This window comes from Vipera berus (genome assembly GCF_964194415.1).
Source record: "Vipera berus genome assembly, chromosome: 2".
NCBI lineage: Eukaryota > Metazoa > Chordata > Lepidosauria > Squamata > Viperidae > Vipera > Vipera berus.
In genome coordinates, this window is record NC_138203.1 from 119,973,992 (window position 1) to 120,040,676 (window position 66,685).

At 42.6% G+C, this 66,685-nt stretch overlaps 1 protein-coding gene across 1 annotated transcript; it reads left to right on the forward strand.

Annotated features, from left to right (window-relative positions):
- The first annotated feature begins 23,713 nt into the window (after positions 1 to 23,713).
- On the forward strand, positions 23,714 to 50,448 carry CDC37 (cell division cycle 37, HSP90 cochaperone). The gene is made up of 8 exons (XM_081320608.1): positions 23,714 to 23,956; positions 29,949 to 30,230; positions 34,872 to 34,977; positions 36,008 to 36,123; positions 39,428 to 39,550; positions 39,755 to 39,937; positions 49,073 to 49,144; positions 49,912 to 50,448. The coding sequence occupies exons 1-8, from the start codon at positions 23,855 to 23,857 to the stop codon at positions 50,059 to 50,061; spliced, it is 1,134 nt and encodes a 377-aa protein (XP_081176734.1). The 5' UTR covers positions 23,714 to 23,854; the 3' UTR covers positions 50,062 to 50,448.
- The last annotated feature ends 16,237 nt before the right edge of the window (positions 50,449 to 66,685 follow it).

Here is a 66,685-nt window from a genome sequence, read left to right on the forward strand (position 1 = left end):
CAGTTCCTGCTCTTTGTCCTCACAATTTCTCTTTATCTCCTCTGACAATGGAATAAACACCATACTAGGCTGCATATCGTCTAGGAAATTACATGACCTTCAATTCTTTTACTCAGAATACAGGTAAATAAGATATTCATGTTTCTATCAATATGTAATTTTCTAATACAAACTGTCTTTTTAAAAAGACCAGCTTCCTTTATGAATTGCTGTATTATTTTAGTCTTCTGCTGGCCAAAGTTCTCACTATATACACTCACAATATTTTTTTTCTGCCAACAGATATGGTAATGGTTTTTAAGACCCTACATGGCATGGGTCCGGAGTACCTCGGGGATCACCTGCTGCCGGCGTCAACTTCCCTCCGCCCTGTGCGTTCCCACAGAGAGGGCCTCCTCAGGGTGCCACCGGTCAGAGAATGTCGGCTGGTGGCCCCCAGGGGGAGGTCCTTCTCTGTGGGTGCCCCGGCTTTATGGAATCAGCTGCCGGTTGAGCTCCGGATGGCACCTGACCTTCGCTCCTTCCAACGCGGTCTGAAGACCTACCTATTTGAACAAGCCGGCCTGGCCTGATGGGGGATGTGCTGGGGTTTTTATTGGGGATTTTTATATTAGTCTACTGTTTTTAGCTCGGGCTCTTATTTAATTCTTTTTTAATTTTTGTATTCTGTATTTTTTATGTGCCCTGTTCACCGCCTTGAGTCGTTCAGGAGAAGGGGGGGTATACAAATATAAAAAATATATAAATATAATATATAAAACTAAAAGAGTCACAAAAACAGACTGCCTATAGAGACCAAATGTTCACTGAACCTCTCTAGGATGTTATCTTAATGCAGATGGGGAAAGAATTACTTAGCCCACCCTCCCCCCACAAAAAAACACCAGTTTGGATGAACTTTATCCTTGGCATAATTCCAGTTAAGTGTCATGCAAAAAGAGCAATTGTTTCATTGCAGGAAAAAGACTGAGTACAGTAAGCAAAACAGCATGCTTAATAATCTCTCTGACTTTCTTGGAAAAGGCATGTTAATCAGCAGCAAGGATTTGTTTGGTTTCACTTATGCAGAGTTCTTTATCATGATGAGCCTGTATCAGTAAGCACAAGTGACTGCATGGTTTGAAACACTGTTTCATGCCTTATGGATCAACACTGAGGGCTACAAGTGTATATAGATGGTTCTAGTTAAAAGCAGTTTTCTATCCCACGGCACTGTCCAAATTATTTACTTTAACTTCCATCACTGTCGGCCAGCAAGACAGCAAAGGAAAACAGAACTGGAAGGGATCAGGTTAAGGAGATGGTTACGAATTTTGCAAATTCTGCTATCACGAAAATTACATGGTAGGCTAGGTGATGGAACATGCAGAGCTTCTGAAATTAGGTAGTTTATAAAGTCAATAAATAAATACATTCATGCATAAATACATGCATACAAATAATGAAATTTATTGGCAAGTTTCCAATCAATGCAAGCAAAATAGGCCAACTGAATGTGAACTGATTGCATACAATTGCAGCATTATGCTTATGTTGGACAACTTCATAGAACCACAGCACAAGTGAACACTAGCTGCACTGATGTTGCTGTTTCTATACTACAGTATCAAAAGCCCTCAAAAATTAAAACAGTCTGTATGCATCATAAATGAATAAACAAAATTTTCTGATATTAATTAGCTAAACATTTGGAGTACTTCATTAGCCACTGAATTTGTATGGCTTTTTTTTGTCTTTTGTCTTTTTATTGTCTTTTGTAAAATTGTATTTTTCATAGTCATCAGCTCCAGAATGCAGTTTTCACATTTTACTACAAAAACAGACTTCAAAATAACACACCACCACAAAGAAAACTTAAGAAACACCAGGGAATATCCTTGAATTCTCTAACAGATAAATACAGATGGCTCTTATGATTTGGGCCTGTCCTAATTGCAGCAGTACAGATTTATGACAGCCAGGTGGCCTTTCACTCATTTAATCTACAATGATTTCTACACATATGCACCAGAAATTTGAAATTGCAGGGAACACATTTATTTATATCCTATTATTTTCATAAAGAGCCGTGGTGGCACAGTGGTTAGAATTTAGTACTGCAGGCTACTTTTTCTGACTGCCAGCTGTCAGCAGTTTGGCAGTTCAATTCTGGCTCAAGGCAGACTCAGCCTTCCATCCTTCCAAGTTCGGTAAAATGAGGACCCAGATTGTTGGGGGCAATAGGCTGACTCTGTAAACCGCTTACCTTAGAGAGTGCTGCAAAGCACTGTGAAGTGGTATATAAGTCTAAGTGCTATTGCTATTGCTAAATAACATAAGGCAGCAAGTATACCTAACACTCCTTCCTCCTATTTTTCCTCACAACAATAATCCTGTGAGGCCACTTGGGCTGAAAGAGAGTGATTGGCCCCAGGTCACCCACCCGGCTTTCATAGCTAAGGCAAAACTAGAACTCAGAGTTTCCCAGTTTGTAGCCTGGTGCTTTAATCAAACCAAAGTGGCTCATTGGCAATTGGCAAACTATAGCAATTGCATAACACACTGTTATGCAATTGGAGATCCAGAAACATAATCAGGCGAATTCCTCTTACAATTAGGTTCCACTTCCCTCTTATTAAAGAGCTGAAAATATCTCTGACCACTGAATACAGTGGGATGGGGAATTCGGGGCAAAAAAAGCTGTTGTGAAAATATCAGATGAACTTATGGAACCTCACACACACCTGGCAACCCATCCCCCCAGAATCCATATCAAATTCCTACTTGGCTATAAAGCACATAGCATAGCTAGTAGCTACCATACTGGGGTTACCAGCACAGACCCTTCACCTTCCACCCTAGACATACATTAAAGGTCATATGTGTGATCTTTTGTGTCCTTTCATTGTAAAGGTTTCCAAAACCAGTTGTTAAGAAGAACATTCAAGCTGTTGTGACCTGACACTGACAAAGCTTGGTTTTTCTTTTTTCTTTTATTTCCCTTTCTTCTCTTTCCTCTCTCTCTCTCTCTCTCACAAACACACACAAACTTGCTGAATTAGCTTGAATTTGTACCACCAAAACTGAAAGAAAATAATAGAAAGAATGCTGGAACTCATTTTCCCTTGGCTTGTTGTATAAGATACGCTGCTTGGTTTCTACTATTTGGGATGCAGCACATGCTCTCATCTTGCATTCTGGGCAAGCAGGGCAGCCCTGCTTTGCAGATGATGTTCCTCTGTTTCCAACAGCAGGTTATCAACTGCTAGGAAGAAAAACAAGTGAATTTTCCCTAATCTTCCCTCCCAAAACACAGCAGCTGCATGTTAAGCGAGACTATTGTTGCTAATGACTGGGCAAGTAAAAACCATAGCTGATCCAAGACTCTGAAGTGCCAGAGGTGAAATAAACTACATCATAACATCCCACACCCAGCCAATCATTAATGAAGAGCATAATCCATCAAAAGTTCATGCGTTCGAAAATAATGCTCTCCATTCATTTCAGCAGCACTCATATAGCCTCAGGGAAAAAAATTTCCACAGGATTTTATGAATTAGATGTGAGCGGACTTCTACTCCATTGCTATGAATATGGTTTCCTAAAGTGCCACGTGGAGAGCCTACCTTCCCTTGTTCCAGCTTAAGCCTGGATTAAACTTCTCTGGCACTATAAAACAGGGAACATATGCATCTTTCATTCGGGGATGGTTGCACAGGTGTTCCATTTATATTTCAGCAAATGTTAATGTTCTGGCTCGGGGACGCTCAAACAGCAAAGCACAGAACAGGAAGTGGATCAACCAATCAGCACGCAGGGTGCACATCTCCGTACAAAGCGCAGCTGGGATTTGGAATGTGTGCGCATCGGCCGGTCTACAGCCATCTGCAACCTCCGCTTACCCAACTACCCCTTTGCAGAGTAGCTATGCAGCGACGTCTATGTGCAATTGTGGGCAGCTCTAAATCAAGCTTTAGATGGCCATTGCTATCGGACGTCCAGGTGCTCTGAATTATAACCCTCATAAAGCTTTACTACTTGCCCAAACTTCTAGTGAGCTGCAGGTTGCCTGCCTTGCTGGAAAAAGCATGTTTGAAATTTTATATGAGACTGAAGTTCATCAGCCAGCCAGAGCTGCTGGACCAGCAGCATCGTTAACAACAAATCCAGGAGCATGAAGTGATCATAACAGGAGCCTTTGGTACAAACTTCCTTGGGGACAGAGGTAGGCCAACCTGTAATGAATGTCGAGCTGTGATTCACAACCCTATAAAGCCAGATTACTTGGGGTTCTTCCAGTTGAAGGATTCTTTAACATATTTTTTTACTGAAGTGAGAGAGAAGCAGGTGGAAAAGCACAAATGGGTTGCAAATATCAAGTGACTTTGTGGTCTGAACCTTTCGAAAAATGCTGTGAGTGAGCTGTGACATTGGCATAATAAAAATCTTGCCTGGAATCCACCCAGGATTCAACATCAATGTGGAATTGCCTCAGCCTCCTGGCTTAAAGCCCAGCCTTTGGCTAGAAAGGACAGCGCTAAAGAAAGGCTAGGATACTGTGAAAGAAAAGGAACCTCTCAAAGAAGCTTGGCCTTAGTCAAACTGGTAGCCTGAGTAGTCAGGAATTATGGCCTTCCTTTGAACAATCTGGAGCCAAGAGTTTCTACACTCTTTGCAGACTCATCCATGCAAATACCCTGACCCAGAGAAACGATGCACATCAACCAGCAGCACTTAGGACTTTTTTTGTTTTTGTTTCAATAACGCTCTTTTATGAATTTTAAATCAGCCTTCCCCATGGACAACTCACACTATGTACAGGCACCATCCTAACACAGCTGGAGCACAATCTGATTTAGAGCCTGCCGATTCGGATCAGCACTCAATTGAAGGCAACCCTGCATTAGCAAATCAGCCCAGATTTCTCAGTCGATTTTGGAATTCCCACAAAACAAAATCTATCTGCGGAAACTACAAAGTGATGTAAAGACGAAGGATGGATGGGGAGGGGGGGGGGGAAAGTGGTGTTCTTTCAAATCCATTTGTAAGGCCCCCCCCCCAAAAATCCAAACGAATCTCTGAGTTTCACTGCACGGGAGACCACGCGAACCCAAAAGGCGCGTGGCAGCGCCGAGCAGACCCTCGCGCGTAGAGAAGGCGATACTCCACGAAGAGTCCAGTCCGTTCCGCCCAACTCGGCATCCGTGAGGTAAAATCTATTCACATTTGCGCGGGGAAAGTCGCCGCAGTATAGATGGGCGGTCAACGGAACAGCCCTGCACGCGAAAAAACACGACCAAATAAACACGCGCGGAAGGGGAGAGGAAGCATCGCCTCTCCGCCGGCACCCAAGCGCGCCCGCAGAGGCCGGAGTCCCTGCAGCAATTCGCCGCCCTGAGTGGCTTCAGCGCACCCTCCTCGAAACCGTCTGCAGAAAAACCCATCTCGTCGAGTTGGCGTTTTGGCGCAGCAGCGGACGGAGCTTTGGAGCCTCGAGTTGGCTTTCTCGCCTCTTTGCCGCCGCGGGAGTCGAGCCAGCAAGCGTGGAGGGGCAAAGCCAGAAGAGGGAAAACCAAGCCCACCCAGACCGAACCGCATCACGGCGGGTGCTCTGCAGCAAGCCCGGATCCTCCGACAGAAAGAGGCAGCTGCCTGCGCAGCCAGAAGGGACGGGGAGAAGGGAGAGGCGGAGGCGCTCCGCCTTGCCTTACCTTGCAGAGCAACCGAGGGTCCCTGGAGGCGATCGGCGCAAATAAAGGAGGTGCGGCAGCCGGTCCGGTTCCGTTTTCCGCCCAGGTTGGGTGTCTGCAGGGTGCCAGCAACCCCATCCGTTGGCGAGGCCGATGCCTTTTGTTTTTTCTGGCGTGGTGTGGACGCGACTCCAAGTAGCGCGCGAAGGAAAGCGTACCGCTCCCCCCCACACACAGACACACACCCGCCCAGCGGGGCTAGCAAGCTGGGGGAACCCCGCCTCGGCCAGCCGCTTTCTACCTAAAGTCCGTCCGCGGACAGGCTAGCGGGGTGGAGAGCGAAGGAGGCGGTCGGGAAGGCTAATTGTGGCAAGTGGGAAACGGCTCGTGGGCGCGCGTACGCGTGTGTGTGTCTGGGGGGCGGATTGTGTGTGTTTGCTCACGAGGCAAGCTAGCGCTGGGGTTCGCGTAAACAGTGTACTTGTACGCTTGGGCGATGCAGAAGAGAGAAAAGCTTCGAGCTTGGTTTGGCAGTTCCGGCAGGCAGAGGGAAAAAAATACGATGGAGTAGACTGGTACAACTAGTAAGTAAGTGTCCGGGTGTGAATCCCGAGAAAAGCCAGGGCAGTTCAAGATCATGTGAATAAAGCACAAACTGTTTTCTCTGTGAGCATGTGCAGAGCGCCTCACTCTGCTCGGGTGGTAGTCAGGCGTCGCTTTTAAAAAAAATAATAATCATCAGAAACTCTAAGGTCAGACCGCTTTAATGAAAAGTGACTTCCCATTATGAAGGGAGCCAGCTTTTGATTTGGTTCCAAATGAGCTTACTCCAAGTACACACCTTCCTTTTACTGCTGTTTCAGGAAGCCTTGGCTCAATGTATTTGGATTTGAAAAGAAAAGAAAATCTGTGGCTAACCCAGAGTTCAAGCTATCAAGACTGGCTGAAGGATTTCATCAGCATGTTTAATCTTTTTCTGTTGTTTTTTTTTTAATTCCAAGAAAAGAATAAAACTGATGCACTTTTTAAAACAATATAATGAATACAACATGCTGTAAATAAATAAGGAAGCCATGTATTCTGAATTCATAGACACGTACTTGGATGTTTGTAGCACATGCTTCCAGAATAGGACTTAAAGTTATAGCTGCTGTGAAAGTGGAGGATGCTTCCCTCTGAAAGTGAAGATTGAGGCTGTCCTCTCTTTACTGAATGTTTAAATTTAGTATTTTTTAATTTTTTCTAAATGGTTTATTTTTGGAGATGCAAAGAAAGCGGTGTAGGCATCATTCTTTGATGCCATTAGCCAAAGAAAATGTGGCATTGAGTTTGGGATTGATCCTTCCTTGCTTATTATTGCTTAATGAAAACGTCATTGTTGATCTCCAGATTGTAAAGTTTTTGAGGGGAACTCCTATTGGAATGCATTTTTGCTTCATGGGGTCTGGAGGGGGGAGGCACTACTCTTTCAGTCTCTGTCCTGCCAAGGAATATATTGAGGTCAGAGCTCCTCCAATCTTTCTCAGAACTAATGGAAGATAAATAATGCAATAACAGTTTGTTAATGTAACAGAGCTGCTTTAAAAAAATAGTACAGTGGAAAATCCAAAAGCAACAAATATGTCTGATTAAAAGAAGTAGTCAGATATTGTGCTCCAGAAGTAGTCACATATTGTGCTCCAGAATTGAGAGCTTGGACAATCTTGAGTTTGAACCAGATCCATATTGTTTATCCATCCAAGGAATATAAAATAGCTACTCTTCTAAAATAATGATATGTGCCGAATATCACCCTACCTTATTTTGTTATTCTACGGTTTAAAAAGTTGCTGGTACAATGATCTTAAAACAAGAATAAGGGATGGAATATCGTTTAAGTAATAAAAAAATCAACAATAAAAGTACAATGCATCATAGATGTCATTCAGTTAAACTACTAGACTAAGGGCCAAATGCCAGCTGGAATCATACTGCTTTTGGTAGTAATTGAAATCATACTCGGGTTCCAATAGAAGAGAATATCTGTAGCTCAGGATTAAACTGGAGTTCTTGGTGGTCTCTGAGCTTAGTTGTTGCCTTGCAGATGTTGCACACTGATGATGTTACCTACTTGATAGTGAAACATGCAAGCAAAGAACAAACCCAGATAACTCCATCATATCCAATGCCTGTATTTATTTATTCTTTAAAAATTCTGAATAAGTTTGCTACTATAGAGGTATAAAACCAACTAATAAAAATAAATTACAATTGAATTTATTCTTGTAACTCATTATGCTATAGTTCTGCCAAGGCACAAGTAAACCAATCACGGTTTAGCATGACATGTGAATGAGTGTATCTCTCTTAGATTAATTACTGGAACAGGGTGCCCTTCCAAAACAAGAAAATATGTGTAGGCAATTTATGAAAGACAACAGCAATTGCTATTTAAAAATTTTGTGGAGACAAGAGATTTAAAAATTGTACGATAAAATAGTTGCAAAATTTCAAAGAGGCAGTAATGATGGATCAATGGGAAGACTTATGAAGAAAAAAATCAATCAAATATACATCAAGATATAAATGAAGGAAAAATTGGTACAAAATGTTCTAAAGGTGATATATATAACTCCGTTGACAATTACAAAATGGATAAATGGATAAGTTATATAACAGTAATTGGAAATGCAGTAACAAAAAAGGAACATTTTATCATTTCTGGTGGTTACTATAATATCCCCCAAAGTACTGGAAAGTCATAACCAGAATATCAAAAAATATCTGAAAATAATGGATTAAAACCATAAATATTTTTATTAAGTATAACCCCAGAGAGTGTAAGTGATAAGCATTTTATTTTATTAAGACGTATGGTGATATATGGAAAAGAAAACCCTTACTATCAGTGCAGGAGTGGGAGAATAAAAATTGAAAGATATGTGGTAATATGGCTCCTGCCCTATGGAACAGTCTGCCACTGGAGGCGAAAAGTGCTCCCATTCTTTTGGCCTTCCAGAAAGGTATTGAAACCTGGTTTTGCCACTGGAGGTGTTTGACAGGGAAATATCTCATCCCTGTGCCATCCATCCTCTTAGTTCTAGTTTTATATATAATCCTTCTTAATTTTAATTATTTTTATATTTATCTTTTTTACTGTTTGTACGCTGTACAGAGTCACCCTATTGGTGAGATAGGTGGCATATAAATTTAATAAATAAATAATGGGGGGAAATCTGATGGCATACATTCACAGCAGAAGTCTGATCAAATTCAAGCAGGAATGGTTTGCTTATATACTAAGGGAAGGTGAGGCAACCTAAAACACATAATATGGTTTTTGAAGAAAAAGATACACTGTTTTTAGTAGTAATATTAATAATAATCCCCCAGTGGGGCATTACATTGATGTGATTGTGGGGCTTATGCTCTGGAACTTTAGAATTCAAACATGTAAGCACCTGCTGCATAACACCCCAAACTTAACAAGATAAGAAAGATGAAGTCAGCGTAGTGGACGTGGCAGTATCCAGAGATGGCAGAATAGAAGACAAAGAACTAGAGAAAAATCACAAAATACAAAGATCTGCAAACAGAAATAGAATTACTGTGGCAAAAGAAAATAAAGATAGTACCAATCGCAATAAGCACCTTCAGTAGAATCCCAAAACAACTGGAGCACACTTGAACACCATCAGCATTGACAAAACCACCATCAGTCAATTGCAAAAGGCAGCTTATATCCTGCAACAATACCTTTAGCACCATGAAACTACATCTGCCTGTCCCAAGTCCTTGGGAATGAGTCGATAGTGGACTGCCATGTCCAGTCTAAACATCTGGCTGATTGTATGAAGAACAATAATAATAGTAATTAAAATGACTCAAACAGAAATGAGTACATAATACTACTCAAAGTAAAGTATAAAAAATACCCAAATAGCAATTAGTAGCTAGGGGAAAAAGGAGATGGAGGAGAAAGTAGGGTGTGGGCTACCAGAATGTATGTATGTTTGTGTGTACAGTAACGTAAGTGCATGTGTTTGTATAGATACATACACATATGTACGGTACAGGCACACACACACAAACATACATCATTACTGATTGCAGACGGCAAAGAATAGGTCCCTTGGCAGTTTTCTTGCCAAGATTTTTGGAAGTGGTTTGGCCTTGCCTTCTTCCTAGGGATGAGGAGTGAGGGACTGGCCCAAAGTCACCCAGCTTGCTTTATTCCCAAAGCAGGGAATAGAACTTGTGATCTCCCAGACCTCTCTCTGTCTCTGATCTGTTTTGCTTTTTAATTTTCTTCAAATCCTTTTATCTATGTCTATGTTTTGCCATTTTTTGCTTCAATGGTTTATTGAACCAATAAAAAAAATAAAAACCAATAATTGCAATATTTTAGATCATACCCTTTTCAACAATATTTCACAAATGACCACTTTGTTTTTATGTTGTTGAAGATATAGTGAACCTACCATTTATCTGAATATATTGTTTTATTTCAGTAAGAAGCAATTACATGTATAATTCAACTTGAGATTTATTTCAATCACATGAGAAAGCTAATAACATTATCAAAAGATTTATTGTTCAGCATTGGAAACACAAATATATGGTTACAACTATTTAGTGGTTTGCAGAATTGATTAATATAGATCAACCATGGATAACTGTAATGAATCACAGTTATGAATCAATTTAGCAGTGTATGTATGCTTGCAAATACGTATTTTGTATATTGTTTCCTTTTATAGTTTATTTTATAATTGTGTGTATTTTTTTCTTGCTTTTTGTATTTGGTTAATTAAAAAAGACAAGTTCAAAGTGTGTCTTAAAACTGATATAGGATATGTAATGCAGTTTTTCCACCTGATTCATTTTTTTAGCTTGCAGGTAAAGAAACCTAGTTCATTCACAGTATCTGTATTTTTAGTGAATTAGATGGTAAAATGCCAATGATTGTTTGTATCACAAAAGTTCGCAGTACATTTTGCACCTTCCAATGTATCACCATATAGACATTTTATATTTATCACAATTTTGCTCTGTACAGAATCTTTCACTTTCGCCAAATATAGTGAAGTTCAGCTAGAGAATTATTAGCAATACACATGAGCTAAGAAGGTCATGATTGAAGATAGCAAATGAGAGACCCTTGAGAAAATTGAGAAGGTGTGGCGAATAGGTAGCAAATAAAACTAAAGAGCAGACAAGGATTCAATTGACTAGATTGCTGCTGACATAAATCAAACTTAAATAAATCACCTTCCAATGCATAAAAACCAGCCATTTGTGGTTTATTCAATGAAACACGATTAAACAAAAACAAACATGGTCTTAGATTGATGCATGAAACTGGTCAAAATGCTGTAACAGGCTATGCTCCTGCTAAGAACTTTTTAAAAAAATCCCTGCTCTTTCTCAAGATACTTGATTCTTTCTCCTAATTATTTTCTAATAGTTTGCATTAAATCTTGATTTGGAAAAGGTTCCGATTTTTCTCATTTTTTTTAATCCCATTTATATCCCGCCCTTCTCTGAAGACTCAGGGCGGCTTACAATCTAAAGCACAATGTGCTTAGCAATAGCCTTCATTCTATGTATATGCCTGCTTATTAGGGCTTTCGCCTCCCCAAGTGGCATTATTAAAAAGTCAGCTTAATTGCCCCCAACAATCTGGGTCCTCATTTTACCTACCTCGGAAGGATGGAAGGCTGAGTCAACCTTGAGCCTGGTGGGATGCGAACCTGCACTAATTGCAGGCAGCTGGTGTTACTTAAGGAGGCATTAGCCCACTGCTCCACCAAGGCTCTTTCCATTTGACAATGGATGATGATATTCTGGCAATATTACAGCAGGAGCCTCATTCAAACAATTTCATTATTACTATAAACTTAATGCCGAAGTATGCCTACAGCGTTGAAACAATAAGTGAGGGCTTTCTCAGTCATTGCTCTAAGCTTCAATATAGGCTACATTTTTAGCATAGCATATATGAAACTATGCTATGCTGTGTTAACCTATAAACTGTAGTTTGTAAAGCAACATTTATACCTCCATGTGTTATGCAAATTCAGTTGTTTATATATTATACAATAAAATGTAATTAAAGTTTTGTACAATATGTGAGCTGGGTGACTGCTTGCCTGCAGGCTTATAATGTGATAGTCATTATTTTTAACAAAAGCCATAAGAAGCGTCAGGGGAAAAAACAGGAAAATGAACTAATTGAGTATAAAGTGACAACAATAAATACTGAATGCATTTTCTAGAAGCAGAGCTGAGCCTCAAAGAATGATGAACTGATGCATTTCTACAGCAATCTGTTTCAATCCTATACATCAGCCTTCCAGTCCCCAATCTCATTTCCTCAGATAATCTTCTCAGTGCCATATTGAAGTTTTGGTTCAAGATTCAAAGCTACCTGAGTGAGGAAAGCAAACATAACCCAGATTGATATGCTTATAGTATCTTTTTGCACTGCTGCGGTGGACAAAAGTTAATTGATTAAGTGGTTAAAGCACCAGGCTAGAAAGCAGGAGATCATGAGTTCAAATCCCGACCTAGCTATAAAAGCCAGCTGGGTGATCTTGTGTCAGTCACATTCCCTCAGCTCAACTCACCTCACAAGGTTGTTGTGAGGAAAATAGGAGGAAGGTGTACTGGATATGTTTGCCACCTTGAGTGACTTGTGAAAACAATAAAGGGATACAAATAAATAAAGATTGCTCACAACAGGATGCTTTGCAGGGAAGAAGGAGGAAGGAACAAAAGTAGGTAGATGATGGTGTGATTTAGAACTTTTGCAATATGGTGTTTAGCCTCTGCTCTGGACAATCTGTCGTACAGGTACAATCCATGTTCTTCAAGACATATATTTCTCTCTTCTGCTTCCAATGTTCCCCATGTTGGTTGGAGATGAAAATCCAGGTTGGAAATTCATAGAAAGGAAGAAATATGGTGATTAATGTAAAGGGATGATACTCTCCCCTCTCCCCCACAAGGACTGTAACAATCTGTGTGAATCACCATGACCATCGGTCTCTTTCTCCATGCTGCTAATTAGCAACGTCCACGGAATCTGACTAGAACCTGCTTGGTGTCAGAAAGTTAAGAGGATATATTGCTGTGACCAAGCAAAACCAGAATGTTGTAATTTAGTGAATTACAAGTTTCATTAAATTTACTTGGTACAATATTTTAAGCAAGCTAAAGCAATTTTTAGACAAAGTGTTTAGATCATATTAGGACAAAATACAGATACTTTACATTGCAGAAAAACCTGCGTGAATAAGCAAACTTCCTTGGCTACTCCATGCTGTTATGCAATCCATAAACAAAACAAAGCTAATTAGATCTGTACTTTACCATATGCGACCTGAGCTATCTTTAGCAAAATGGTCCTTTTCCTTGAGCTTAGTTCTATGCATCAAGCACAATCTAGTACTGTTGGGTAAAGCAAAATTAATCATGTTATAATTAGGCATTATTGAATTATGATATGCTGCAATTCAGAATGTGCAGTAAGTCCCAGCACCTTGGACAGCACCATGTGAATGCTTGGGAGGGGTGACATAATTTCAACCAATGTGGGCGTGGCCTGCACGGCCCCATACAGCCTGCAGGCTGCATGTTTGACATGCCTGATCTAAATCATAAGGTAATACATAAAGGTAAGTCTTATTATCATGAGACCTCTTTTCTAATTGAAACAGGGTTCAGCAAGAAGTTTAAAGGGACTGTGCTCTGGCATATAGATTCACCTCATAGTCCCAAACACTATTTCTTCTTGCATAAAGTTTTAGAGTCATCTTCTCAGATCTAATCTTTTACCACACCTTTTACTGCTGTATCGGATTGCCTTCCTTTTCCTCCTCAAACAAATTTGTGCCCTCTTTTTTCAAGCATCTAATTAGGGGGAGGAGGAAAAAAGAAGAGGATTGTAATAATTATGTACAGGGATATTTTTTTCAGTTACATCTTGTCATGAAAAACTGAAAAGGGTATACACTATTTTCAAAATTCCGTTTACACATCCCTATTTTCCTTCATTTCTGTTATTCTCTACATTTTTCCTTCTTTTGAAAATAAAGACATAAAGCAAAAAAGAGGAGTTTACAGGGCAACTCCAGCCTTTTCAACATTTGAAAAGATCCATTCATTAAGCTAAATCAAGGCTGAGAAGCCTCAGCCTCTGGATCACATGTTTAAAGAAGGTATTGAGGAAGTAATTCTCTGCTTCTTCAGGTTCATTCATTGCTCCACATTTGTGTGTATCTGTAGAAAGAAGTCTATTTAGAGTATCTCGAGAGAGATGGTTAAGGTCCAAAGAAAAGAAACGTTTATGAAGAAAAATCTATGTTTTTATAAAACACAGTCATGTTTTTGCTTTCTGGCCTTATGGTGAGAGTAAGGGGAAGACAGGATATATTCTTCTTATAGGAAGCAGGCCAAAACTGATATATAGTCCTGAAACCTAACAGTGTTAGCTTTTATTCTAGAGAATTACATCTATGTGGGAGAATCATTCAGAAGCCTTGTGATGGAATTACTTTGGGGACTCAGACAAGATTTCTCTCATTTGCTGAAAGCTGGTTCTTTGAAGATCTGATTTATTTGTTGGCTTGGGCATGGCATTTTAATTCAATTTATTTACCAAATTGTCTATTTATATCTATCATCTATCTATCTATCTATCTATCTATCTATCTATCTATCTATCTATCTATCTATCTCTACCTACCTAGCAACCAACCTACCTAGCTACCTACAATAGCTCTCTACATTTACTGTTAAGAAGAATTAAGAGTGAACCAAAATAGGGGGAAAAAACTTGATGCCATTGTCTATGGAAATTCTCAGTCATCAAGGTCATAGTCGTCCCAAGGATGCTTTTTCACAAGGCAACTGAACTTTCTTGTTTTTCCTTTGAAGACATTTCGCTTCTCATCCAAAAAGCTTGGATAAACTTCCCCACCATTCAGTCAAAGCTGAAGAAGCTTCTTGGATGAGAAGCAAAACTTCTTCAAAAGAAAAATAAAAAAGTCCAACTGCTTCGTGAAAAAGCATATTTGGGACTTGATCCAATTATTACTGGAAGAAAGTCACAATACAGAGAATGAGCCTTTAATAAGATTATTGCCTCAACCAAAAATCAATACAATTAAAGGATTACTAAACATAATTACAGATTTTCTGAAGCATGCAGGAAGCAGAAGGATAGTGAATCTCCAACAAGCTTCCTGTGATTATTCATTTACACCTTTTAGAACCCAGGGACTCTCTCCCTTTGATTATTCATCATGCAGTAACTATGTAACATATCTGCCCAGATGTGAGTAACCTGAGTCCCTCCAGACTGAAAGAGTTAAGAATGCAGGATAGAGACATCACAAGGAATTGCTGGAAACAATATCTTTTAATTGCTGTTGAAAACAAATGATTTAGACTAGAGGAGCTGGATGCAGATGGAGGCATACACTATAGCAAAGAATGCCATGCTAGACACAAATATTTGGAGGCTCAGGACAACCATGATATAATACTCTCTTTTTTTTTCCTTCAAAGGATGCTTCTTTTTTGCATCATCTTGAGATCCCTATTTATTTTCATTTTACTACTAAACAACTGATGATCCATTGGGTCATTATTTCAGAGATTTCTTTACGTAATCAGAGAAAAAGAATGACAATGTGGTGAGAAAAAAAGCAATGGGAGCAGGAACAACTTCCAACTTTCTGCTGGCTTTCCCATTGACTTTGCTTGTGGAAAACTGGCAGGGAGCATCAGAAAGCCCTTACTCTCTTTCTTGCCTAATCCACAGAACTGCCTTCCAATTTGTTGAGGGGAGGGGAAACAAAGAGACTGAGGGTCACAAGGAAAATTGCATCCCTGTTCCCCATCCTGATGTCTTCCCAAGGACTCCTTCCCTGCAGAGAGGAGGGCTCACCTATCAACTGCTAGCCCCCTGCAGCCAACCCTACCACTCCAGCAGGCAGCTTAATCACTCCCTCAACCTTCTTTCACTGCCCTCCTGTTAAGAGATTTCAAATTTCAGCCTTGGTTCCAAAATATCAGATTGTTACTCACTCATAGGGCTGTGTTTCCAATCAATTGGGCATAAGGCCAGAGGGAGGTAGGAAAGAGGACAGAGGGATATGGCTGTTCCATCTTCCCATGTGCCACGCAACCTACAGGTTTTTGGCAAATGTGGTCAGCAAGTGGAATGGTGCTGAAGTGGCCACAACTTAGCCAAATTTCAATTCCACAGGAGTAATGGAGTAAAGGTGTTGGACATATTCTGTAAATTAGCTCATTTGAAGTACTTTGTTTCAAGAATGGTTGCCCTATAACAGGGGTGTCAAACTCAATTTCATTGAGGGCCGCATCAGCATTGCGGTTGCCCTCAGGGGGCCGGGTGGGTATGGCCAGGGTGGGCATGGCCTACTGGGTGGGCGTGGCTAGAGTGCATATGGCCTACTGGGTGGGCGTGGCCAGCTCTACATCGTTCCCATCAAGGGTGCCTATGGGGGCCTGGGCAGGAGTGGGACAGATCTGAGGGTCTCTGGCAGAAGGAGGGTCTCTGGGCCAGGGCCAAGGCAGTGGGGGCCGTTCCCTCACTGTTTCCAGGATGGCTTCGCGGGCCACATGAAACCACTTCGCAGGCCGGATCCGGCCCCCCGGGCCTTGTGTTTGACATGTCTGCCCTATAATATACACCATTTCTGCCAATTGAAAGTTACAAACAGACACAAGAGTTTTAGTAATACAGAGATTATATGACTAGCTTCAGCAAGATCTAAGCAAAAGTTATAACAAGACACATTTTGCCTTAGTGCTATGTATAAACCCACCCACTCCCTTGTTCCTCTCCCATTTACATATTACATCTCTCCCTCCACCCCAATGTCCCTTTCTTTTTTAAAATGATAAGAGCCTTCAAAACAGTTTAAAAACTGATGACAACTGTCTAAGATCAAGGCATAACTAGTTGTGGAGCCTTGTTCTACATGCCCTATTGGCATTTCCCCAAATGCCCATCAGTACTGATGTTATTTTACAGATGTGTACTTTTTTATGACACTTCCTAACAGACAGGCACTAAATAAAATTCATGTATTTTCAGCAGTGTAAATGTTTATTTTTCTCTCTTGGATTTTCAAATAATGCTATTGTAGATTGTATAAATGAAACAAGAATACATCTTTTTTCAATCATCATCCTATTCCTGTTTTGTTTCATCAAACTCTAACTTCACATGTGTCTGCAATATTGAATTAAACCATCAGTTACAAGATACAACCCTTCTTGCCCCTCTCCAGGATCTTAAATCTTCCCTCTGCTCCCTTGTCACAGCATTCAGGTTTTTCTGTGCTAAATAGATTAAACTATTTGTCAAAAGGCTAGTCATGTCCTTAACCAAGATAGAATGGAGACGCTTTTATACCAGACAGAGCTTCTTATCCAGCATCTCAATTAAGAGTCAAACTAAAAAAGGACCATAAAAAATTGAAGTGGGTCTCAATTCTCTCCCACCCTGTTTACTTTGGCCAGATGGGAAAAAGACCTTATGAAAGAGTTAAGAATTCAGTGAAGAAATTGGATTAATAAAGATGTCTATTGTTATATGAGATACGGCTGCAAAATACCCGACACATACAGTATAATATTTATTTATGCCAAGAAGTTTTCACTAATTTGGTCTTGATGTGGTTCTGCATATTCTGAGTTAGCCTCCTAATTCAAAGGTTTCGTTTTTGAAAAATGAAAAATACAATTTGTTTGATTAATATTGATTTTGATCAATTTGATTTTGATCTTCTTCTCCTGATCTGTTACAATAGCAAAAGCTGCTGGAAAGAAATGACCCCAGCTTGAGTTTAAAGTCTTGCTCTTAATGTTGCACTGAAATCAGTCCATAGACCCTCAGGTCTATCTTTGGCAGAAAGAGCATCTTATTGTCACAATTTTGCTAGCATGTATAGCCCACCCATAAAATCCTCAAAACACAAGCTCAACGTGCGGTTTACTGTTTCATTGTAAATAAGTGATGTACCTATATGGTTCTGAAATTGTGGAGAAAATGTTATTTTTCTATAGGCATTTCAGAGAAGTATTTATGCCCCAAAGGCACAAGGCTTCTATGCAAAATTCTATAATCATAATTCTGCAGAAAGAATTCTGAGGGAGAGTAAGGGAGAAGAGCTGCCAGGCAGCATTGAGGAGGAAATTGCAAACAGTAGGGGAAGGATTTATAAGTACCAAACACAAGGCTGGAAAAAAGGAAGATAACTGGTTATCTCAGTGTAGCTGCCTTGGGAAAGCACCAGCGGCAATCAATGGCAGACGCTAGCCAATTTTGGCACATCCTCTGAAATCAATCAGGATTAGGTCTGCATAGTTCTTGGATAGAACACTACCAAGAAATCTCAAGACTACAGGCTAAACTGGGAAGACTATAGAATTCCAAGAAAAAGGCAGCTGTTTTCTAACTCTTGTCTAGAAAACCACATGTATGTATCCATGAAGTCCCCAAAAGCTGAGCCCCTACAATGAGTTTTATCCTTTTAGAGCTACAGTTAGAATTTAACAGTCTTAAGCTTGAACTGGAGGAAGAATTCTACTGAACTCTCAACGCTGCTATTTAGGTCTCTTTCAACTCTGTTATTCTATTCTATGCTATGCTTATGCTATGCTACATTTTTTACTCTTTTTGATTTGATCCTAAGTCCTCAACTTATGATCAAAGTTACTTACTATCAGAATCCAGTTATATTTCATTTCTATCTATCGTCTCTGATTTAAAAACTAATCCTTACTATCTCCCGGATTTTGTCATACTAAAAAAGGGGAGGGGGTATGCATGGGAGTTTTACTACTTTCACTTCTTGTATACAGTACAAAATAACCTTTTGTTGATTCACTTCGGATCTGCTAACCGTAACAATGTAGCCATCTGCCTTTCATCCTGTGCCTCTCTGAAGCTCCTTTCTTTGATAGCGAGGGAAAAGGGGAGGGGGAAAGATGCAACACTTGGAATCTGGGCAATAAGAGGATTGAATGATCGTGCCGATAGAGCCGGACTGATGTTATTTTTCCTGAAGTTAACACCTAGAAATCTGCCGGTTTGAATCACCCGGAAGAACTGTGGGTGGGGGGCTGCTTGGGAACACTTTAAAACATTGAATGGTGTGTGTGTGTGGGGGGGGGAAATCCCCCAGATCCTGTCTAGCATGCTTTCAGTCAATTTGTCTTAATAAAAATTCCTGTTGGAAGAAACTGTTTCCAAGAGTTCTGTTTTCTTATGATGTAAATTGAAGTGGGTCCTTACGCTTACAATGGTTATGGAATGAAAGGACTTACAACCCAGGCCTGAAGTTACAGCTGTTGCAGTGGTCCTGGTCACATGATCAAAATTTGGGCACTTGGCAGTCTGCTGGAACATGAACTGCAGGGGTGTTGCAACTACTGCACCTGCACTTCCACATAGATGCTTTTTTTGCCCCCTGGCCTCTGTTGACCCAGCTATTTTTTTGCTTACACTACTGATGAAGTATGTCTGACCTGGCTGATGGGCCATGCTTGGGCCGGCTTCACATTGCAAAAAAGGAAAAGCACCCCAAACCGCACTATGCCAACAATGCCCCTTCACAAAGAGTTCCTGGGCTGGGCTGGGCTAAGCTGAGTTGGGGCTGGCTTTATATTGTAAAAAAAAAAAGAGGAAGTCACAATCCCTGAGCCCCAGCAGCAGAAGCAAGAACATGGTTAAGGTCAGGTAGGGCCACAGAGTGCAGGGCAGCAGGGGTCTTGGAGTGCAGGCTTGCAGGGGCAACTGGGACTGGACTCAGGCTGCTGCAGTTTCCTGGGGCACAGCAAGCAGCCATGGAGTCACATAGTTCTGGGCTCTTTTCTGCCCCACAAGGAAGGGTGGCCAAAAGGGTAGAGATAGGGGAGGGAGGGAGATAGATAGATAGATAGATAGATAGATAGATAGATAGATAGGGAGAGGGGGAGTTTGAGGCAGTCCTTTACCTTAGGTTCAAGCTCAGGTCAAGAGGGGGCCAAGCCTGGAATAGCTTTGATTGTAATGGATCCTTGGTTAATGATAAAAATTAACAAAAGCAACAGGGATTGCTAGAATTGTGGATGCTAAGTGATGCGGTTGATGTCTTGCTTTACAGTCATATTGCTTAGCAACCAAAATTCCAATTGCAATTGCGGTCATAAGTAGAGGACTACCTATATAACAAATATAATAATAAAGAGGTGAGCTAAACAAGAATCCAAAAGGAATAAAGAGTAACAAGCATTCGCACAATGAGCATGTGTATCATGCTAAGCTATATTGTGATTTATTTTATGTTTTAGCACACAGTCCTGTATTAAACCATTCAATGTCATTTGTAAACCATATTTAATAGCTTACCTACTAGCTATCTCATTTACTCAATACATCCTGGTAAAACAAAGCACAGTATGCAGACCAATTGATGGACTCTGTTCAGTCTCATTATTCAAGAATTCTGTGCAAAATCAAATTATGTAGCTTGTATATCAACAAAGGCATCTTTGTGGAATATCGTGTATGGAAGGAACTGCCAGCTTTAGAATAAGGCCGAGTGGTTTCCTTGAGAGTCACCATGGACATCCAGGCTTTTACCCACAGTCATTGTGGAGCAGGATGTCTTAGCACCTGGTACGAGCAGCTTTCAAAAAGATCTGACAGATGAGTTGTGATTTTCATTTTCATCAGCAGGTATTTTACAACATGTATTACTTTAATTCATCAACCACAAAGAATATTAATAAAAGATAATTCATTGCTTGATTGCCTGCAGAGATTTGTTCCTATTCCCATGAAGCTTTAAAGCGCTAGTACTTTCAATTTAAATAGTGTAACAAATTCTTTTGAACAGAGTTTAAAAAAATCTAAAAACTCTGGTACTTGACTATTTCAGGGGAACAACAAATTTACAATGTTCCTTTGTAAACAGACCTTGCACTGAAATTAACACTGGAAACTACAGTCAAAAACCACAATCTTAAACCTTACATTTTACTGAGTTCAAGAGCAATTGTTTTTAGGGAACTAATGGCAAGATTACAACCCAAAACTGTAGCTCAGGGGTGTCAAACTCACAATGTCATGTGACTTGTCACGACGTATCACGACTTTTTCCCCATTGCCAAAGCTGGGGTGGGCGCAGTTTTGGCATGATGCATCCGGCCCATGGGCCGGCAGTTTGACACCCCTGCTATAGCTCCTTGATTAAACAGTGATCAGTGGAGATTAAACAATATCTTATTTACAGAACTATGTTTAGGATTTTTAGAGCAGCATTTTGTATAGATTTTCCGTTTGTCTGTACAGTATATCAACTATCCAAAACCTGGCAATGATAATGGGGCTGGAAATGACATGAGCTGAAATCTACTGTGTGTGGGATTGTGCTGGTTAGAGAAGGCCGTTCTTGAAGATTCCCAGTGGGCTGCATATTAGTTTAACAACTGCAGTTTATCTTTGACTTATAACCATTCAGTCAGTGACTGTTCAAAGTGACAATGGCACTGAAAAAAGTGCCTTACAACCAGTCCTTGCACTTACAACCATCACAGCATCCTGATGGTCACGTGATCAAAATTTGAACACTTCGCAATCAGCATCCTTCATGAAGGTTGCAGCTCCTAGGGTCATGGGATCACCATTTGCGACCATCCCAGTTGGCTTCCGACAACAAAGTCTATAGTGGAAGCCAGATTCTCTTATTGACTGCACGATTCACTTAACAACTGCAGTGATTTGATTAAGAACTGTAGCAAAAAGATTGTCAAATTGAGCACAACTCACTTAACATCTGCCTTGTGCAGCAATGGAAATTTTGCTCCCAATTTTGGTCATAAGTTGAGGACTACCTCTATGAAATTAATCAGCATTTTTTAATTTTCCTAAGGATCCTAAAATGGACACAGCAGCAAAACAGGCACTCTCAAATCGCTGCCCCCACTTTTTCATTCCATAAATTCCCAGTTCAACTCTAGTTTAGTTTCATTTGGTACTCTTGGCTACTTTGTGTATCTTTTATTTCTTACCTACAAAACAGGAATAACAGCAACCAAACTAAGTGTGGAGAAGGATAAATTATAGTCCCACCCAACAATGCAGTGTTACTTTAATTTAATATGGACTATTCATTATAAATTTATAGGGTACTTCAATCTGTCAATTAGATCCTTAAGCATCAGTCTTTAGCCAGAAGTGCTCCTGCTGTTCTCTGACTAGCTTCATTCATCACACAATGTACTGATGTTGGTTAAATGTGTTAAATGTACAAAACAAATGATGATTTAGTGCAATGTGTGAGTACAGACATTGTAAATACAATGTCATTTGGGCTACAACAACCATCATCTCTTCTTGCAAGCTAGTATTGAAAGGACTTTAAGGGATGGCTGCAACAGCATATTATTTTACAGGTCTTGCTCCCTTGTGCAAACTTTCATTTTAATTTTGGCAAGAGTAGAGTTATATTTTAATTTAATACCTCTATTTAGTCTTCTAGTCAAATTATGTGCTTTCCTTTTGCATTGTTTACAATGTTTCTCTCAACTTTAGGCTGGTCATTGGCCAAATAAAGATTACTTTGACTTTGCCATTGTCTTTTGGAATGTTTTTTCAACTTTTGATTCAAAAGGATAACTTAATTTGCAAGTTATCCAGGTTTAATATTAGCTTTCCCCAATAAAAGATACTCCATATTTAATGTCTAATCTAGAAATCCAAGAAAAGGATCCAAAATCTGTTGTGCATAATTACACTTTGAAGATACATTTCCTTACATCTTTTGTGTTATGTTCTTGACAAATAGTGTCCAGGTATGATTACAATTTCTCTTAATCATGTTTCTGTAATAGGGCAGTATGACTTTTTTTTTTTTTTACAAAAATAAGGTAAGCACTCGGTGAAAGTGATGTATGAAATGGGTGGTGGATAAGATGAAGGTGTGTACTGCCCTATTAACTGGGCTTTTGATATATTGCAGAATGTGCATTATTGAATAAGGCAATAATGAACAGTAGAGTTCTGCTTGAAACAGTACAATAGTTTCTTACTGCTTCTCCACAGTAGGATAACAAAATTACACCATGGATGGAGTCTAAACACACCAATTTAGGAGTCGCATTACAACAGAATATATAATTGGCAGGATTCAAAAAATACATGGAACCATAAGCCCTGGTTTCCAATTTATATTTGGGATCACAGCATACTGAGTCATAGACATAAAAAATGCATAGCATTTGGTGGGAACCGAATGGATGCAGCTTGTGTGTGAAAGAAGAATTTAGTTAATATAAGAGAGCCCAGACGTGGGGGAAACAAGACTCTGCCTTAAATCACTGTTAAATCTGCCTGAGAATTTTCTCTTCCGATTTTCAAGATCGTTTTTATTCCTGTCTAGCAATAAGAGTGACTTTCTTAATGCAGTTCTCATTTCTTCGGTTTGTCAACAACGTGCGATTTGAAATCAGGGCATACGGCTTAATCCATTGTACAAAACCCAACCGTGATGTTTTCAATAAACCATGATTAGCAAACCGTAGCTTAATGCGATGTGCATGCCCAGCCATAAAGTCCGAGAAAGAACCGATAAGATTCTTCACCGTTCGTATTTGTAAGCAAATTAAACATGTGCAATAAATGTAACTCTTAACCACTTGCTTCCTTATGAAACACTCAGAACTTCCTGCTATTTTTCCTTTAGAAAACTGGAAATCCACCGTTCTGCTTCGACGACCGATCAGACGCCGGGTAGCTGAACGCTCAAAGGATTTTTTTTCTTTTTCTTTTTCTGCAAGGGGATCGCGACTGTCAGCCGAGGAATCTTCCCGAAAAAGGGGAAGCAACGACAGAAACTCCCGACGCGATTCGCTTTCCTTGAAAGTGAAGCCTTGCGCTGCGGACGCTGCCACTCCACTCCGTTGAAGTTTCGAGCAGGCGCAGAGGCGGGTGGGCCGCCGCTGACACTCTGTCGCTCCGCGCGCTCTCGCCGTTAGGCAGGGGAGAGAAGCCACGCCTCCGCCGCGCTGGTGAAGGCCGGTGATTCCGGCAGTGACGTAGAGAGGAAGCGGATCACTCCGAGCCAGGAGAGGCGGCACCCCTCCCCCACGGAAAGCGCCTTGGGAGCGGCAACAGCAGCGCCATGGTGGATTACAGCGTCTGGGATCACATCGAGGTGTCCGACGATGAAGACGAGACTCACCCCAACATCGACACCCCCAGCCTTTTCCGATGGCGGCACCAAGTAAGGGACGGAGCCTCGCCCCCACCCCCGAGCCCCTTGCCGCGGGCGTGGGGTTGGGGATAGGGAAACATTGGGAAAGATCCTTAGAGGCCAGCGCAGCTGGAGGGTCTTCTGAAGGGTCGGGTGGTGGGGGTGGAATTTCGGTGGGGCTGCCTCCTCCCAGACGGCGTGCTATAGGATGCGGGGCTTTCCTCTCGGTCTCCTACCGCTTGGGAGAAGCCCAAAGGCTTGGGGGAGGGGCGCCACGATGAAGCCGAGCGCTGCTTCCCCAGTCTTCCCCTGTTAGGCGAGCAGGCCTTCCGGGACAGGGAGAACAATTAACCCAGGGGTCTTCAAACTTGGCCCTTTTATGACTTGTGGACTTCAACTCCCAGAATTCCTCAGCCAGCCAAGCTGGCTGAGGAATTCTGGGAATTGAAGTCCACAAGTCATAAAAGGGCCAAGTTTGAAGACCCCTGAATTAACCAGTGGAACAGCCTGCCTCCAGAAATCGTGGGCGCTCCATCGCTGGAGATTTTTTTTTTAAAAAAGAGGCTAGACAGCCACTTGTCTGAGATGGTGTAGGTCAGGGGTAGGCAACCTCGGCTCTTTTGTGACTCATGGACTTCAACTCAGGAATTCCGGGAGTTGACTTCCACGAGTCATAAAAGAGACCCGAGGTTGCCTACCCCTGGTATAAGGTTTTCCTGCTTGAGCAGGAGGCTGGACTAGAAGACCTCCAAGGCCCTTTCCAGTATAATGGCTTCCAGAGGCGTCGCCCCTGCTTCGTTGCTACTGCCTTGCGGGAGTTCTTTTTTAGAGCAGCTCCTACGGAGAGGGTTTCTCCACTTTCCTTTCAGCGCCCACCTTTCCTTGGCCCAAGCTCCCCACCCCACCCCAGCCTATATAGCCTTTAAACTTTCATTTCGAAAGGGTATAAGGACCGACTGCATCAAATACTGTACAATTTTTTCCGCATCAAATACTGTACAATTTTTTCCCCCTCTTAATTTCCCGCCTTCCCTAAACATTCTGCCGATTTGTTGTAAGCTGCCTAGAGTAGCCCCCCCGCCCCGCCCTCCGAGAGATAAGAGGCAAATGCCTTTCACAAATAACATTTTAGGTTTTCTGTGAAGAGGAGGATTGTCACTGATCCCTAGGCATCTACTTTATTATACGGTATAACCTTTATTAGCTCCTGCAGTGGCTTGCTATCGTTTCCAGTATATAAAGCACGAAACGATTGTACTTATCTTGCCCATTATAATGCATTATGATCTTTTTTTGAGTGGTGATTAAGTGAAGGCTGCAGTGGCTGCAGTTGTTAAGCGAACAAATGATTTGCTATGGGCAGTTTTGGCAATAGCCATAAATTGAGGTCACATGACCGCAGGAAAATGCAGCCATTTGCCAAGATCCCAAAGTGTAATCATGTGACGTGGGCAGAGGTGACTGTCAGAACTTTAAATCTAAGTCAAGTTGTAATATCCCCAAGGCAGGTTTGTTGGAACTTGGAGTGGTTGCTGAGTGACCAGTTATATGTCAAGGACTACCTGTACTGTATATGCACCAGGTCTGTTTGAGTTACCCCTTTGTGTCTCTTCTGAAAATGTAGAATAGGATTCCTATTTTTCCATATGAGAGGGATTGTTATAATATGTCGAAATGAAGCTCAGTGCTCAGCAAGTAGCATACAGTGGTACCTTGGTGCCCAATTGCTTTGAATCTTATTGGTACTCAATGTATTTTGATGTGAAAATTCTGTTCCGGTATTCATTGCTTGGTACTCAGCATACAAGCTAGAACCTGTCGATGTCGGCTGCCTTGTGATTCACTACATTATTCCTTAGGGGGGGAAATTGATTGGTAATCATTGTTTGTGGTACTCATAGCAGCTCCTGGAACCAATTAACAAATACTTAATTGGTTAATCGAGGTACCACTGTTTTTTCATGCCAAACATAAAAAACTTCTAAAAGGTAGGCTGAAAAAAATTAAACAGTTAAGAGTAAACAGTTTTCAGATCAATAAGAAACCCCTAAATGCTTATATCTAGCATAAGTAGCATAAACTATTCATAGTCCATGAGCTAAGAAGAGATATAATCTATTCTGATCTTGTACGCAGGCTGTGGCTTAGCCTAAGTTGTATTAGGGCATGTATCTTTTACTGGAAGATAAGAACCTGTATTAAAAATCTTGCCAGCGTGAACTCAGTGTTAAAGCCACTGATTCTGGAGGGCTAAATCACAGAAAGTTATGCTATGATAAAAATATGTTGCTTTTCACATAGCAAATAGTTGATTTCTTTCATCTAGAATGATTTCTACCTCCTGTTGAAATTAGTTTGACTATTTCAGTTGTTATATTGTTTCTCCTATACCAGGGATGGCAAACTTGGCTCTTTTATGACTTGTGGACTTCAACTCCCAGAATTCCTGAGCCAGCATGGCTCAGCTTGGAAACCTCTCCCTTTCCCCTCAGCATGGCTGGCTCAGGAATTCTGGGAGTTGAAGTCCACGAGTCATAAAAGAGCCAAGGTTGCCTACCCCTGTCCTATACCTAGGGATAATAGTCTTATCTTGCAGATAGACAGTGGTAATAGATCTTTTAGAAGTAATTATCTTGAACTATTGTCTGAGCTGACTCCTTTTAATAGAGAGGTTCTTTTAAATAAAAATCATGTAAGTAATTGAATATATTGAGCCATCTTCAGTGTCTTTGTTGGAAAAAAGTATGTGAAACTTTAGTTACTAAGTGTCACTTCCTTTAGCAGCATTGACCTTTAACCAAATATTTTCTCAGCCTGATCAATACAACACTTAGGTTTGTAGACTGGGGGCCATTCCTCTTTACGGAATTGCTTCATTTCATTGATATTTTGGGGCTGTTTTGCAGATTAATAGATTAAAATTTCTTCTATTTAAGCCATCCTGTTGTAGATTTAATAGTATTTTTAGGATTATTCTATTGAAACAATTAATTTAAGCTTTAAACAAGATGGATTCTTTGATAGACTGCTGTAGAATTTCCTACGATCCAGAATCCATTATTCTGTCAGTGATTTTAAATGTCTCAGGTCTTGGGGTTGCATACGTCCATGGCCATGCTTCACAGATGAGATGAGATTCTTTTGTTCTAGTGTAGGGTTTCATTTTCTGAAATTTTAAACATTTCTTATCAGTGCTAGAAAGTTCTACTTTTATCTTGTCTGTCTTTAGAACTTCAGTCCAATAGTTGTTAGATCATCCCCTGGAAAACCTCATGTGAGCAACAGTGTGCATTCTGGAGGATAGTGATTTTTCATACTTAGTATCCCTGCCATACCATTCACTCTTGTTCACTCTTGATATTAGACAATGCAAGTGGCTAGCAAATTCTCTGTTATTATTGTATTCAGGTTTCAATCTCCTACAGCAGGGGTGTCAAACTGCTGGCCCGCGGGCCAGATGCGTCATACAGAATCCACGCCCACCCCATTGCCGGCAATGGCAAAACAGTCCAGATACATCTCGTGATGTCATGTGACGTCATGAGTTTGACATGTCTGTCCTACAGTATTGTACAACTTACTCTTGAGGTGACATTGGACAATCATTACTAGGGAGAGTAATAATAATAATAATAATAATAATAATAATAATAATAATAATAATAATAATAATAATAATAATAATAATGCATTTTCTCCACTTGTACATTGTCTCCTTGACCATGGATTGATGATGGCCAAAATCTTTGTGAATGGTTTTATTTCTTTCAAGTTTCATGAGCTTCCATTCCCATTCTTCTTACAGCTACAAAAATCTCTATTTAATGTGGATATAATTTGCTTCGAAAACTGTATTAGAGTCCAATAGAGGTAAACCTTCTGTGTGTGTTTTATGGGGGAGGACTCTTCAAACTTGGACGTATTTGTCATCTGACAGATTGGGATATCCCACTCAACTAAAGTAGTTGATTGATTAATGTCTTCACACAACATTTTCTAACAAATTAGTGAATGCTGGCTCAGTATGTTCAATGAAGATGTGATATATTGCACTGTTTTATGTGTTGTTTAACCAGAAGTTCTATTTCTTTAGTAAAACTAAGATGATGTTTGCACTGTAAATCAAGGACTGTAGGATTACAGATAGTTCTTAAGGATGCACAAATTTTCTTTCACCAGTTTAAAAGGAATTTGTCAAATAGCAGCATTATTAAATGTGTAACTTGCCTTTCCACCAATTGCCGTAAATAAAATATTATGAAAATCACTAATTAGTCCTCAATTTGAAACCTTTAAGTTATGCCAGTATTGAATGAAGGCACTTATGACCAGTGCCCAAAGTTATGGCAGATTGCAGTGCCTCTGCAGTGATTAAACTTTGGGCACTCTTGCATTTTCTGGCTCGTTGCTTATCTGATATTCACATTTTTGCTCCTGTTACTGTCCAAGCACACCCAGTCTGACCCTTCACAAAGAAGCTACTGGCATCATGAGGCTTTCTTCCCAAGATCATATGTGGTGGTTTCCTCGCAAGATCCAGGGAGGCAGCCTCAGGTGGCCAGTAGCTGCTTCACAAAGCGCCTGGGCAGGTAAACCTTGTTAGCAGCAGAAACAAGACAACAGCAAAGGTCTGGGGTGACAGAGCACAGAGTGGCAGGGGCCTCAGAGTGCATGATGGTGACTACAACTGAGTGGGTAGCTCAGCTTTCCTGGGTGCTGCAGGTTTGCATGATACTACTGAGGCGTCTGGGATGCTGCGGTTTTGTGCTATACTTCTAGGGCAGCCGTGGCTTTGTCTGTAGCTCAGGGGCTTTTTATAGGCCCAGAGCTATACATGCCAAGAAGCCTTCAGCTGCAGTGTAGCAAGTAGCCCCAGAGCTGTGTTGCTCTAGGGCTGTTTGTCACAGCAACCAGGGTAGGGCGGAATACAGGGCAGTCAACTAAAGCATAAGACATAACTTGAACTAGCATCTGATGTATTAGTAATTTAGTAATAAGTATAATATACATAATTTGGGTCAGGCTTGCCCTATGTAAGTTTCATCAAGTTTGGCAAATTCTTACCACAGAAATGATGAAAGTATGTTCAATTGAATTTTCTGAAGACCTCAATTAGAAGCCATTGACACTTGCCAGGTTGGAAAAGGGGCAAATCATTTCTAAAGTTCTGGGGCTTCATCATCTGCAGCTGGAGACTTAGTCTTGAAATGGAGAAGATTTGAAACAGTAATAGTGGCTGTGCTATTAAAGTTACCAAGAGTGGTTGTCCTATCAAAATCCAAGAGGGAAAATATAAGATGAATCTGTAGCAAGGCAGTGGTAACAAACAAGTCTATAAGAGAATAGATGAAGAACTAATTCAATATTTTGGACTGACCCCAGTAGATTATCTAGAGTTTCTAGACTTAGTCCCAAAAAGATTTCATGACAGGACCTAAAGCTAGCAGGTCTTGCTAGAAAATACATCACCTTGGTGAGATGGTCTAAAACAGGGGTCCCCCAAAGCCCCAGGCTGCGGCTCACTACCAGGCTGTGGCCTGTCTGGAACCGGGCCACACAAGTGTCTGGCCAGCGCATACACATGCAGCTTGACTTACACGAGCTGCAGGCCAGTGTGCACGAGCACAGCTTGACTTGCATGAATAGTGAGATGGCACACAGCTAAAATTGCACAAGCAGTGCACCGCTTGTGTGGGCTGCTTTCCCTCCCCCTCCCCCCTGCCAGACTACCAAGCCGTGAAGGCTAATTCATTCATATATGGTGTTGTGAAAGACTGATAATTAGTTACTGGAAACATCTGGCTTTAGTTATTAAAGATGAAGGTATGTAACCAGTTACTCATTCTAAGAGGGTGATTATCTGTGTGTGTCTGTGACAAATGCTGTTCATATTTGTCTTCACACTGCGCTACAATTTGTGAACTGGCACATCCATTGTATTTCCATTATACTTACAATATGAATTTCAAAGTAAAAGGTATTTTGATATTAGGAAGATCTATTTAAACAACCTGTTCTCCAGGCCCGAGTTGAACGGATGGAGCAGTTCCACAAAGAGAAAGAAGAAGCAGACAAAGGATCCCGGGATTGCAAACGTAAGTTGGCTGAGTGCCAGAAGAAGATAAAAGAACTTGAATTGGCCAACAGAGAGAGTAGCAAAAATGAGCTGCAGAGGTTACAGGCTGAGGCACAGCAACTCAAAAAAGAAGAAAAGAACTGGGACAATAAAGCAGAAGAACTCAGGAAGAAGGAAAAGAACATGCCCTGGAATGTTGACACTCTCAGCAAAGATGGCTTCAGTAAGGTGGGTCTTCTTGGTTAGATTCTTTTTCTACCTTGCTTCTGAACCTTCAAATAGAACTGAGAGGACTTGATCTGGCTGTCTTATAAGCAAAGCTATATGGATCATACAGCTGTAGTGCTGTCTATGTTTGACAATAGTGAAATAAGGATTACCTTCCAGGTATCCACATTCCCTAAGATATCCATGGGTAATTTCAAAAGTAAGTGTACAATTAAAGCAACAGTGGTGTTAGTTTATGGAGAATGAGTGCGGCCATTTTATTAAAAAAAAGTATGCTTGGGCTGTTTAGACCAGCTGTGATGTAAGAGAATGTATCTAACTGAGTTTTTGCAAGAAAAAGAGACGGTGGGAAGGGAAGGAAGTAGTGGTGCTACATTTCTTTGCTTTAAGGTAGAGATTGGGACTAATCTTTCCGGTTACCATGGTATGGTCACATGACTTTAGGGAGTGGGGCTTTGTCCCCTTGAAATTTCTGCTCCTCATCTTCCTACTTTTTCTGTACAGGTGAAACAATGGAGCCTTGAGGGGGAAAGGAAGGGCACAGGTGATCTGGAGCTGATTCTGTTGAAACTTTTCTACAAGAGCTCCAGCAGGATTAGCTGCATCTGTGCCTTTCTTTTCCACCCTTAAACAAAGAGGGGGAGGGGAAATGCTTCCATGTGGAGTTGGTCCTGGAGGTTTTCCAACAGAAGAGAAGATGATATAGGTCAAATGGAAGAACTTTGAAAAATAGTCAAACTACTGAAATTCTTTGGGATTTGTGGGCAGAAGTTCATATTTTATGGTTATAAATACATTTGTTTTCAACAAACATAATCTGTTGTAATTTGATGGAAGCAAACTTGAGCTGTAGAATGAATAGCTGAAGAAGCCTCAAGAGGTTTTCCAAAGAAAAGTTAGTTCTAAATCTAACAAATGAGTAACATGGATTATGGCAGGGAAAATTGTTGAGTCAGATTACTTGGCAACAGTTTGATCAGGTTAGCAGTAGAGCATAAAGTTAAATACTTTATTGGATTGGTTAAACTGCCTTGAGAAAACTGGTTTAATTGCCCCTAAAATTTCTGAACTGGTTCAGCTCATCAGTCTTTTGCTAGTGCATTATTGTTTGGCTTAGGTTGTTTTGGGAATAATTTAATATTATTGATACACTGTGGGGGGTTGACAACAGTTAGAACATTAGTATGCAGAAATGGGGAATGCCAGAAGCTCATCATACAATGTTGACTTTCGTGGTTGATATTTAAGTCTTGAGCACTGAGGCTGAAGGGATATTGAAGTTCAGCGATATACAGTAGTGGCCAAAATTGTGGGAGCCTTTTGGGAAAAGTGTATTTTTGAGGTTTGATGGCTAATAACACCTCTTCTTTTTGTAGTAGTAGTACCATAAAATTATATATCAATGGAAAGATAATTTAATCAAGAATGTAATGCAACATAGTTTGTTCAATTATCTGTACTGTATTCTATGAAAAGCTATAGCCAAGTTACCAGAAAAAGGAAGCACAACTTGCTTAGGTTGATATCAGGTAGCTTTCCTTCATCTGATTGTAGCCAATGAGCATGAGAGAGCCAGTCAGGTGTCATCTTGTTTTGGCAATGAGCCAGTCAGATCACAGTAGGATTCAATTATTGATGTCATGTATTGAAGCTGAGAGGACATTTGTCAGTGTGTTATGTGATCACTATCAAGTTGGTTGGTTTTTTTTTCTTTCATTTAGTGAGCTTGTAAAACATAATAAAATTACCGTATATACTTGAGTATAAGCCGACTCGAGTATAAGCCGAGACCCCCAATTTCACCCCCCAAAACTGGGAAAAGTTGTTGACTCGAGTATAAGCCGATCCGCCGTTCTGCAAGCCTCCGCCACCGGCGGAGGCTGGATCCGCGCTCTGCAAGCCTCCGCTGCCGGCGGAGGCTGGATCCGCGCTCTGCAAGCCTCTGCCGCCAGCAGAGGCTCGATCCGCCATTTTGCAAGCCTGAATACACAGGAATACCCTGTGTGGCCGCGGCTCTCGGGGAAGCCCTGGCTGTCCGCTTCCTCGCTCCACGCTGCCATTCGGGGCCCGCGCGTTCCCCGGGCAAATCGTGGCGCCCAGCAGGCGAGGAAACACGCCCGCTCCAGTCGCCCCCCCTTCCCTCAGGAGACGCGAAGCAAGTGACCGCCCGGAGCTTACCGAGGACTTGCGCGCGGCCGAGACTTCGGTGCTTCCAGGATCGCGTGCACCTCTCCCAAGCCGCCGCCGTCCGGAGACCTGCCGAAGTTTGGGGAGGTTTGGGGAGGTGCGCGCGCACCTCCCCAAACCTCCCCAAACGTCGGCAGGTCTCCGTTCCTCCGCGCAGACCTGCCGACGTTTGGGGAGGTTTGGGCGCCTCCCCAAACCTCCCCAAACGTCGGCAGGTCTCCGTTCCTCCTGCCGACGTTTGGGGAGGTTTGGGCGCCACCCCAAACCTCCCCAAACGTCGGCAGGTCTGCGCGGAGGAACGGAGACCTGGGGAGGTTTGGGGAGGCGCCCAAACCTCCCCAAACGTCGGCAGGAGGAACGGAGACCTGCCGACGTTTGGGGAGGTTTGGGGAGGCGCGCAAACCTCCCCAAACGTCGGCAGGTCTGCGCGGAGGAACGGAGACCTGGGGAGGTTTGGGGAGGTGCCCAAACCTCCCCAAACGTCGGCAGGAGGAACGGAGACCTGCCGACGTTTGGGGAGGTTTGGGGAGGCGCCCAAACCTCCCCAAACGTCGGCAGGTCTGCGCGGAGGAACGGAGACCTGGGGAGGTTTGGGAAGGCGCCCAAACCTCCCCAAACGTCGGCAGGAGGAACGGAGACCTGCCGACGTTTGGGGAGGTTTGGGGAGGCGCCCAAACCTCCCCAAACGTCGGCAAGTCTGCGCGGAGGAACGGAGACCTGGGGAGGTTTGGGGAGGCGCCCAAACCTCCCCAAACGTCGGCAGGAGGAACGGAGACCTGCCGACGTTTGGGGAGGTTTGGGGAGGCGCCCAAACCTCCCCAAACGTCGGCAGGTCTGCGCGGAGGAACGGAGACCTGGGGAGGTTTGGGGAGGCGCCCAAACCTCCCCAAACGTCGGCAGGTCTGCGCGGAGGAACGGAGACCTGGGGAGGTTTGGGGAGGCGCCCAAACCTCCCCAAACGTCGGCAGGTCTGCGCGGAGGAACGGAGACCTGGGGAGGTTTGGGGAGGTGCCCAAACCTCCCCAAACGTCGGCAGGAGGAACGGAGACCTGCCGACGTTTGGGGAGGTTTGGGGAGGCGCCCAAACCTCCCCAAACGTCGGCAGGTCTGCGCGGAGGAACGGAGACCTGGGGAGGTTTGGGGAGGTGCCCAAACCTCCCCAAACGTCGGCAGGAGGAACGGAGACCTGCCGACGTTTGGGGAGGTTTGGGGAGGCGCCCAAACCTCCCCAAACGTCGGCAGGTCTGCGCGGAGGAACGGAGACCTGGGGAGGTTTGGGGAGGCGCCCAAACCTCCCCAAACGTCGGCAGGAGGAACGGAGACCTGCCGACGTTTGGGGAGGTTTGGGGAGGCGCCCAAACCTCCCCAAACGTCGGCAGGTCTGCGCGGAGGAACGGAGACCTGGGGAGGTTTGGGGAGGCGCCCAAACCTCCCCAAACGTCGGCAAGTCTGCGCGGAGGAACGGAGACCTGGGGAGGTTTGGGGAGGCGCCCAAACCTCCCCAAACGTCGGCAGGAGGAACGGAGACCTGCCGACGTTTGGGGAGGTTTGGGGAGGCGCCCAAACCTCCCCAAACGTCGGCAGGTCTGCGCGGAGGAACGGAGACCTGGGGAGGTTTGGGGAGGCGCCCAAACCTCCCCAAACGTCGGCAGGTCTCCGTTCCTCCGCGCCCTGCCTGCCTGCTTCTTTCCGCAGCGGGGAGGTTTGGGCGCCGACGTTTGGGGAGGTTTGGGCGCCTCCCCAAACCTCCCCAGGTCTCCGTTCCTCCGCGCAGACCTGCCGACGTTTGGGGAGGTTTGGGCACCTCCCCAAACCTCCCCAGGTCTCCGTTCCTCCGCGCAGACCTGCCGACGTTTGGGGAGGTTTGGGCGCCTCCCCAAACGTCGGCAGGTCTCCGTTCCTCCTGCCGACGTTTGGGGAGGTTTGGGCACCTCCCCAAACCTCCCCAGGTCTCCGTTCCTCCGCGCAGACCTGCCGACGTTTGGGGAGGTTTGGGCGCCTCCCCAAACCTCCCCAGGTCTCCGTTCCTCCGCGCAAACTCCCCAAACTTCGGCAGGTCTCGGACGGCGGTGGCTTGGGAGAGGTGCACGCGATCCCGGAAGCACCAAGTCCTCGGTAAGTTTTTTTGTTGACTGGAGTATAAGCCGAAGTGGAATTTTTCAGCCCAAAAAGTGGGCTGAAAAATTCGGCTTATACTCAAGTATATACGGTAATGTAATGGTGCAAAGAGTTGACTGGTTGCCCAGAAAGCGATGTAATATACTATTATCAAGTGAACAAGGCTACAGTTATAAAGAAATTAGAAGAAAAATTGGTGGAAACTTAACCAAAGATGGCATTTTTACTGTACACTTTTCCCAAAAGGTTTCCACAATTTTGGCCACTACTGTATAAAGCATCATGCTTCCCAGTTACACAGTTGTATCTTTAACATGGCTTACTTTATTATTGTAGAGCGTCTTCAATGTCAAAACTGAACAAGATGTGGAATCAGAAGAACAAAAAGAGAAGAAGCACAAAACATTTGTGGAAAAATATGAGAAACAAATCAAGCACTTCGGTAAATCCAAAATTAGCTTTTCCAAAAATACATTTGGAATGTGGTCTAGGAATGTTTGTATATACCAGCAAAGAAATTTGTACAAAAAAAATGCAGTAGTCAATTTTTTTCATGGATTACAAGCTTGTCTAAGAGCATTTGGAATTTATATAACCAATTGTACTTGGTCAAAAAAAAAGCAATGCACATTTTTGGGAAAAATACACATTTTGCGGAAATGTTTTCTGCAAATTAGGCAAGCTAATTTGTACAATAAGTACAATTTGTACAATAAGTACAATTTTCAGATTGTACTGGAAAATTAGAGGGATTAAACTGAATCAGATATTCCAGTCATGGAGATGACATCTACCATTAAAAGTGAAATACAATCATAACACATTTATTACCACTGTGGGATTTAGTTGTACGTGACATAGACTTGTAGATCATGCCAAGATTTTAAAAAGAATTCTCTTATTCTTAGGAAAAAAGTTACTGAAGCTCATGATGCTGGAAAGGGCTCCAAAACCTATGCCAGAAACTTTTGCCTTGGAGTGCAGTCCACAGTCAGGCACACAGTGTAAAAATGGGAAAATATAACATCAGTGTTACTTACTGGAACATACAAGCCACTCAAATCCACTAACCAGCACTTGAGCAGCTTATATTCCCTACTATAGTATAATAAAATGAAATAATACTATAAAATAACAAAAAATGCTTGCTCTTTAAATGGTGTTAATCATTTCTTTGATTGTTTCTGTTTATATGGTATTGACTCCTCCTTATTTAGTTGCTGGTTAATAGTTATGTAAATAAGAATGTGCTTAGGGCTGTTTGCCCTTTTTCTTGACCTCTGCTTGCTATAGCAAACAGTCCTAAGTGCGCTCTTCCCCATCAGGCTCAGAGAACATCAAGAACCCTATAAACTACATATATTCTCCACTATTGCATGTCACATTTTGGTATAAGCTCTGCTGGGAAAATTATTCTCTTTATACGATATGGAAAGAATTTGATTTGACATTGCTATTTTTTTGCTCTAAAGGAATGCTGCGGCACTGGGATGATAGCCAGAAATACCTATCTGATAATCCACATCTTGTTTGTGAAGAGACAGCCAATTATTTAGTCATCTGGTGTATTGATCTGGAAGTAGAAGAGGTGAGTGTGAAGCCTAGGAACTTGTCCAGGAGTTTTGGATGAAAATGATAGGCTTTGTCTATCAAACTAGACAAACCGATCTGGATTATTGAACTGTATCAAAGGCAACAAGCTCTTCTAGTGCTGGAGGATTCTCTCTGGGCACCAAATAATTTGTATGTAGTGGCTACAAAGTTCTATGAAATTACTTTGTTACACAAATCAACAGCTTTTATGACTTACTATTCTGAAAATTTTGGTTACTGCAAGGCAAGCTTTTTCCTTTTTCTTGAATCTGCAACTATTATTTATAGTTACCTAATAAATGGCTGGTGTACTGTTCATTAAACATCTGATTCTGCTTCAAAAGATTAGCTTCCCCTGGCAGAATTATTTCAATTCTTAAAAACCTACCTATTCCAGCAAGCCGGCCTGGCCTGATAGATTTTGGGGTTTCATTTATTTTACTATTGTTTATACTGTATACTTACCTTGCTCTGTACACCGCCCCGAGTCCTTCGGGAGAAGGGCGGTATATAAAAAAAAAAACAAATTTTCAGTTTGTGTCTGATAAGTACAGTAGTCAAGTGTTGCCGAGTCACTTGTTGCCACCTGGCAGCCAGAATTACATGCCCAGAAGAAAATGTTTGCTTCAGAGATGTACTCGTTCATTGTTGAAGTTACAGACTGACATATGAAAATAGTCTGGTGCTAAAAATTAGAAGGAATCATGACCAAGAAGAAAATATGCCATGAATTTGATAATGAAACATTTTGGAGATTTGAAACTATTTTGTTGTAGTTACTTAATAATGTTTTATTCTAAATAGAATGAAATCCAGTGCTATCCTCCAGTGTGGATAATAATTCCCCCTCCCCTTTCCATTCCTCCACTTAGTCAATATTTGATCTTGAACAGCGGTGTCAAACTGCCAGCCCATGGGCCGGATGCATCATGCCAAAACCGCGCCCACCCCAGCTCTGGTAATGGGGAAAAAGTCACAACACGTTGCGACATGTCAGGTGACATTGCGAGTTTGACACCCCTGATCTAGAAGGTTGGACCTTTTGGAGTAGATTTTGGGTGCTGATAATGCAAGATGCTGCAGTTGTCTTGTAAGAATGGATTTTATCTGAGCTCTTAGAGCAGTGAATTAGAAGAAAAAACACTAAAGAATTCAAAACCATGAACATTTCAGGGAGAATTAACTCTATTTAAAAACCAAATAAGAGTTAAAATATCTTTACCTACAGTATAAGAGTGAAGATAAGTCCAATACTGATTGCTTTGAAATGTTTTTCTGTGGCCACATTCCTAACAATTTTAGTCATAACATATAATGTAAATATGCTTATATGCCAGGCTGACACAAATCTGATTTTTAAGAATATAGATGCATTTAAATACAAGGTCTGTAATCTGGGAGTTCTCCTGGAGCTAGGATTATTATCAGATGTTTATGTAACTACAAACTAACAGATCCTTTGCCCAACTGCAACTGGTGTGCCAGTGGTTTTATGTTATACAGTATGCATATGTCAACTTTTGACTGCAGTACTATGCAAAATTTTAAATCACTTTAAAGTGAAAGCAGTGCAAAAACATTGCAGTTAGATGTTTTTACTGAGTCAGATTGTTAGAATCATGGGACACCTTAATTGCTTGTTCTGGTTACCAATTCATTTTCAAGGGCAATGTAAGGATTATTGCATTGCCCTCTGCATGGGGCTGCTCTTGTAGACCACCAGGAAGCTATCGCAGGTTCAAAATGCAGTAGTTTGAACAGTAATAAGCACTTCTTGGTATACCAGTGTGTCACCACTGTCATGAGATGTGCATTGGCTTCCAATTAGCTTCTGAATGCAATTCAAGATGCTGGTTATTACCTCTAAAGTTCTATATGGCCTGGATATATGAGGAGCTGTTTTGGTTTCAGGCCAATGGCTGGTAGTTATTTTTTATCTAAAGCCCGTTTTGGTTTTTTTATTTTGTTCTTTATTTGATCATTTTAATCTGGCCTGTCTGATTTAATATTTTTAGTTGTTTTTCTGTTGTTTCTAGTTTTGCCTGCAGCCCAGAGTCCATTGGAGTTGAGCAGCTAATAAATAAATTAATAAGGGTGATGGATAATATATTTACTTGTGGTTTGGGATTAGGCTATTTTGTAGACCATTTCAACTATGTAACATAGCCTGTCTTTGAAATAAAATCATTGTACCACTTTTAGGTTATGTTTTGCCTTTGAGTCATAATTCTTGGCAACATGTAAAAAGGATGATTTATAACATCATCACATTGTTAGAACATCCCACAGTAGCATTAGACCAGTTTTTGCAGGTAGAAGAGATTAATTTTTTTTAGATTAGTATTGCTTTTAGTTTTGTCTTTTTTTTTTAAGCCATTGCACTCCTGGGTTCTTTTAGCTGCTAAGAGTACAACAAGGAAATCCTATCTCTTAAAGGGTTCCAGTTCAGAGGATATGGAAATCCAGCACTTTCCTATGCTTATGATGGAAGAAGGAAAGAATTGGGTTTTATGCTGTTTTGGGTTTGGGGCCCAGTCTATCTTCCAATGAGAGAAGCATTATTTAAAGCAGACATGTCAAACACAAGGCCCGGGGGCCGGATCTGGCCCGCGAAGTGGTTTCATGCGGCCCGCAAAGCCATCCTGGAAACAGTGAGGGAACGGCCCCCACTGCCTTGGCCCTGGCCCAGAGACCCTCCTTCTGCCAGAGACCCTCAAATCTGTCCCACTCCTGCCCAGGCCCCCATAGGCACCCTTGATGTGAACGATGTAGAGCTGGCCATGCCCACCCAGTAGGCCATATGCACTCTAGCCACGCCCACCCAGTAGGCCACGCCCACCCTGGCCATACCCACCCGGCCCCTTGAGGGCAACCGCAATGCTGATGCGGCCCTCAGTGAAATTGAGTTTGACACCCCTGATTTAAAGCATCCAACACCATAGTAAGAGATTTTTAGTCTTGCAGATCCAGAATGCTCTCATTTATCCCATTTTACCTTTTTTCTGTCCTGAGCTTGCAGTTCTGATGTCAGAATGGAGAGCATCAGATAGTTCAAAAAGAGAAACAAAGATCTTCCCTTCTTCTGAAGTCAATTTTTTTCCTCAAACCTTCTACAAAGTCTGAAAAATTCTATGATGCTTGGATGCCCTTCTAAAAATCATAGAATGCCCCGCGCAATTATTTTTTATACCCTTGTGTATCTTACAAGCTGCCTAGAACAACTCATTTGGGGAAAATATATAAATGTACATTTGTTCTGAATCATTAAAGCTGAAATAAATCTTCGTTATTTTTCCCAGAAACATGCCCTGATGCAACAGGTAGCCCATCAGACCATAGTGATGCAGTTCATTCTAGAACTGGCTAAGAGCCTGAAGGTTGATCCTAGAGCTTGTTTCAGACAATTTTTTGCTAAAATCAAGGTGAGTCTTACACAGGTGAGAGAAAGCCTACTGTCAGAAATGCAAAGGGGATAAAGAAAAACTAAGCGTTTTTTTCTTTCATAGCAAAACCTTGCTCACAGGAAATGACTTTTGATTATGAAAGTCCAAGTCTTATTGTTTGATATGTGCAGTCTTGCTGAATGAATCACCTATTGTCCTATTCTTTTTCTAAACTCCATTCAGACAGCTGACCAGCAGTATATGGAAGGTTTTAATGATGAACTGGAATCCTTCAAGGTTCGAGTGCAGGACCGGGCTAAGGCACGCATTGAAAGAGCTATGAAAGAATATGAAGAAGAAGAGCGGCAGAAACGGCTGGGGCCAGGGGGCCTTGATCCTGTAGATGTGTATGAATCTCTCCCACAAGTGAGTAATGCAAGGAAGCTAGTGCCTCTTTCAGAATTACATGATCCTTTTGTTTCACCATGTGTTCATATCTGCATATTTGAGCAACGTAACAAATACAAAACATTTAGAACAAATTGCTTTATCTTTTGCTTTCTGCCTTTTGCTACTATGATGTGAAATAAAAATATAATTTGTGTTGCAGTTGCAAAACTGTGATTTTCATTTACTCATTTATCTAGGGCAAAGTTAGTTCCATATCAGATTAAACTTGTTCGGTACTTTTTTTGTAAAGTGCTCGTCATCATTTTAAAATGAAACTAAAATAGTGATTATAAGTGCAAGGCACATAATAAAAGCAAAAATAGTACAGAAATAGATATAAAGCAATAACATGAAGGTAAATATCCTGAGAGAATGAAAATATGTTTGATACGTGAAGCTAATAAATAGGTCCTCCCAGCTCAATGGAAGGAACTTTCCACTGAACAGGGCCATTCTCAGGGAGCCCTTACTGCACTTCAGCGTGAGAAGGCACCTGCAACAGGACTTCAAGGTGCAACAGGACTTCAAGGGATGAATTCAGAGTATTAGCAAAAGCATAAAAGAAAAAATTATTCTTTAGATGCTCTTCTCATGAAGAGAGGAATAATAATAATAATAATAATAATAATAACAATAACAATAACAACAACAACAATAATAATAATAATAATAATAATAATAATAATAATAATAATAATAATATAATAGGCCTGGACAGCTATCGAGTGCGGTCCCTATGGTTATGGGATTACCGGCTTCGGATTGGTAATGGCTTAGCCACCGTGAACCAACCCAGGTACCTCCCATCACCAATGATGAGAAATAAAAAAATTCCATACCGGATCAGTCATCACCCGGGTCAACAAGGACCATGTCAGATGCTGTGGCTCCTAGACATCTGTTGAAAAATGGGCCACAGGACTCAGTTGTGACTGCTGGGGAACCAGAGCGTACAACTGTAAAGCAACTGGAACAAAAGCGCAAAACCTGGACAATGGAAGAAGATCGAGAAATCATCAAATGCTACTACCAGGCAGAACCAACAGCCCGGGGATTTCTTTATTGAAAAGTTTTATAAAAGTTACAATATTATCCCATCCCCAACCCCCCTCCCCCTCCCCCACTTCCCAAAGCTGGTTACAGGGTTACAAATATATAATAATCATAATGTAGCTAACATTAATCAACTATATAAATAACCAAATACATAATACACTTTAACCCGCCTATAACATAATTACAAACTCTCTAAAATATAAAAATATATTATATATATATATATATATATATATATATATATATATATATATATATATATATATATATATAATTATAACAATCTAAAGTTTACTCATAAGCTAAATGGAACTTTTTAGTCCCATATTTTTTCTGAATATAATCTATCCATCTTCTCCAGACCGAAATGTATCTTGTGAATAATCCTTCAAGTAAGCAGAAATCTTAGCCATTTCTGCTAAATTTGACACTTTAAGCGTCCACTCCTCTATAGTAGGCAGACAGTCCTTCTTCCAATATTGCCCTACCAATAACCTCGCAGCTGTTATCAAATTCAACATCAAATTAATTTCTTTAGTATCACAATCTATGATAACACCCAATAAAAATAATTGTGGAGTAAACTTTATCTTTCTCCTAAAAATCTTTTGAATGTTCCACCAAATTTTAATCCAAAAAGTTTTTATATTTCTACAGGTCCACCAAATATGAAAATAAGTAGCATCCAAACTACCACATTTGGGCTGTAAATTAGAATACATACAAGACAACTTTTTAGGATCCAAATGCCATCTATAAAAAATTTTATAAAAATTTTCTCTTAAATTTTGGGCTTGAGTAAATTTTACATTTCTAACCCAAATTACCTCCCACACATCCAATGGAATTGGTTCTTGAGTATTTTGAGCCCACTTTACCATACAATCCTTTACCAATTCCGTTTCCGAGTCCAATTCTATTAAAGCATTATAAATTCTCTTTATATGCGCTCGAGTTTGATCTTTGATCTGTTTTACCAAATTTTCATCCATCAGTGTCAAACCAACCTTCTGATCTAACTTCCACCTAGCTTGCAATTGAGTATACTGAAACCAAGACTGTACAATATTTTCTTGCTTTAACTCGGCTAGCGACCTTATATCATAAATCAGATATGCATGCCACCCATATAATAAATCCCATCCCTCAAGATTTATTTATTTATTTTATTTATTTTATTACATTTATATACCGCCCTTTCCCGAAGGACTCAGGGCAGTTTACAGGGTGATTAAAAAACAGAGATACAAAAGTTAAAAACAGATTAAAAAAAATTATATTCATCCCTGCATAAGTAAAACCCCAGTTAAAATTAAGATTAAAACTAAAATTAAAATTCTCAGCCTGGGCCAGAGAGCTCGAAGAGCCAGGTCTTCAGGTCCCGGCGGAATGAACGGAGGTCGGGGGCAGTCCTCAGCTCCACTGGCAGCTGGTTCTAAAGGGCAGGCGCACCCACTGAGAAGGCCCTATCCCTGGGTGTCGTCCGCCGGCAATCTCTTACCGGTGGCACCCTGAGAAGACCCACCCTGTGGGAGCGCACTGGACGAAGGGAGCTTGATGCCGGCAGCAGGTGTTCCCTCAGATATCCCGGACCCAAGCCATTTAGGGCTTTATAGGTCATCACCAGCACCTTGAATCTCACCCGGAGGGCAACCGGGAGCCAATGCAGCTCGCGGAGTAGAGGTGTTACATGGGAGTATCGGGAAACCCCCATCACAACTCGCGCGGCCGCATTCTGCACCAGCTGAAGCCTCCGAGTGGTCCTCAAGGGCAGCCCCATGTAGAGAGCGTTGCAGTAGTCTAAACGGGAGGTCACGAGCACATGTGACTGTGCGTAGGGCATCTCGGTCCAGATAGGGTCGCAACTGTCGCACCAGGCGAACCTGGGCAAAAGCCCCCCTGGTCACAGCTCCTATATGGTCTTCAAAATTGAGTCGTGAATCCAGGAGGACGCCCAAGTTGCGAGCCCTATCAACGGGGGGTAACACCTCACCCCCCATCGTTAGAGATGGAATAGTCTGGTTGACCCGAGATGCCGATATGCACAGCCACTCAGTCTTGGCGGGATTGAGACGAAGCCTGTTTCTCCTCATCCAGACCTGGACCGCCTCCAGGCAATGGGACATCACGGCGAGGGCATCGCTGGGTTGGTTTGGGGTGGAAAGAAAAAGTTGGGTATCATCAGCGTACTGATGATACCCCACCCCGAAACCACGAATGATCTCACCCAGCGGCTTCATAAAGATAAGATAAAGTATACTTTTATTGGTCAAATTAAGCCAATTACTAACCAATGTTAAAACCACTGCATCGTAATATAATTTCAAATTAGGCACCTTAAGTCCTCCTCTTTCCCGAGCGTCTTGTAAAATCTTAAGTTTAACTCTCGGTTTTTTCCCCGCCCAAATAAACTTATTAATACCCTTCTGCCATTCATCCAAATTAGCATCTTTTTTCAAAATAGGTATCATTTGAAACAAAAAGAGAAACTTTGGTAAAACATTCATTTTAACAGCTGCAATTTTTCCCAACAAGGATAATTGTAATTTTTTCCAATTATTTAAATCCTTTTGTACTTTTAACCATAACATCTCAGTTATTCTTATATAATTTCACATTAGAAGCTGTAATATATACCCCAAATATTTAACCTTTTTCACAGTTTCATAACCTGTCAGTTTTACTAACATATCCTTTTCATTCATAGTCATATTTTTAGATAATATTTTAGTCTTATTATTATTTACCTTAAAACCCAAAACTTTGCCATATTGTATTATGATTTCCATCAAATCTATAACCAATTGAATTGGTTGAGATAATGTAACAACCAAGTCATCCGCAAATGCTCTTAACCTATAATCTATAACCTATAATCATTCTGCTTTATTTTTATTCCCTTTATTTTAGTTGATTCCCGAATTTTAATCAATAAGATCTCCAATGTTAAAACAAACAATAATGGTGACAGGGGGCACCCCTGTCTTGTACCTTTTTCAATTTTAAATGCATCTGTTAAACCCACATTAATTATAATTTGCGCCGATTGTTGTTGATATATGGCCTTAATAGATTGCAAAAATTTATCCCCAAAATTCATCTTATCCACAACTTTCAATAAAAATTGCCAATTCAACTGATCAAAAGCTTTTTCAGCATCCAAGAATATCAATACCGCAGGGAATTGGTTATTCTTATCCAAATACTCAATTAAGTTAACTATGTGTCTTACATTATATTTCATATATCTTCGTTATAAATCCAGACTGATCGGTATGAACCGTCTGTTTCAAGACTAGCATTAATCTATTTGCCAATATTTTTGCAAAAATCTTATAATCTGTATTTAAGAGCAATATAGGTCTATAATTCTTAGGCTGAGTAAGATCTTGATCCTCCTTTGGGATCAACGATATAAAAGCCCTTCTCCAGGATGGAGGCACCTCCCCTCCAGCCTGAATATTATTAAATAGTTCCTTTAAAGGTTCTACCATCTCTACAAATAAAGCCCGGGGATTTCAAAAAAGAATGATGCAACTGTGGAAGGAAAAGCATTCGGAAAGTGGCATAAACGAACAACGATTAATGGATCAAAGACGATTCATCATCTGTAATAAAGTTTTTACAGTTGTGGAAAGTCAACATCTAGGAACATTGGCTAAAAAGAAAACAACAAGCAATGATGATGAACAGGCTGAAGAAATTGTTCCAATACCTGAACAAACTGACCAACCAATGGAAGAAGCCACCACACAGGATGAAGACTCCCCTGTGCAACAACTCAAAAGTGTAGAGCTAAGTAATCTAGTGAAAATGCTGAAAGAAAACATTGAAAACTACATCAAAGAAAACACAGAAGGAAAAAGACTGCTGGCCATCCGTGAAGTGCATAGCAAACAAGTGAAAGATCTACTAAATGCTGTGAACAACGTTTTAACTTCCATCCCATCCAGCACACTGTATGAAACAAACCAACTAATGTGCAGTACAGCCACTGTTATAATTGCAGAATTATAAAATGCCAAAAAAGAAACCCACTGGAACACCAAAGTGGAAAATTCAATTTGAAAATAAAACAAAAAAGCTACGAAAAGCTGAAAAATAATTTATACAAAAAATATAACTTGGAGGAAAAAACAATAATGGAAATCATGGAAAACCTAAAACAGCATGTAATAGCAACAGCAAAGAAAATTGAGAGATATGAAGGACAAATAAAACAATATCGTGAAAATGTCCAGTTCAGAAGAAACCAGCACCTCTTCTATCGGTCACTTGGCGAAAATAAAGTCCAAACTACTGTTCTACCATGTAAAAAAAAAAACCTTAAACTTTTGGAAAGAACTATGAGAAAACCCAGTGGAACATAATAAAACTGCCTCCTGGATCAAAGATATCCAGAAACAAGCAACACAAAACAAAATGGAGAATATTGTAATAACCACCGATATGGTTGCAAAACAAGTAAAGAAGGTCAAGAACTGGAGTGCACCTGGCCTGGACGAGCTGCATGGATACTAGTTGAACCACCTCACCAGCCTCCATCACCGCATGGCCACTCAGTTTGATGAAATGCTTCAAAATGCCACAAGTGAAGAATGGTTAACAGCTGGTTGAACATACTTGATAATGAAACCCTGAAAAGAGCACAGAACCAAGCAACTACCGCCCAATTGTCTGCCAACAATATTCAAACTTTTTACAAGTGTGGGAACGGTCAGAATTTGGTCTCCCAAGAATTTGGTTTCTCACCCTTCAGCCTTTCCAGACCCCCTAATGGGCCTCCCTGTTTGTTTCAGTGAGAGCACACTCTCCTGGCTCATAGACAGGCTAGCATGTGGGAGGTTTGGGAAACGCTATGATAAAGCTTTCACATACATCTTTTGGTACCTTGTTTATGTGTGATCTCGTAGGCACCTGAGTAATCCTTATTATGTATCCAATTATTTCTATGTACCCTATTTTGTATGAGACTGATGAAGTTTTTTGTAATGTTGGAGGTGAATAAAAGTTCAGCGGGCAGTGCTCAAGGGAGTTCTTTTCGGAGACGAGGCTGCCTTACTGGCAAATTCAGTGTTCAATCATCTAATGGAAAACAATTTGTATCCAGCAGAACAAAAAGGAAATTATAAAAAATCAGGAGGAACAAAAGATCAGCTGCTCATTGACAAAAATGCAAAACGACGAAAAACAAATTTAAATATGGTATGGATTGATTACAAGAAAGCATTTGACTCATTACCCCACAGTTGGATTAATGCGTGTTTGGAAAACTTTGGAATCGGCAAAAACATCTGTACATTTTTGAAAGCAAATATGCAAAAATAGAAAACAGTTCTAACACCAAATGGGGAGAACATTGGTGAAATCAACATCAGACGAGGAATTTTCCAAGGGGACTCACTTTCACCACTACTGTTCAACATCGCATTAATTCCATTGACAATAATATTACGAAACACAAAACTGGGATACCACATCTCAAGCCAGCATGGCAAGATAAACAATCTACTATACATGGATGACTTAAAACTGTATGCGAAAAGCCACACTGAACTTGAATCAATACTCAACATAGTTCAACTGTTTAGCAGCGACATTAGAATGGACTTTGGACTTGAATGCTGGAAATATAATTAAAGCCATTAATACATGGGCAGTCCCAGTGATACGTTATCCAGGTGGAATTATCAACTGGACTTTGGCTGAATTGGAACACCTAGACCGGAAAACGCGTAAACTTGAATATGCATCATGCTCTACATCCACCAAGTGACATCGACAGGTTGTACCTGCCAAGAAGAATAGGGGGCAGAGGGCTACTGCAAATCCACCAAACTGTAGAAGAAGAAAAACGAAGTTTGAATGACTATGTAAATCAAAGTAGAGAAAAATTGTTGCAGGCTGTGAAAACAGAGAGCATTATCAAAATAACAGAAACAAAGGCAGAATATAAGGAAAAACAGCTGGATGATAGATTAAATAGATGGAAAACCAAAGCTTTGCATGGACAGCATTTGAAAAATATTGAAGGAAAATGTGATAACAACTTGACATGGGCATGGCTTAAGATGGGAACCATCAAGAAAGAAACGGAAGGCTTAATACTGGCTGCTCAAGAACAAGCATTACAAACTAATGCCATGAAAGCGAAGATACAAAAATCTACCGACAATCCAAATTGCCGACTTTGCAACAACAAAGTTGAAACTGTTTCACATTTAATATGTGAGTGCAGCAAAATCGCGCAAACTGATTACAAAGCTAGACATGACCGAGTTGCTAAACTAATCCACTGGGCATTGTGTAAAAAATACAACTTGTCTGTGTCTGAAAAGTCATGGGAACATAGGGTGGAAAAAGTTGTCAAGAATGAGAGGGTGAAGATCTTGTGGGACTTCCGAATACAGACAGATCGTCATTTGGAACACAACATGCCAGATATCGCAGTCATAGAAAACTGAAGCGTACAGTTGATTGATATTGCTGTATCAGGAGATGCCAGAGTTGAAGAAAAAGAACTGGAAAAAATTACAAAATACCGCGACCTGGCCATCGAAACTGTGCGATTATGGATGAAACGTGTAACAGTGATACCCATTGTCATTGGGGCTCTGGGAACTATGTCCAAAAACTTTGCAAAATACATCAAGAAATTGCAGCTTCCTGCAATAACTCCAGCAAAGCTACAAAAAAACCTGCGCTACTCGGAACATCTTACATTTTAAGGAGATACCTGGTTGATACCTAGGATGCTGGCAGCAACCCATGTCAACCATTAGTGCCAGTCAATTTGAATGTTCAGTTTACTGAGTTTCAGATTTTATAAATAAAAGTTTTATAATAATAATAATAATAATAATAATAATAATAATAATAATAATAATAATAATAATAATAATAATAAGAAGAAGAAGAAGAAGAAGAAGAAGAAGAAGAAGAAGAAGAAGAAGAAGAAGAAGAAGAAGAAGAAGAAGAAGAAGAAGAAGAGGAACTTGGAGGTCATCTAGTCCAACCCCCTGCTCAGGCAGGAAACCCTATAGCATTTCAGACAAATGGCTGTCCAGTCTCTTCCTAAAAACTTCAAGTATTGGAGCATTCACAGCTTGTGTGTTAGTATATCATTTTTACCTATGACTGGAAATGTTTTTCCTTCAAAAGCAATATATGCTATATGTGCAAAAATGTACACAATATCATTTAAAATATTCAGCCATAACCTATAAAAATAATCCAATCCTACATATTGCCTGTAATGTCCAAAGGCTAAATTACCCCCCAAATATTCAGGTAGGAAAAAATATTCAACAGAACATAGGTGATTTGAATTGTTAACTAAATTTTAACAGACTTGAGAAAGTCATAACTCTTTGTTGAAGAATGTCATAATTGTTGCCACTTACCTGTAAGAAGACACTGACGGAAAATTCTAGGTGGTTTATTTAGTATTGCAGGCTTTTAATGTTTAAAGATTTATAATGGCCTCCCAACTCATAAAACTGCAGCATACAATCATAAAAACAAAACAGTTTCCCAACAATACCATGGCAAGAACAAAAGACATATTTGGGCAACCAATATCTACCACCTATTACCTAAGTTCTTGGCCCCAATGCCTAAGGAAAGATCCAGAGGTTTAAAAAACTTTTGAAATGCAAAATGTCAAAATTTTATCTTGTCTGCTCATCCAAGACAAATACAGAGTCTTGGTTGAGAAAAATGAATGGGTGTTTGCCAGTGAAAGATGGCCAATAATATCTGGATCTTGTCTTCCAGGAAAAACAGTCCAGTTGCCTTTTGAAAAAGCACCTTTGGAACAAACAACAACTTAGTAATAACTCTTGTATTTTTGAAGGGACGTTTCTTCTATAAAACAGTAAATGCAAAAATACCAGACTGAAAAACGTTCTTTCCTTATAATTGCATTTTCTCATGCTTCAGAGAAAACTGCTTTGTTGTCTTCAATTTTTAATACAACGATGGAAATGTTAAGAATGTATTGTGTGCAGATACTTTCCCTTGCTTGCTATCCTATTTCTTTTTCTTTTTGGCCAGGAACTTCAAAAATGTTTTGATGTGAAAGATGTGCAGATGCTTCAGGATACTATCAGCAAAATGGATCCTGCTGTGAGTATCCATGGAACTGCTCTAAGAATTAGATTCCCGATTTTCTCCATGCTACAGAATATTATTTCCAGATAACTTCCAAGTAATATTAGTTTCTCTTCTTATATATTTGCATGACCGATTGCTTGAAGATAATTAGGCACAATAAAAACAACATTATTTAACTCTCCAGGTGCCTTGTAAATTTGAAGAGCCTTGATTAGCTTCACTCTTCTCAAATTATACAAATTAAATTATACAAATATAATATACAAATTAAATTAAAAAATAAAAAAAATCTGATATGTATCTATGCAAATTAAATGCTGTATTTAATGGAAACCAGTAATGTAATCAGTAGTTTTTATGTGGGTTAAGCTTTCTTTGGCACAGAGCAATCTCAATTCACTTGGGTAGAATGGGATATTGACTGTGCCTCCAGGTTTTTGTTCATTAGTAATTTATTGATTTAGAATTTTCCATAGCTCTATGTCGGGACACAGGACTTAATAATATAGCTGAACTTCAGTATGTTTACTGAAATCAGGAAACTGCTAATTTTGGCACTAATTTTGTGTGCCTTCATAATTATTTTTCTCTTTGAGGTTATACATGCTATTTTCCAAAGATATTACCACTAAGTATTTTTCCGAGCATTTTTCTAAACTTTAGATTCTACAGTAATTTTTGGAAGCAAAAGGAACCCGCTACGAGTTCATTAGAATTGCTAAGATATCTAATGTGCAATATATAGCCCTTCAGCAGTATATATTTTCTATCTTTTACAGGAAGCAAAACACCATATGCAGCGGTGTATTGATTCTGGCCTGTGGGTACCAAATGCACAATCAGTAGGAGCAGAAAAGGGTGACAAGTTTGAAGGTGTCTACGAGGAAGTTAAGAAGGAGAGCTCTGAGGAAGAAAAAGAAAATCCCTGAAGCCTTGGCCATGTGTCTGTAAAGCAGATTGCCCCATTAACCTCTGCCCACCCTTTCACATCAGTCTGTTCAGTGATGATGTACTCTACACATTTAGACACTTTATGATTGTATGAGCTGCTTCTTGACTAGCTCGCTTCCTCACCCTGTGAAAACAGCTCCCAACTTGTACAGCTTTGTTATCTATTGGAAGCCAAGATTTCAGGGGAGTCCACGCACCATAATGCAGGCTCAGAGTGGCTTGGCATACCAGTTCCACCTTCTGTCTTGCTGTGGTGATGCAAGTCAGTGTCCTAGTTACAAATGTGCTATTAATATCTACCTTTTTGTTTGACAACCAATGAAAGCTATTGAGCAAATAAAAAAGGATGAAATAGCTGAAATTGATATGGTGTCATTGGCCATTGTATTTACCTCACATGGATTCAAATTATTCATTTCATTTAGTTCCATTTCAAGTTGTTTGAAGAGTAGAATGGGTGTGGTGTGTAACATCCAAGATACAATCCTTAGCATCTGAGATTTCTTGACAGCTTTGGAAAATATGTCTTCTTGAAGCCCTGTAAATGTAGGTGAACACTGGAGGGACTGTCCTGGGTTGAATGGGGGCATGAACAACCAATCAAGGCAATGTCTTTGATAACTTTTGAGCTTTAACCTCCGTGGGGTATATCTTTGATGTTTGGCTTTTTATTGAAACAATCTAGCAGACTATCTGCTTCCTGGTTTTGGGTGTCTGCTGTAATTTGCCTTGCCTTACAGCAGACATGTCAAACACAAGGCCCGCGGGCCACAAACGGCCCGCCACATGATTGAATCCGGCCCGCACAACTCTCCCAGAAATTACAAAGGTCCGGCCCCCACCACCTTGGCGCCGGCCCGGCTGAGCACTTGCTCAGTAGGAGGCAAGTGCACGTGGGCTGGTGGAACCCAGCACCATTTGCATCTCATTAGTCTCCTGCGGCTCCAAAAAAAAAGTGGAGGAGGAGGAGGTAGGAGGTAAGAGGGAGTGAGGTGGGACGCGGGGGGGGGAGGACGATCAACACCCAGCCGGTGAGCGGGAGAGATGCCCAGGCAGGAAGGCAGACTTGAGGTAGCCGGAGAAAGAGCCACAGATGGCTCCTCTGCCGGGCTTCTTTCGCACACGGGCTCCTTTGCCGGGCGCTGCTGAGAGTGAGCAGAGGCGCCCGACCCGGATCCTGCAAGGCCCGGCTGAGATGCGCCCCCAGCAGCGGAGCCGCTCCGGTTTCTCTGCCGGGCTTCTTTCACACACGGGCTCCTCTGCCGGGCTTCTTTCGCGTGCGAGCTACTTTGCCGGGCGCTGCTGAGGGCGAGCAGAGGCGCCTGGCCCGGATCCTGCAAGGCCCGGCCGAAACGCGCCCCCAGCAGCACCAAGCAAAGTAGCTCGCACGCAAAACAAGCCCGGCAGAGGAGCCCATGTGTGAAAGAAGCCCGGCAGAGGAGCTGGAGTGGCTCCACTGCTGGGGGCGCGTCTCGGCCAGGGCCTTCCAGGATCCGGGCTGGGCGCCTCTGCTTGCCGCTCCGGCTCCTCTGCCGGGCTTGTTTCACATGCGAGCTACTTTGCCGGGCGCTGCTGAGAGCGAGCAGAGGTGCCCGGCCCGGATACTGCAAGGCCCGGCCGAAATGCGCCCCCAGCAGCACCAAGCAAAGTAGCTCGCACGAGAAACAAGGCAGCAGAGGAGCCCGTGTGTGAAAGAAGCCCGGCAGAGGAGCCGGAGCGGCTCCACTGCTGGGGGCGCGTCTTGGCTGGGCCTTGCAGGATCCGGGCCAGGCACCTCTGCTCGCCCTCAGCAGCTCCCGGCAAAGTAGCTCGCACGCGAAACAAGCCCGGCAGAGGAGCCAGAGCAGCGAGCAGAGGCGCCCGGCCCGGATCCTGCAAGGCCCGGCCGAGACGCGCCCCCAGCAGCGGAGCTGCTCCGGCTCCTCTGCCTGGCTTGTTTCGCGTGTGAGCTACTTTGCTGGGCGCTGCTGAGGGCGAGCAGAGGCACCCGGCCCGGATCCTAGAAGGCCCCAGCCAAGACGCGCCCCCAGCAGCGTCAGGCAAAGTAGCTCGCACACGAAACAGGCCCGGCAGAGGAGCCTGTGCATGAAAGAAGCCCGGCAGAGGAGCTGGAGCGGCTCCGCTGCTGGGGGCGCATCTCGGCCAGGCCTTGCAGGATCCGGGCCGGGCGCCTCTGCTTGCCACTCCGGCTCCTCTGCCTGGCTTGTTTCGCGTGTGAGCTACTTTGCTGGGCGCTGCTGAGGGCGAGCAGAGGCACCCGGCCCGGATCCTAGAAGGCCCCAGCCAAGACGCGCCCCCAGCAGCGTCAGGCAAAGTAGCTCGCACACGAAACAGGCCCGGCAGAGGAGCCTGTGCATGAAAGAAGCCCGGCAGAGGAGCTGGAGCGGCTCCGCTGCTGGGGGCGCATCTCGGCCAGGCCTTGCAGGATCCGGGCCGGGCGCCTCTGCTTGCCACTCCGGCTCCTCTGCCGGGCTTCTTTCACGTGCGAGCTACGTATTTTTCGGACCATAAGACACACTTTTTTCCCCAAAAGTGAGGGGGAAAACGAGGGTGCGTCTTATGGTCCGAAGGTGATCCGTATGGCCAGCCCCAACCTCCGCAAGTGGAAAGCAAGGGAGATTGCCAGGAGCACGAATCGGCACGTGCTGAGAAACGCCGATCTCACGCTCCTGCACTCTCCCTCGCTCGGTTTCAGCTTCCCTTGCTACAAGAGAAAGCAGGCTGAAACCGAAAGAGGCAGATTGCCAGGAATGCGAATCGGCTGATCTCACGCTGCTGCAATCTGCCTCGTTTCAGCCTGCTTTCTCTTGTAGCAAGGGAAGCTGAAACCGAGCGAGGGAGTTTTCAGGAGCGCGAGATCAGCCGATTCGCATTTCTGGCAATCTCCCTCGCTCCGTTTCGCACACGGACCATTTCCTATTGCACAAAGACCAGCAAGGTGAGTGGCTCAGATTTTCAGTGGGAAAACGAGTGAAAGCAAACAGGGCCAGCTGCATTTCTGAGAAGAGATCCCGTTTAACATCTGGTAAACAATCTGGAACTGCAATTCAGAGAGAAGGAAGTCTGCACATCACAAGGCGCCACAAGTTTGTTTTAAGTTGGGCCTGACTGGCAAAAAGTTCCCAAACTGTCCCTAATCTAGTTAGCTAAGTTTCATGTTCTTTTCTCTGCTGGGAAGAGTATGGAAGGAAGCCGTCAACCAAATGAACTTTAAAAAGGGATCCATGGTTTTGTTTTGTTTCTTTAATTCCAGACAAAGTGAAAATTCTCAGGTTACATCTGCAATGGTGACAAACCACAAGCCATGCTTGCTTATAAATGTGTTAGCGGCCCAGCCATAGTTTTTGTCTCTACAAGACCCCCGCTGCAATCCTCTCTCGTAATTTCTCTGGGATGCAAAATAAAGAGTTGCTGGTACCCCATCTTGCGGGATTAGTGAAGGATAATTCAAACAATAACCCATGTAAAGTATTTCGAGTAACGCTCAGCATTGCCTGAAGTCCAATCCATTTAATGGCGACTGGAAGGAAGGAAGGAAGGGACAATGGGAGAGGGAGGGAGAGAAAGAGAGAGAGAAAGAGAGGGAGAGAGAGAGAAGGAGAAAGAATTTTTTTTCTTGTTTTCCTGCTCTAAAAACTGGGTGTGTCTTATGGTCCGGTGCGTCTTATGGTCTGAAAAATACGGTACTTTGCCGGCCGCTGCTGAGGGCAAGCAGAGGTGCCTGGCCTGGATCCTGCAAGGCCCCGGCCGAGACGCGCCCCCAGCAGCGTCAGGCAAAGTAGCTCGCATGCAAAACAAGCCCGGCAGAGGAGCTGGAGCAGCTCCGCTGCTGGGGACGCGTCTCGGCCGGGCCTTGCAGGATCCAGGCCGGGCGTCTTTGCTCGCTGCTCCGGCTCCTCTGCCGGGCTTGTTTCGCGTGCGAGCTACTTTGCCGGCCGCTGCTGAGGGAAGATCTCTGGAGAGGAGCATAAGGTGGCAGGGAAGCTGCATGAGGGAAGGCTGCTCCAACAAGCCAGCATCCTTACCACGCATGAGTGGAAATGGGGATTCCCTTTCAAGAAGGGCCAGCCTCCCTCATGCAGGACTGGGAAGTGCTGCTCCCTGCCTCCTCTTGCTCTCCAGAGATCTGTCAAGGCAGAAGAAGGAACACACACACACACACACACTCTCTCTCTCTCTCCAAGCTTGGAGACTAGGAGGCTACATCTGAGCTAACAAACTACCAATCATGCCTGGGCTTGGGAAGAAGGCCCTTTCCATCCTCTGCACATGCTTGGCTGCAGATGTTTGGGGAAGTGAAGAGCTTGTGGGGCAATGAGATGTCCCCACATCAAATTAGCTGGTGCAACTTGTTCTCTCCTGACCCAGGCATTTCGAGTAAGCTGCACTGAGTGAGCAGCATTGAGCTGGCCACGCCCACCCGGCCACGCCCACCCGGCCACGCCCACCCGGCCCCCTGAGGGCAACCATAACGCTGATGTGGCCCTCAGTGAAATTGAGTTTGACACCCCTGCCTTACAGGAACTCCCAGTTAGGCCTGTCTGAAAGGGAAGTTTCTTTTAGCCTACCTTTTTACTGTTAATCAGCTGTTACTAAAATAATACTGAAGCACTACTAGTATATTGCTTACCGCACTAGAACCTTGAAGTAAAAAGCTGAGCCTGCTTGCATTTTCCCCAAATCCAACTATTCCTTGAGTTGTAGTTTCATGTCATTGTGATCTATTTCCATATTCCCAATTTTGTATGACTATTGATACAGAACAATTGAATAATTAGCTAAACCTTGGTCATTGAATACCAGATTTGCCTAAAGATAAAAATATTTGGTTAGCATTTTACAAATGGAATGGGACAACTCAGCGCAGTCAGCTCACCATCACCAGCTCAACACTACTATGTCACCTCTGCCAACTCACTGCCACCAAGTCACCACAGGACAACTCCACACAGCCAACTTGGTCTGTGGACGGCTCACTCCACGTGACTAGAAAGAGACCCAGGCAGTTGGGTGACAGCTCTGGGAGCTCGATGCGGCGGAGGGTGTGAAAATGGGACATGGCCAACCACTGTGGCCTCCTTGCCCTGCCCACCACTGCCGAATGGCCCACCTACCGCTACCAACACATGGCCTGTGGCAGTTGTGAAAATGGGATGCCTCTGGCTGTCACCTCCCCCCCTCCATTGCCAGAGATGCTGAATTCTGAATACCCCGGAGCTCGGTGCAACAGCAGTGCGGGATGTTAAATTAGGAAGCCGCTGCCACTCACACTTTGCCCACTTGCTCACCTGCCCAGCTCTCCCTCTGGCAGCCCACAGCAAGTTGGCCATGTAGAGTTGTTCTGCGGCAACTTGGTGGTGAGTTGGCAGAGGTAACTTGGTAGTAGTGAGCTAATGGCGGGAAGCTGGCAATGCCAAGCTGGCAACATTGAGTTGTCCTAGACCAGACATGTCAAACACGACGTCACGTGACGTCGCACAACGTATCAAAAGTTTTTCCCATTGCCAGCAATGGGATGGCGTGGTTTCTCCGTGACGCTCCGGCCTGCGGGCCAGCAGTTTGACACCCCTGTCCTAGACCCTTTATAAAACCTTTTGTAAACATAAATTCCTACTGCCTTCACCTGCAAGGAACTGGCTTTCATTCATTATGTACTTTAGACCATGGGCCCCCAACCCCTGGTCTGTGGACCAGCACAGGGCTGCGACATACAAGAATCTGGGCCACACAAACAAGTGAAGCCCCATGCGTAGGGTGTAGGCAACATGTGAAACCACACCTCCTCTGTTACATGGAAAAACTTGGGGGTTGTTGGTTTAGGCCATTGAACAGCATGAAGATCGATCAATGAAGAATTTGTAACTTTTATTCCCTTTTTGTTATTTTATTTATTTGTAACTAAGAAAGACCTCTAAAACAGTCAAGACACTTCATACAGGAAATTTTAAGACAGGTCTGAGAGGTTGTGAGGTGTGTGTTTGAACTTAATGCCTAGAGACTGCTAGTATATCTTGTTCACAGAGAAAAGAACAGACAAAGCATCAACAGGCAGAAAGTGAAACAAAGTCTTACGGGAGAACTGCCTCCAAGGGGGCAGCTAATAGCAGGGGTCCCCAACCTATGGGCCCCTGCTTGGGCTAGTGCCATGGCTGCAGGGCCTTGGTGGAGCAGTGGGCTAATGCCTCCTTAAGTAACACCAGCTGACTGCAATTAGTGCAGGTTCGAGTCCCACCAGGCTCAAGGTTGACTCAGCCTTCCATCCTTCCGAGGTAGGTAAAATGAGGACCCAGATTGTTGGGGGCAATAAGCTGACTTTGTAATAATGCCGCTTGGGGGGGGGGGGGCGAAAGCCCTAATAAGCAGGCATATACATAGAATGAAGGCTATTGCTAAGCACATTGATTTGTGCTTCTTAGATTGTAAGCCACCCTGAGTCTTCGGAGAAGGGCGGGATATAAATGGGATAAAAAAAACAAAACAGGACGCCGCACCACAGGGCACAAAACCAGGATGCCACACCATGGGCACAAAAACGGGCTGCTGCTGAGCCTCGGGGTGCAAAAATGGGACGCCATGGCGGCTTGGGGCATGAAAACTGGGTGCCAGTGCACCGCTACATGGCACTCATGATTCGACCTGCCAAGCTGCCGATCTGATCGACAAGCTCAGTGTCCTAACCCACTGAGCCACCACGTCCCTGTAGAACCCTTTTATATTGCTATAAATATGGTGGAGAATGGATGTAATCAGTGTTATTTTACTATCTCCTAAATTTAAAAAAATATAATTCACTGACTTCTGTAGCTCATGTTATAGGAGCCTGAGGAATCAAATAGTCTACATTTTGGTTTTTCATGGGATTTTGGTGCAGCATTTTAAGCTAGCTTTTTTTTAAAAAAAATCCAAGTGCAGGTAGCCCTTGACTTAAAACCACAATTGAGGCCCAAATTTCTGTTGCTAAATGAAACAGTTGTTAAGTGAATGTTGTCTCATTTTACGACATTTCTTGCCACATTTGTCAAGTGAATTGCTGCAGTATAAGTCTCAATTTAATCAGGTTTTCTAGTGATTTTATTTTCTGCTTAGTAAATGCTTAGTATAGGAATGCCAGAGAGAATTTATTTCTTTTTAACCCCCCACTTTTTAGTTAGTATATCAACAAAATGTTGAAAATAATACAGGACAGCAAGCAAAAATTACACAACCAACATGGAGAAAGATACGCATTTTAAACAGCAATTTTAATATTTTTGTCCCAAAAAATCTTTTTTGGGGGTGATACAGTATCTCAAGAATTTGTTTATTCAATTTAAAAATGGAAACCAGAGTGAGGAAAACAACCTTAAATAAAATATTCTTCAAGGTTCTTTGGTGTTATGTAAATGTGCCAGCCAATTGCCTTTCCCACACCTTTAAAGTGTGAGAGCCAAAGGAAATCTAATATTCCATTATTATATGGCAGCAATCAGGAAAAACTGAATTCTTATGTTCAAACATTTTATAAGTCCTGGGGAAAAAATGAACAGTCCCACTACAATCAATTCTGAAAGGTATATTTGTTTATAGGTTTACAATCTGCCCAAGTCAGACAGTGTGACTCTGGGCAGTGTACAATAAATCAAAAAGAAGAAAAAACAAACCATCTATAACAAAAAGACAGTATATAAATATATCATGTAAAATGGTGCCCAGTACACAGTAAAACAATGACAAAGGGACTATCCCACTCAACCATCCCCTAATGCCACGGGGAAGGACCCAGTTGTTACGACTTTCCCAAGATTTAGGACCTGTTGTATATTGGCAGGGTGGTGGTGGGTGGTGATGGTGGAACAGATCATTCCAGACAACCACAGAAAAGGCACACTTCCTAGCTCCCGTAAGATGATAAAATGTAAAAGGACATTGGAGCATGCCCTTCCTGTGGGAATGTGTGGTGCAGGCAGATGTTCTTGTGAGATGGCCCTGTTCAGAATAACAGAGTTGGAAGGGATCTTGGAGGTCTTCTAGTCCAACCTCCTGCTTAAGCAGCTTTAAAGGCAATCACCAGCACCTTGAATCAGGAGCCAGTGCAAGCTAATGGAGCAGCAGTGGTACATGGGCATAGTTCACATAATTGTGTTCCAGATCAATTGAAGCTTCAGAGGACAGCACCATGTAAAACACGTTGCAAAAGACCAATTAGGAGGATAGCACCATGTAAAATGTGTTACAATAGTCCAATTAAAAGGTAAAGGTAAAGGTTCCCCCGTACATGCGTGCTAGTCATTTCCGACTCTAGGAGCCGGTGCTCATCTCCGTTTCAAAGCCGAACAGCCAGCGCTTGTCCGAGGACATCTCTGTGGTCATGTGGCTGGCATGACAGGGCCCTCTGATCTAAAAATGTGCAAAGGCTCCTCTAGCCACAGTTACTACCTGCTCTTTGAACAGCAGCTATGAGTCCAAGAGAACCCCCAGATTGGGTACCAAGTATGAATGGGGTAGTGCCACCTCATCCAAAACCATAGATGGAAATTCTGCAACTCCTGGATCCCCCAAAGCAATAACTACCGGTACTTAATTTTGACAAAGTTGAGCCACAACCTGTTCTTCCCTATCCAGTCCCTCACAGCCTTCAGACATTCAGAAAGGATTTTGGTAGGCCAGGGCCAGAGATGTATAGCTGGGTATCATCTGACATATTGATAATACCTGGTCCCAAACTGACAGATGGTTTCCCCCAATGGCTTCATGTAAATATTAAAAAGAGGAGGAGGAAATGGGCAGAGCACTGAAGCACCCCACAGAATGGGGCTTATTTATTTATTTATTTATTGATGGGATTTATATCCCGCCCTATCTCCCGAAGGACTCAGGGCGGCTAACAACATAACATATAATAAGTAGAGCAATCAAGATAAAAATGAAATTGAGAACATCAGTGCAGTAAATTAAAATTAGAGAATTTAAAAAATGAATTAAAAATACTAAATATAAATTAATTAAAATGCCTGTCAGTCTAGGTCAGCCTGGTGGAACAGGTGTGTTTTGAGGCCGCGGTGAAAGGATTGGAGGTTTTGGGCCATCCGAAGCTCAGGGGGGAGCTGATTCCATAGGGTTGGCGCTCCCACAGAGAAGGCCCTCCCCCTGGGGGTCGCCAGCCGACATTGCCTAGCTGACGGTACCCTGAGGAGGCCTTCTCTGTGTGAGCGTACTGGACGATGGGAATTTGTTCCCGGCAGCAGATGGTCCTGCAAGTATCCCGGACCTAAGCCATGTAGGGCTTTAAAGGTAAGTACCAGCACCTTAAATCTCACCCGGAGGGCAACTGGTAGCCAATGCAGCTCACGCAGGAGGGGTGTAATATGGGAGTATCGGGGAGCTCCCATCACAACCCGTGCAGCTGCATTCTGCACCAGCTGAAGCCTCCGGGTGGTCTTCAAGGGCAGCCCCATGTAGAGAGCATTACAGTAATCAATACGGGAGGTAACGAGTGCGTGGGTGACTGTACGTAGGGCATCTCGGTCCAAAAAGGGGCGCAATTGGTATATAAGACGAATCTGTGCAAATGCCCCCCTAGCCACGGCTCCAATGTGATCTTCAAAACTGAGTCGTGAATCTAGGAGGACGCCCAGATTGCGTGCTCTATCAATGGGAGGTAACATCTCTCCTCCTATAGTCAGAGATGGAACCTCTTGGACTAAACGAGATGACGGTATGTACAGCCACTCAGTCTTGGCCGGGTTGAGTCGAAGCCTGTTTTCTCCCATCCAAATCTGTACCGCTTCCAGACAACGGGACATCATATCGAGGGCATCACTGGGTTGGTTCGGGGTGGAGATGAATAGCTGGGTATCATCAGCATATTGATGATATTTCACCCCGAAGCTACGGATGATCTCTCCCAGCGGCTTCATATAGATGTTGAACAGGAGGGGCGAGAGCACCGAACCCTGAGGGACTCCACAATTAAGAGGCCTAGGGCTCGACCTCTGCCCTCCTGCCAACACCGTCTGCGAACGGTCCGAGAGGTAGGAGGAGAACCACCGCAGAACGGTGCCTCCCACTCCCAGCCCCTCAAGACGACGCAGTAAGATACCATGGTCGATGGTATCAAAAGCCGCTGATAGATCTAATAGGACCAGGACAGAGGAATAACCTCTATCTCGGGCCCGCCAGAGATCATTCACCAGCGCGACCAATGCCGTCTCCGTGCTGTGCCCCGGTCTGAAACCCGATTGGTACGGATCTAGATATTCAGCTTCCTCCAGGTTCAAAGGGAGCTGTCGTGCCACCACGCTCTCAACGACCTTCGCAAGGAAGCGAAGGTTGGAGACAGGACGGAAGTTGTTTAAAACAGCTGGGTCCAGTGCCGGTTTCTTGAGGAGGGGCCTTACCACCGCCTCTTTCAAGGCAGCAGGGAAGTACCCTTCACTCAGTAAGGCATTGATAACTGCTAGGAGCCAGCCTCGTGTAACCTCCCGAGATGCATAGACTAGCCAGGAGGGACACGGGTCCAACAAACATGTGGCGGCACTTAGTTTCCCCATGATCTTGTCCACTTCATCCGGAGTCACAGGATCGAACTCTTCCCAAATGTACTCGGCCAACTTCATCGTTTTCCTCTCGTTAGATACTGCCCAGTCAGAGTCCAGACCAGCCCAAATCTGAGCAATTTTGTCCACCAGATATTTACTAAATTCCTCAGCCCGTCTATGTAGGGGGTCCTCTCCCGTTTCTTGACTTAAAAGGGAGCGGACCACTCTAAATAGGGCGGCCGGGCGATTATCTGCAGACGCAATGAGGGTGGTGAAGTAGGCGCGCTTTGCCACCCTCATTACCACAAGATAGGATCTAGAAAAGGATCTTAACTGTGTTCGGTCAGACTCAGACCGACTGGTTCTCCAAATGCTCTCTAGGCCCCTTCTCTGGCGCTTCATCTCCCGCAGGTCCTTGGAGAACCAAGGAGCGAGTCGGGACTTGTGCCGGGTCATAGGCCGCAAAGGGACAACGCGGTCGAGCGCCTCAGAAGCAGCCTGTTGCCAGGCATTAACTAAGGACTCGACCAGGTTGTGGGAGAGGGAGGTGGGAATCGGTCCAAGCGCCATCTGGAATTTATCTGGGTCCATCAGGCGCCTGGGGCGGAACCACCTGGTCGGTTCCGCCTCCTGACAGCGGGGGGTGACGTGACAGAGGCCCAACCGCAGGAGGTAGTGGTCTGTCCATGAAAGAGGTTGTGATGTTGGAGTAACCCCACCCAGTCCATTTAGCCACTGCCCAGAGACAAAAATAAGATCAGGCATGTTTCCTCCCTCGTGAGTTGGGTCCTGAGTAATTTGAGTCAGGTCCATGGCCGTCATGGAGGCCATGAACTCTCGGGCCACTTCTGATGCACTGCCCAGGGAAGGTAGATTAAAGTCTCCCAGTACCATAAGTTTGGGAAATTCGACCGCCAATCCTGAGATGGCGTCAGGTAGCTTGGGTAGAACCGTTGCTGTGCAGCTTGGAGAGAGGTATACCAGAAGTAGGCCCAACTGACCACCAGGACCCCATCTTAAGAGGAGGGATTCACATCCGTCTATCTGAGGGGCAGTGGCCTCCCGCGGATGGAGGGTCTCTCTGATAACGACCGCCACGCCACCTCCCCTACCCTGAGCTCGAGGTTGATGCAGCACACGGAAACCTGGAGGGGATAAATCAGTCAGAGGGACCCCTCCCTCTGGGCCCAGCCAGGTTTCCGTGATGCATGCCAGGTCTGCGTCTTCCTCCTCGATCAAGTCATGGATGAGGGGAGCTTTATTCACAACAGACCTGGCATTAAAATAGATCAGCCTGAGCTCAGGAGTCAGTCCTCCCTCTTCCCCAGTGAGGCTTATGGCCTCACTGCTCTCCTCCCACCAACCCCAACTGGGATTGGCCTCGGAGGAAGGAGAAGAGAAACCCACTGCAGAACTATTTTATGGCTGAAATGAAAAGATAATGTATTTTTAGGACATCACTTGTGAAAGTGACAGATGGGTCCAGTTCCCTGTTCCAATAATCCCTCCCCAGATCTAAACCACTCCCTTCCCAGGACAAAGCCTCTTGATTTTTTCCTTATCAAGATAGAAATAAATACTCCATATCTTAACAAAGGCGGAATTAACTGATTCAACACAGCGAGATCCAACTGTCTGAGGCAAACCCATTAAGGGAAAAGACAACTATATAACTTGAAAAATCAACAACATAACTTGGAAAACCACAAAGATTCTCTGTGAGTTGGAGATACTTGTCAAATCCCATCATGTTCTAATATGCATTAACAAGGATAAAATAGATATTTCCAACGCTACTGCCATTTCTAAAAAGTGTTTCTTCTTAATAAATAACAAAGGAGCTCTCCTTACACTGACAAAACTTAATCCTGTTTTCCTTTTCCCAAAATCCTGAGAGGAAATAAGAGCCTTAGAAATTTTCACTCCATAGCTCAAAATTACTATAAAAGATCTTACCTTTCCATTGTGTTTCATTTCCCTTCTTTTGTAAGTTGCTTCAGTATTGTAAGAGTGATCCTCCTGAGAGTTTTTTGGCATCTATGGATGATGTGCAATTTATAAGTTTCTGGAGAAAAAACAAACAACGGTGACTAAATGGGCCTGGTCACAAAAGAAAGTAATATATATAAAAATTGGATTACATTAGTTAGTTACAATCTATAATTCAGTTAATATAATTGAATAACAAAATATAATTTAAAATGGTGGAGTACATCAATTTTCATAATTCTTGATGCCTTGCTGAGATTTTAATTGAATTTCATAAACCTAAAAATTCTTCCTATCTTTTAAATTAGGGTTATTACCACAGTGGGAATGGATGCTATCAATTAAGGCTATTAGTGCTATGGTATTCCACCTTACACTGTTGTATAATTATGCATATGAAAACATAGGAAATCTCTCTGTATTTTCATATATTCTCACTTATTTACTCCTAGTAGCCTTGCTACTTAATAATTGTGGCAAGAAAGGTTGTAAAATATGTGAGAAGCAGTAGTAGTAGTAGTAATAGTAGTAATAGTAATAAAGTTTGAAGGGACCTTGGAGGTCATCTAGTCCAATCCCCTGCTCACGCAAGAAACCGTGCAGTGATGGCAAACCTTTTAGACACCGAGTGCCTAAAAACTGCCCCACCCTCACCCCCGCCCCACCCACAGGGCCACCTACTGCCTACATGGCCCACCGATCACCCAGGCGGCCCTGCAGCGGCCATACCCTCCACCCATGTCCTGCAGCATCATCTGCGCACGATGGGGCGCAAGGGCAGTCATGTCCCTGTTGCCCGGCTGCCATGTCCTTGGCTGCGCTGCTCCGCACGGGTCACTGTGGACCACTCTCCTCTGGGGGGGGCTGCTGGTGAGGAGGGGGCTGCAGGGGGAGGTGGGGCTGGGGCGATGGTGCGTGTGCCCACAGAGATGGGTCTGCGTGCTGCCTCTGGGCCAACCCTGCCATATACTACTTCAGACATGGTTGTCCAGTTTCTTCTTAAAAACTTCCAGTGTTGGAGCATGCACAGGTTCTGAAGGCAGGTTATTCCACTGATTAATTGTTCTGACTGTCAGGAAATTTTTCCTTAGTTCTAGGTTGCTTCTCTCTTTGGTTAGTTTCCATCCGTTGCTTCTTGTCCTGCCTTCAGGTGCTTTGGAGAATAGCTTGACTCCCTCTTCTATGTGGCAGCCCCTGAGATATTGGAACACTGCTATCATGTCACCCCTAGTCCTTCTTTTCATTTAAACTAGATATGCCCTATTCTAGCAACTGTTCCATTTTTTAAAAACAAGTTTTATTGGTTTTACAGTTAAAATCTACATATTTAGAAAGCATCATGATGACTGGGTAATCAGAGATTCAGTAACAGAGTGTTCAGTACATAATTCAGGTTACATTATCAAAACATCCTTCTCAATTTCCCTTAACATTTCATACAACCAGTTTAAACTGGTAAATTTCTAGAAATAGCATGGTCAGTTGAAAAATTTGTCAATTCAATTTCATTGAAATATATCTATGTCCTGTTATTAAAGTTTACCTAATTTTAATTTTAATTATATTATTCAAATTTAGCTTTTAACATCCCAAATAATATTCACAACCCAAATTTCCCTTATTTCATTACAGCAAAAACTATAGCATCTAACATATACAAAGTGGCTGAGTAGCTATGTTCTACCTAATAAACATCGTCTGTTTCACATCCTAATACATCACACATTACTGACAGGACCACAGCCTATGTTTATCAATCTACAACTATTTATACACAACCAGATTCTGTTTTAAATTTTAGTGAATTCTTAATTCTTAAATAGAATAATCAAATGTCTTTTAACAAAAGTGGGATCTATAAACCAAATTTCCATTATGTCAGTGCACAAATTATAATGTCTAAAATAAGCCTAATAGATACATAAACACATTCTAGTTCTATCTCATAAACATTTTCTATTTTAGATCCTGATAGATCACTGATTACTAAAAGGATAACCTTTAATGGTTCTCTAAGAACTCACTTTTTAAATCTTACTCTGGGTTTCTTTTTTTGCCAATCAGGTTTCCAAACCAAGGCCTTTGAATTGCCAGATAGGTCTCCCTTCGCTTCAATACATATTATTTGAATCGAAGGAGGCCATCTAGCCATCAGTGATCCACAAAACCCAAACCATTTGTAATCATTATGTTGTTGCCCTGTTAGTTCTAGTCTCTGTATTTGCTCTAAAAACTTTATCTTCAGTTCGGTCTGGATTCCTCTTCCGTCTGGGTTCCTCTGCTTTAAGTAAAGAGTCTTATCCAATTTTGTAATTAATGCTTTTCAATCCAGGCTTTCAGAAAACTGTCTTTGTTGATCTTCCACGTCCTCTATGTTAGCATCACTATCTTTTTAAAGTTATAGGCTCTTTTGATGGAGTCAAAAGTTGAGTATTAAGTTTTCCGGTAGTTTGTTGTTGGTCCTTATACAAATAAAATTATTATTATTATTATTATTATTATTATTATTATTATTATTATTATTATTATTATTATTATTATTATTATTATTATTATTATTATTATTATTATTATTTGCCATAGTGATAGTTCCTTGTATTTTTAGAGTTGTTGGTTCTTTGGATAGTTGTTGCTTATATTCCTCTTTCTCAATAGTAATATCTTCCAATTTTGTTATATTCTGAAGTATAAATTCTTTAGTTGCAAACTGGGTTTCAATTTGTGACTTAAGGTTGGCATGTAAATTATTAAGTCTGGAGATAGACATCTCAGTGACTCTGTAGATTGTTTCAAGTATGAGGTTATAATCAAGCAAGGTTTGTGGCTGACCCTTCTCCGTTTTGTAATAATTATAAATAGTCCTTGGTGGAGGCTATGTTTCAAACAAAAATCAGTAAGAGTCCACCTCACAAGTCTAAGCCAAATTCAGCTCCAGCTGTTTCAGGTTTTTATCTTAATGCCAAGGTCAGTCCAAAATGTAAGCAAGCTTGTTTGCCAATAGTATTTACTAGATGTCCCCAGAATACTTCAAATCCTTTTCAGACAGTATCTTTTTATTTCTTTTTTTTGTCCCCTTTTTTAGACTAATAGGTAGAATAGTCCATTTCTGTAAATATAGGAACTTTGGGCCAAAAGTAGAAACGCAGTAAGTCCAATATATCAGTATAATTTAGTAGAAGGCTATTTCTTTTCTCTTCCAATGTAGACAAAGGCCACTCTTAAGGAGGGTGGGGAAAAAATCCCTTCCCTCTCTCCTCGCAGTGGGAAGCAAATTCAAGAAGCTTTTGACAGGGAAAGTATACAATTAGGAAAACAAGAAGGCAATTCTCACCCAATTTTCAAGTGCTTTCAAGGGCTTTGTTGTAGTTTTGGCTTCGGCAGGAAACGGCTAAATGATGGGCCATGGGAGTGGCTGATCCTTTCTTCTTCAGTTCGGAGAATAGCTCCAAGCCGATGGGAGGGCCGCCACCCTTCTACCACTGACTGGAGAGACCTCTCCCCCGCTCATCGCCCATCCAGGCTGACTTTCGACCCCTTTACACGGGTTCCCTGATGAAATCCAGGCGACACAAGGAGCAATTCCCTCACACGTCTGTGAGCATCGAAAGTCTGGAACCGGAAGCCACAACTATTCCTTATATGTTTTAGCCTCCAGTCCCCTAATCATCTTTGTTGCTCTTCTCTGTACTCTTTCTAGAGTCTCAACATCATTTTTACATCGTGGTGACCAAAACTGGATGCAGTATTACAAATGTGGCCTTACCAAGGCATTGTAAAGAGGTATTAACATTTCACCTGATCTTGATTCTATCCCTCTGTTAATGCAGCCTAGCACCGTGTTGGCTTTTTTATTCAAGTCTGTCAAGAACCTTCTGTATCTTAAGCCTATCTTCTGGCGTGTTGGCTATTCCTGCCAGCTTGGTGTCGTCTTCAAATTTGATGAGTTCTCCATCTATCCCCTCATCCAAATCGTTGATGAAGATGTTGAAGAGCACTGGGCCCAGAACAGAGCCCTGGGGCACCCCACTACACACCTCCCTCCATGTAGATGCAGTTCCATTGAGAGCTAAATGCTGAGTACGGCCGGTCAGCCAGC

Excerpts from the sequence above, each read along its gene's own strand:
- CDC37 (XM_081320608.1), top strand. The coding sequence starts at position 23,855 with ATGGTGGATTACAGCGTCTGGGATCACATCGAGGTGTCCGACGATGAA. Across the intron at positions 34,978-36,007 it reads GAAACAAATCAAGCACTTCG|GAATGCTGCGGCACTGGGAT; the intron begins GTAAATCCAAAA and ends TTTGCTCTAAAG. Across the intron at positions 36,124-39,427 it reads TTGATCTGGAAGTAGAAGAG|AAACATGCCCTGATGCAACA; the intron begins GTGAGTGTGAAG and ends TATTTTTCCCAG.